The sequence below is a fragment of the Gorilla gorilla genome, chromosome 9 (assembly GCF_029281585.2).
Source record: "Gorilla gorilla gorilla isolate KB3781 chromosome 9, NHGRI_mGorGor1-v2.1_pri, whole genome shotgun sequence".
In the NCBI taxonomy this organism is placed as follows: Eukaryota; Metazoa; Chordata; class Mammalia; order Primates; family Hominidae; genus Gorilla; species Gorilla gorilla.
This window is the reverse complement of record NC_073233.2, coordinates 64114496-64186584: the sequence shown is the minus strand read 5'-3', so window position 1 is coordinate 64186584 and position 72089 is coordinate 64114496. Positions and strand designations below refer to the sequence as shown.

General features: G+C 37.3%; 5 protein-coding genes and 2 pseudogenes across 5 annotated transcripts; all 7 read left to right on the top strand.

The window, feature by feature from the left end:
- Positions 1-1589: 1589 nt before the first annotated feature.
- LOC101150390 (olfactory receptor 5M5-like) lies at positions 1590-2543 on the top strand. The gene is given in 1 exon segment (XM_019035803.3): positions 1590-2543. A coding segment is annotated over 1 exon segment (954 nt).
- Positions 2544-15987: 13444 nt separating this feature from the next.
- On the top strand, positions 15988-16929 carry LOC101150037 (olfactory receptor 5M8-like). The gene has a single exon (XM_019035802.3). It carries the CDS (start codon positions 15991-15993, stop codon positions 16927-16929), a length of 939 nt encoding a protein of 312 aa, XP_018891347.3. The 5' UTR covers positions 15988-15990.
- Positions 16930-27819: 10890 nt separating this feature from the next.
- Positions 27820-28760, top strand: LOC115936230 (olfactory receptor 5M8-like; annotated as a pseudogene).
- An 8788-nt stretch (positions 28761-37548) lies between these two features.
- Positions 37549-38485, top strand: LOC101146797 (olfactory receptor 5M8-like). Its single transcript, XM_019036054.2, is given in 2 exon segments — positions 37549-38436; positions 38438-38485. Coding segments are annotated over 2 exon segments (936 nt in total).
- Positions 38486-48682: 10197 nt separating this feature from the next.
- Positions 48683-49447, top strand: LOC101149672 (olfactory receptor 5M5-like; annotated as a pseudogene).
- A 10408-nt stretch (positions 49448-59855) lies between these two features.
- On the top strand, positions 59856-63941 carry LOC109028795 (olfactory receptor 5M3). The gene is made up of 2 exons (XM_019036053.3): positions 59856-59987; positions 62674-63941. The coding sequence occupies exon 2, from the start codon at positions 62718-62720 to the stop codon at positions 63639-63641; it is 924 nt and encodes a 307-aa protein (XP_018891598.2). The 5' UTR covers positions 59856-59987; positions 62674-62717; the 3' UTR covers positions 63642-63941.
- A 5874-nt stretch (positions 63942-69815) lies between these two features.
- Positions 69816-70748, top strand: OR5M9 (olfactory receptor family 5 subfamily M member 9). Its single transcript, XM_004051130.1, has one exon. The coding sequence runs from the start codon at positions 69816-69818 to the stop codon at positions 70746-70748; it is 933 nt and encodes a 310-aa protein (XP_004051178.1).
- The last annotated feature ends 1341 nt before the right edge of the window (positions 70749-72089 follow it).

The window sequence follows — 72089 nt, the reverse complement described above, 5'->3', positions numbered from 1 at the left end:
TGGTAGATTTCCCATAAAAACAATGAATTCTGATATTTAAAATGTAAAGCTCTTAAGACCTTACAACACAAGGTCCCTGCTAACATAAAGCAAAATTCTATTGGCCTGAGTGACTTCTGAGTCTACACTGGGAACCACTCTATATTTCACTTCAGAGGACTCTTAAACGGTTTTTGCCCAACCCACTTCACTCATTCTTATTTGCTAAAGGGCTCCCATAGACATTTAAGTTTTTATCTCTTATCTGCTTTAGTGTTTTACTTATAAAATAACACAAGGCAACATTGGGAATTTATAATAAAAAATTATTGTATAGAATCCCAGCACCATCATTTCCCATTGTCTCATTTCATTACAATTGATATTATCTGAATTAATATTATCTGAAAGTATAATCTGTTCATTATAATTTGTATTGTTTGAACTCTAAGAATAATTCTATCTCTCTTGATTACTTTTCATTTTATTATTCTGGACATTATAATATTATAAAGAAGTTTGAACTAATGCTGCTAGAAAGCTGAAACAAATTTGTGTTCCACTAGCAGAACAAATTTGTCACATTTTGTTATATGCTATAAACCCCTTAAATGCATTCAGGATTAAATTAAAACATAAATGGACCAGTAGATAAAATCTATGAAATAACATTTGGCAACTTCTCTTGCTTTACTCCTACAACCTTCGACTGAAAATTCCTTCATTAGTAATTCATATAGGCCCTTGTTATTCCAAATTTAGAAACCTTATCTTTGGTTTATTCACAAAGAAATGAATTGCTTTTGATTTTGTTGGTATAGCAGTAAGAAAAAAAAAGTGAAAAAAAAAAAAACCCAGAATTTCCTTCAAACCCCTATGATTCTGGACTGTCTAATACAGCACATAGCCAGTGAAATTCTCAAAGGTGGAGACACTAAAGCAGGGGTCCCCTAACCCCCAGGCCATGAACTGGTATGGTCCATGTCCTGTTAGCAACTGGGCCACACAGCAGGAGGCAAACCACCAGCAAGTGAGCATTCCTGCCTGAGCTCCGCCTCCTGTCAGATCAGTCTTGGCCTTAGATTCTCATGGGAGCACCCACCCTATTGTGAACTGCATGCGCATGCCAGCTATCTAGGTTGTGTGCTCCTTACGAGAATCTAATGCTTGATTATCCCCAACAACCCCACCCTCCAACCCCCATCCATGGAAAAATTGTCTTCCACAAAACTGGTCGTTGGTGCTAAAAAGGTTGGGGACTGTTGTTATAAAGGAAACCCATGATTGTATAGTCAACTGAAAGAGGCAGTTAGTGGCTTAATCAATTTTTCGACAAATTTTAGGACACTATTCCCTCATTCCAAAACACGTTGGTAACACAGAAACCATTCTTTTTAGGAATCATCTGCATATGATACACCCAGTTAATTGGGGCCTTTGCTTTTTTAAGACCACCAGGCCCTATATTCTTGAGTCCTGCCTGACTGGCTGTGTGAGGGAGAACAAGAGAGAAAGAAAAAGAGAGAGAGTGAATAAGAGGAAGAGAAAAAAGGTAACATGTAATGGACTTCTCATTCACCTTGATTTATTTTCATCCATTTAAGTGAAAAATGCTGGTACCTAAGAAAATGGTCAGAGGAAATTCTACTTTGGTGACGGAATTTATTCTTTCGGGACTAAAGGATCTTCCAGAGCTTCAGCCCATCCTCTTTGTACTGTTCCTGCTAATCTACCTGATCACTGTGGGGAGGAACCTTGGGATGTTGGTGTTGATCAGGATAGATTCACGCCTCCACACCCCCATGTATTTCTTTCTTGCTAGTTTGTCCTGCTTGGATTTGTATTACTCCACTAATGTGACTCCCAAGATGTTGGTGAACTTCTTCTCAGACAAGAAAGCCATTTCCTATGCTGCTTGTTTAGTCCAGTGCTATTTTTTCATTGCCATGGTGATTACTGAATATTATATGCTAGCTGTAATGGCCTATGATAGCTATGTGGCCATCTGTAACCCTTTGCTTTACAGCAGCAAGATGTCCAAAGGGCTCTGTATTTGCCTGATTGCTGGTCCATATGTCTATGGGTTTCTTAGTGGACTGATGGAAACCATGTGGACATACCACTTGACCTTCTGTGGCTCCAATATCATTAATCACTTCTACTGTGCTGACCCACCCCTCATCCGACTTTCCTGCTCTGACACTTTCATTAAGGAAACATCCATGTTTGTGGTAGCATGATTTAACCTCTCCAGCTCCCTCATCATAATCCTCATCTCCTACATCTTCATTCTCATTGCCATCCTGAGGATGCGTTCTGCTGAAAGTAGGTGCAAAGCGTTCTCCACCTGCGGGTCCCACCTGTTGGCAGTGACTGTGTTTTATGGAACCCTGTTCTGCATGTACGTTAGACCTCTCACGGACAAGTCAGTGGAACAGTCCAAAGTCATTGCTGTTTTCTACACTTTTGTAAGCCCTATGTTGAACCCCATCTATAGTTTGAGGAACAAGGATGTGAAACAAGCTTTTTGGAAACTGATCAGAAGAAACGTGCTTTTGAAGTAAAATCAGTGTATCTTTATTAGTCAAATAAAAAAATCTTTCTATTTATGAGAACTGTATTTAACTTTAGTAGCTTTACAGTAAAGTCAATTTTAGATCCCCAATGAAAAACTATAATCTAACAACAAAACATAGACATACATAGAGAAAATTTATAGTTTTACATGTTACATATGAGTGAAATATGTGTGTATGAAGGGTAGGGAGGTGTATTGCATGTATGAGGAATAATTATTCTTCTTTTATTCATAACATGCATACATTTACATGTATGAATTTACATGTGTAACAATTTACATGTAAATTTACATGTAAATTACATTTATAACAACATATTTTTTACATTATAAAAAATTATACATTGTTGTAATAAAACATTAGGTCTCTATGGAAAGGTAAAAAGTAAGAGATTAAAATATTTTATTTTCTTTCCCACACCCTGATTTTTTATTCTCACTTCCTAGAGTTACAACGATTTACAGTTTCTTGTTTTTTTTTTTTTAAATTTCTTCGTATCTACAAACAAATGTGTGGTTATATGTACACACATGTATACACGATTGTTAAAACACAAGTTGACTGTCATGGTTGCTTTTTAGTGGTTTACAATTCTGTAGCAATTACTAGGAAGAAACTTCAGTCTCATGGTTTAGAGGAATGTCACAACTGCTGGTGAGACTTGCTGTCCCTCTAGGCTGTTTCTCTAGGAGAGAAAGCTTACGATAACACCTCTGTGTCCATGCCTGACACCCACTTATGTCTCTCCACTTGTGAGAGTCACTTTCAATAAGACACCTTTCTCCTTCTGCCACGACAGGACATGAGGCCAGCCCAGCAGTTATTTTTCAACTATTAACTCTGGAAGCAGACAAAGAATGGCTCCTATAAGGGTATATGACTGGCTGCAAATAACTGTGACTTCTGCAGAACTTATCAATTCAATTCTACACTTCTGGGGCCTAGAGTCCTTCATGCTTTCTCTCACCTCTGCTTTTTTAATCTATTTTTCAGGATAGATCATATATTTTTATTAGTAGCATCATTCAAATTTTACTCACAGTGGTACTTTGTCACAGTTAGTTATTATATACCTAATTTTAGAATGACATATGTCGACTTGTTTGTAAATATTTTAGTGCTAAAGGAAGCAAAGGACAAGTTGATATTTTAAGGATGTGACAAATCTGGTGACTTTGCAGTTGATAACATAAGCAAAATTGATGAATGTGTGCTGAGTATCTACAATAAGTCACACTTCTCCTAACACCAAGGACTTTTCAAGGAGCTCGACAATGGCATAGTTTTACAGGGGTCATGAAACTGTAAACAGAAAGATCAGTACAATTTGTTAAATGCTGTAAGACTATGGAGGTGCTAACGAAAGAGAGGAAAGAAAAAATTATCTCTGGGCAAATTGAAGCTAGCCCTGTGATTGTCCAAGACTAGAACTTGTTTATGCTTTGTGCACCTTCCTCAGCCCTCCCATAGCTCCTAGTATGATGTAATGTCAGGTGGGGTCTGAGCAAAATAATTAAGAACCAGTTTGTGATCAAATATGTAGATGTTACTTCCAATGAAAAAGAAAAAAGCATAAAACTGTAACAAGTCACAACTCAAAAAGACATGATATTTTTTCTCAGTTGTATTTCAAAGCTTTCTTTGTACCTTCGAGTTGATCTCTGCTTAGTATCTCTACAGAAATTTTCAGACTCATTCATTTTATATTATTGCATATAATTATTTTAAACTTTGTACTACTACATGTTCCTATTTAAATACCTTGATTTTGAAAGTCAGATTGCCCACAAATTCTGTTAAAACACACATATAAATAAAAAAGCTATTTTTATTAATTTTTTACGTTTAATTAACAATTGTTGAATTCCGCTTAGACACATACCTAGATGTATTCCTGTTTAAACACACATATGTTCTTAGTTATGTGAAACCAGCTTCTTAATTATATAAAATGTTCTGATCTCAGGGCCCATGCTTCTATCTGTACAGCCTAGCTTGGCACCGAAGAAAGCTTCAATGACTGCAGCATGAAAGAATACACACCATACACAATTTTATTAAAAGTTAATGAATGTCCACTTTCAAAGTAAACAAAGTGCCTCAATTTTAGAATTTATAAGAAAAGTGTCTTTGAACAGACCAGCAGATGACTCTGAGGGAATATGTTATTAGTCATAAGCCAACTTACTTTTCAGAAATACAAGTAACCATAATGTCATTGATGTTTATGACTGACTCTAGCAATAGAAAACCAATAGTTACACCCATATACACAAAAGTTCAAGATAAAAAGGAATTACACCAAGTGCTTTCATGAATTGACTGGCTCGCTGGAATCACATCTATCAGCCTCTTAAGACTATCTAAGTCCATATCACATTGTATTAGACATAAAACAAATATGTGCTCATGAAAATTTTTGGTATTAATATGTTATTTTAGTAGGCCCTGGATTTTACTTAAAAAGTAAAGAATAACTTTCTTATTGATGACACTAAAATCCCATTATTAAAGTCTGTCATAAGATATTTCAAGAAGAGTCTCCAATTTCATGTCTCTTTTCTTTCAAAGTTAATTCTGCTGAATTCTTTATTTGTTGGACAAATTGGGTAATACAATGAAAAAATAATCAGAAAAAATAAAGAATATTTACTGTACTTTTGAAAAGAACAATAAATATGATATATTATTTTCTCCTCACCTATCCAAAAGATCATTACTCTGATATTGCTTTCAGGAAAATTTATGCATGTGTATAAAATACTGAATGTTATAGGGAGTAGTGATGTTATGAGCCTAATGTCTTTACTCATATAACAGATGTTTTTGGGAACAATGAATAAGTGAAAAATATTTGGACACTCACACTCACACATACACACAAAAATAAGACAGAGTAATACTTTTTATTATAGTTCAGGTAATATTTTAACGTAAGTTGTTTTACTTAATCTGCCCATCAACACTATGCATTCAGTACTATAATCTCCACTTTAAAGAAAAGAAAACAGATTTACAAGTTGTTAACCTAAAAGCACATAGATAGATTAGAAGGGGAGCTCAAATATGCCTGGCTTTAAAGTTTATTTGTTTGTTTGTGTTCCTATTATACTTTTGTCACTATACTTCATTGAAGGCAAAATCATACAATGAAAAGTATAATTATTTTCTATCTTCCAGAAGTATTGCTGATCATGTATTTGACAGCTGCATGCACACTGAAGGATATAATGCACTATAAAAAATTCTTTTTATAATGTATAGATAAATTTAACTTGTTCCATAAGACAAATTTTTGCAGCCAGATCCTAACTCCATCATTTATTAGCTAAATGAGTAGTTATGAGCATGAATTCTGGAATCTGATTTACTGAGCAAGTTATACAACCTCTCTCGGCCTCAGCGTCCTCTTCTATAAAGTGAAGACATAGTGATTTTTCATAAGGATGCTGTCTTCACAGAAGATATTAATTAACACATAAAACACACTTAGGACAGTACTGGATACATAGCATTTACTCAATAAAAGGTACCTGTTTTAATTATTAACTGGAAAGTTACTTTACCTATCTTAGACTTAGGTTCCTTTCGTAACCTTCTATGTTTTCTTTTAATACATTTATTACTCTTTGGATATAATTAATGTCTGTGTTCTCTATAATATTGTAAGTGACATGAGGTCAGAAACAATGATGTTTTGAGAGCAATTATTTTCTATTTTTCAGCCTGGTATGTAGTATGTGATCCCTAAAAAATGATAGATAGATGATTGATGGGTAGATGACAGATAGATGATTGATAGATAGGTAGGTAGATAGATAGATAGATAGATAGATAGATAGATAGATAGATAGATAGATAGAAAAAAAGAATTAAAAAAGTAATGGAGATTATAATATTAGTTTTGTAAGGTAATGGGATTTTCCTGCAAAACAAAACACTGATGGTAACTTAAATGTGTATATTTTATTCATGTATAATCAGTCTGCTTTTGTCTCCTTCAACAGAATTCATCTGGAAATGTGCAGAATAAATCAAACCAGAGAGAAGAAATTTATCTTCCTGAGGTTGGCCAGTTGCCCGGCGTTGCATCTTGTCTTCTTTCTCTTGGTTCTATTAATTTGTATTTTTCTTTTTCTGGAAAACTTGGCCCTAAATCTGCACATCACATCCTCACACTGTCTCCTTGCCAATCTCTCAATCCCACAAATTCTGGTTAACTTTTTATTTGGCAAGTTCAATTCCATAGCCAATTTATATGAACAGCATAACATGGTCACATTCCCGTTAACCCAGTGTTTTGTCCCTGCAGCCATCTGTGGCAATCACATCCACATGGTCATCTGCCTTCCATGTAGTCACAATATTGGGTCCAAAGTGCTCCACGTTTATATGGCTGCCCTTCTCTATGTTTGCATTTCATGTAAACTTATTTAACATGGTGTTATCCCCAGAGCTAACGACATGGAATAGCATCATATCCTGCCACCTTGTGGCTACTCCGACCAAATAAAACCAAATTTCACCACACGCCACGTTGGGCCTCCATAATGTGATGGAAGTGTATGAGAGTTCTAACTTTATATTTTCCAAACAAATTTGGAATCTTTCTACTCTTTGTAAGCCAGAAAAACTTCTCTGTTTTTGAATTTCACCTTATGAACATGTCTAGGTAATGTTACCTCCTTGAAGGAATCAATAACACAAAACAGTAGCTGCCCTATATGTTTGTGACTCTTTTTGAACCACCAAATAAATAGACATAGAAAGAACGTAACGTTTGAAAATAGTAGCATGATGGTTAATTTTATGTATCAACTTGACTGGGCGACAGGGTGCACAAATACTTGGTAAAATGTTATTTCTGGGTGTGTCTGTGAATGTGTGTCTGGAAGAGATTTTACCATTTGAATTGGAAGACTGAGTAAAGGAGAGTGTTCTCACCAATGTGGGCTGGCATCATACAATCTGTTGAGGGCCTGAATAGAATAGAAAGGCAAAAGAAGAGCAGATTTGTTTTCTCTGGGTGAGTTGGGACATCAATCTTCTCCTGCTCTTGGACAATGTTGGTGCTCCTGGACCTCGGACCTGCAGACTCTGACCAGGACTTAAACTATTTGTTCCCCTACCAGGTCTTCAAACTTAGACTGAATTAAACCACCAGCTTTCCTGGTTTTCCAGCCTGCAGGCGGCAAATCACAGGACTTTTTGGCCTTTATAGTTGCATGAGCCAGTTTCCATTGTGTGTGTGTGTGTGTGTGTATGTGTGTAATCATGTAATGTTTTATATATTTATATATATATATATGTATATGTAAAATCTCCATTCTATATATAGAATGCTTCTCTTTCTCTGGAGAATCCTGATGAATACAGATTTTGGTATTGAGAGTGGTTCTAGAGCAACATAATTTTAAGGATATATTTTCTGATCTGTTTCTGAGGTTTCTGGAATTGGCTCTTTAGTTTCATTAGATTTAAAGATGCTAATGACTATTTACAGTAGTCAAAAAAGCATTGATCGTCCATGACATAAACTGTTTATACATATATGCAAAGTATCCACATTGGATTATCCTCATCGGACATTTATACAAGGAACTATGTGACTCTCTATATACTTTTGTACTTTCTTAGAAAACTAAGGATTATAACGATATTGATTGGTTACTCTTAATGTCACTGGACAAAGTGTTGAAAGATAAGGATGAGCTTGGGGATTTTAATTTCCAGTCCAACCCTGAGAGCTTGTATGTATGTCTGGAAGGAGATCCTTGTCTCCTGTAGCTTCAATTAGAGAATTGCAGAAAAGGATCCTATATGTTGGGTTGGGGGTTTGTGGGAAGATCCTGATGAAGCTGGAAAGACTGAGCCCCTAAATTCTGATAAGTGCTATCTGACAGTGAAAGAGGTTTCCCTACTCCTATACTCCTAGTGGAATTGGCCTCCCCATTCCCAGTGGTATCAGCTTTTCCACCTATGTCTTGGGTAATTAACTCCATATTGCCAGAATAAATGGTAAAGACTTCCCCTGAGGCAGTTTCCATACAAGACAATACAGATTCTTTTTGGGGCCCACCTTTACCACCCTTCTTTGCTTCTAAACTTATAACTAAACCCAAGTACCAGCAGCCCCTGAAAGAAGAGGTACCAAGCAAGACCATGAGGTGGTGCACTAAAAAAGTAGATGAGTTTTCTAATTTATACAAACAGAAATCCAGGGAACATGTGTAGGAATGGATATTAAGCATATGGTAAAAGAGTAGAATGAAGATATAGTTGGATCAGGTCTAATTTGTCAATATGAACTCATTAAACAGAGATTCTCCATTTAATGTTGCAACTTGGGGAGTTAGAAAAAGCTCTAAGTTTGGTTGTTTGGCTGAAACGTGAATCAAAAGATGATCCATTGTGAGTAAACTGGAAATGTTTAACTTCCCTTGGTTTAATGTAGAGGAAGGAATTCAAAGGTCTAGAGAAATTCAAATTCAAGAGTGGACTTGCCATTGAAGACCTGCTCACCCATACTGGAAGGGTTCAGAAGACAAGCTTTTCACCAATACATTGATAAATAAACTTGTGAGGGGAAACTGCAACCACACAATTGGAAAATCAAAATGCAGTAATAGTAACTAGATCATGGGGTGGCAGAGGCCAGGTGGTGGCTTTCAATGGCCCAAGGCAAGGTGGGCATAGTTACCATAATGAACAGCAGGTTAAAGCATCAAATAGAATAGTCTGACCCACATGTATCTATGACATTGGCTAGCACAGGCTAGTTAATTATGGTGTTCCCAGTGGTATAAGTAAATAGAAAGCCCACTAAATTCTTACTTGATCTGAATATGCAAAAACATTTTAGGTCAAGTGAACAAAAGTCTAATCTGAATTATAATAACTGATAGTTACAGTCCCTCAATCAATTTGTAGATTTGAGGCAGTTTACAGATCCAGAACTCCTTAAATGAAGGGGAGACAAGGTCTTCTCAAGGAAGATTTCCATATACTGCTAGGTCCCACAGAGAGGGACCTTTTATCTGGGTAACTGCATTGGAGAAAAGGAGATAATCAGACTTTTGAGTACTACTTGACACTGGCTCTGAACTGACAGTTTCAGGCTCACAACATCATTATAGCCCCTTCAGTCAGTAGGGGCTTATGATGATTAGATTATCAGTGAATTCCATCTCAAAGTGGGCCCAGTGGGTCCCTGAACTCAGCCTGTGGTTATTTCTCTGGTTCTACAATGCATAAATAGAATAGACATACTTGGCAGAATCCCCATGTTCGTCCTCCTACTTGTGGAGCTTGGGTAAAAGAAATAGTTGAAATAATTTATTTAAAGTGTTTTGTGAGCACAAAGAAAGAAAAAAATTATCTTGACAAAAAGCTTTTTGGGTAATTCTCCCAGAGAAGGTAACCACTGAGATGGGTTTTGAAAGTTGAGTAGGAATTTCAAAGGGTAGAGGATGAATTGCAAAGACTTTTCCTAAAGAGTGAACCAACTGATCAAGAAGAATAGCTTGGTTGTGCTTATGACACAAATAATAGATAGGAAAGTAGTAAATGATGAGGTTGAATAGTAAACTAGATCAGATAAGGCAAGAATGAAATGCTTTTTTAACAAATTTAGACTTAATTGGATCTACATGATGTGGTGATTTGAATGTATCCTCAAAAAAGAATGTGTTGGAAAGTTAATCCCCACCGTAACAGTGTTAAAAAGTAGGGCCTAATGGGATGTGATTAGGTCACAAAGGTTACAACCTTGTGGGATTGATAAAAAGGCTAAATAAAGGATTACTTTTTTAAAAAAAGCAATTATAAATGGGCTTGAGGCTGCAAGTTCTCTAACTTGCTGTCCCCTTCTCTTGCCCTCTGCCTTCCTCCATGGGCTGACACAGCATGAAGGCCTTTAGATAGATGCCAGCACCATGGATTTTGACTTCTCGGTTACCAGAACTATAAAACAGGTACATTTCTATTTACTATAAATTACTTAGTCTGTGTTATTCTGTTGTAACAGCATAAAACAGACTAAGAGAAATTTGGTACTCAGAAGTGTGGCTGTTCTATATCAGCTGAACATGTGAAAGTGGCCTTAGAACTGAGTAATGAGTAGAGGCCAAAAGAATTTGCAGGAACAGTCTAGAAAAAGCCTAGAATGCCATGAGTGGAGGTTTAAGGGTGATTATGGTGAGGGCCAGGAAATGTAGGGAAAGTCTGGAACTTCTTAAAGACTACATGTGCGGCTATCATCAGAGTGCTAGTAGAAATAGGGGTAGCAAAGGCTATTCTGAAAAGATCTCAGGTGAAACTGAGAAACAATGTACTGGAAACTAGAGTAAAGGCCATCTTTTTTATACAGTGGCAAATAAATTGGCAGAATTGTGTCCACGTAGCAGGGTTCTGTGGAGTACAGAACTTAAGAGTGGTGAGCTAGACTATCTGGAAGAAGAAATATCTGAGAAGCAAAAAATTAAAGGTGGTGCACAGCTTATTTTGGGTGCTTACAGTAAAATGAGAGAAGAAAGAAAAAAAAGATAGAATTTGTAATGAAAAGGAAGCAGCATGAAACGATTTAGAAAACTCTTAGCCTGGCCATGTAAATAATAAAAAAGCATGTTTGGGACAGAATACTAAGGAAGTGTTCATGTAGGATACAGTAAATTCCTCTTCAAAGTTTAGCCTGTTAACTTCAAGAAGGAGAAAAATTGTTAAGTACAAAGAGTTCTGAGTTCCACTTCAAAGAACCAATATGTCAGTATGTTTTGCTTCCTTGTTCTTTGTTCTCCATTTTAAAGTTTAACCTCCTCGTTCTTTACATCTCCTTGCCCCTAGTTTCAGTAAACAACCCCCTCCTAGCCTCTATCACCTGTTCTGTCCTTAGTCATCCTCAGTCACCTGCTCTGTCCTTAGTTATCTAGTCATCTGCACTGTAACCGTCCTTCCTGCCGAAACTACTCACCCTGCCATTCTGGCTCATACCCCTGCTCTCTTTAAAATAGCCAATCAGAATTAGCTTAGACTGTGTGGTCCAACCCCAGCCAATAGGGGAAAGACAGCAGTAGGGACTAGCTGCGTTAGGATAAGCATCCCTTCCCCTCCCTTGTACGGTGTGCTCTCGCCATCGCTCCATCCTTGAGATGCACCCTTCTATAGAAGTAAATTGCCTTGGTGAGAAAACTTTTGCTTGAGTGCTAGTTTCACTTTGTAGCACCGAACATTTACTTCCAACAATCATTTGCTACAGAGATTAACATAAATAGAAGGAATCCAGGTTGGATTTATCAAGACAATGGGAGGATGACCCTGAAAGCATTTCAAAGATCTTGCGGACGAGCTGGGATTTTTAGGGCAAAGAATCCAGAGAGATACATAAATATATGTTTAGTTTTTAACTGGAAGTGAGCTGGGATGTACTGTATGTAGTACAATCATATAATTTAACGATGTGGAAACTGAAATAGGGTGACTAGCCTAAAACTAATGGACTAGCTTGTGAAAACAGGATTTCTCATCTCAAAAAAAAAAAAAAAAACAAAACAGGATTTCTCAGTAGAACTAAACTGCCTTTCCTTGGTTTTATTTCTAGTTAAATGTTGTAATAAATTTACCAGATATTGCTTCCGTGTACCTGGAAAGCATAGACATTTTGATTCATTGTAATTAATGTTTAATCATGAAATTAGATGAAATAACAGCAAGTGAAGCATGTTAGTGCATGTTAGTGGCTAGAGATAGGAGATTCATAGTCAAAGCTGCTTTCTTCTCTCAGTGAGCTCACTCAACAGCTTTTTGAATTTGAGAAAATTGAATTTTCTTTCTAAGGCTCAGTTCCTTCAATATATAATGGGTCTAATAATATTTATTTCATATTTTTAATATTTACATAAAATTATACATAAAAAGTTCTGTACATTGAATTTATAAAAACTTTTTATTTTAAGTATACTTAATTACCCCAAATTTTAACATCTGTATGTGGTACATCATGGCCTAGGAAAATAAAGAATAATAAAAATTATCCTAATCATTTGCACTCTAGATTTCTTCAATTATATTCATTTACTCTTGGACTTTTCTACAAACAAAGCAACACAAAATAAACAAAGAAAAAGAAGGGGACCAAAAATACCCTATGACTTTTTTTTTTTTTCAAATGAATGTATGCTCACCGTAATGATACCGTGTGGTAGAATATGTTTTTGCTGCATTAGTGGCCAAGTGAAAAGAGTGAGTAAGGTGTTCCTTTTTGAGTGCAGTTCTTTCTGCCGAGTAATGGAGGGAGTGAGGTAGAACGATGCCCAGTGATACACGATAAGCAATAAGTAAAGTCATTACCAAGAGATGTGAAAAAGAGGACACAGAAGAGATGTTAAGCCATTTTAAAATCCCATGTTCAACATCACTGAGCTGTCTTCAGGGAACATTTAATTAGCAGAAATGACTGCTTCATTGTGATTTCTTTTTAATGCAACAAGGAAAAGGAGTCAACTTTATAAACACAAGCAAACCTTTCCTTATTTATTATCTCTGAAGGCCCATTGGTTTTCCTGCTTCTTTATAGGTAGGGCTGTCTATTTTTTGTGTGTGTTAGGAACTAGACAAAGTGTTGCTACTTATATTTAGAAGCCAAATACTTATTCAGTAGAAATGATGCATGATTAGAAATAGTTAAATAACTTCATAGGAGTATGGGTGGTTATATAGGTATCAATGCACACAATCTGAGAATTTGTATTTGTTCTAACTACTGAACAAATGAGACTAAGAAAGTAAAATTTCTTGCAATGGCTTTATGTGCCTCACATGTTGTCAGATCTTTACATAGATTATAACTTTTAATCCTCAAAAAATATTCCTTCAACAACATTTTGAAGTGAGAAAACTAAAGCTCAAAAAAGTTATGTAAGCTGTCTACAATTGTAGAGCTAACATGCAGCATAGTTGTAATTTTTTAAGTCAAATAAGGCAAGTTCCAAAACTTTTGAGTTGATTTTGGGAGATGAATACCAGTACTAAGGATGTTGGAAACATTTTAGCACAAAATAATTTTAATGTTTTGGAAAGTACAAATGTACATGGCAGACTATTTCTAAGGAAGGTGGGATGTAAGGTTAGGACATGAATATATAGAAGAGTGCAAGATGATGTTCCAGTGTTCTACAGAAAAAAAGATGAAGAAAAGATGGCAGAGAATCTAACTACCCAATCCTCATGAAAACATATGCATGCACACTGAAATAATTAAAAACTACATGTGTATGCATGCATGCATGTACACATGTGTGTATTACATATGTCTATGTGTATACATACAATATACATAGTCAGGGAGACTTTATATACATAGTCAGGGGAAGAGAGAGAGAGGTTAAATCACCATCCTTCTAAAGATAATAGTTCCTATTACATGAAGAGCCTTTTAGTTTGTCAAAGCACCTTAATGTGTTCACTAGGCAAAGCTGGAGCTAGAGTAGAATTTGAGATTAGGAGACCCCAAAAGTTGAAGAACTTAGAATAAAAATATAGAGAAAAATACAGTTTTTCAGGTCATTTTAGAAGAGAAGGAAGGAGAGGTGAGAAATAGGAGGGAAGTAGAATTAAGAGAAACCAGGGAGGTATCATGAATTGGGTTAAGTGCTGTAAAATAACCGGTGACAAATCCTCTATGATTAGGCAACAGGTAGAAAATTTGAGAAATATAATAGATTTAATGTTTTAATTTTAATTTTTATCCTCTTGTGCAACAAATATCTATCTTCTATTTGCCTTCCACAGAGTTGCAATATTATCTGTGTCTGTGTGTTTGCATACTTGTAAACGTTACGGATTTCTAAATGGCGTGGAATAGATAGGAGTTTTAAGATGATTTTGAAAGGTCTCAAGTTGCTGACATCAGGATTATCTAAGCATCATCATTACATTTATAAGTCATTCAAGGACCATAGTCCTTGAATATAATCTCTCACAGATTAATTTAATTCTAACTAATAACAATCACTTCATATGTTTTCATCTTATATAGCAGTCAAGTTTACAATAATCTTATTAAGCACCGACCTTAAGAGTATTTATATTAGTTAGATAATGAATTAAATTCCTATGAGAACAAAACAAAATAACAGTTAAACAAATTAGAAGTTTATTTCTCATTTATGTAAAATTCTGAGCTAGTATGTCATATCAGCTCTGCCAAGGTTTTAGGAGCTCCAACTAATTTACTCTTCTTCCTCTGCTTTCTGTAAAGAGTTACTCTCATCTATATGATTCAGGATGGCTCAGCACTATATCCACATTACAGCCAGTGAGAGGCAGAAAAGAAGAAGGGAAGGGCAAACCTATTTTATCAATGGATGGATAAAAGTAGCTTAATTTTCTTTTATTACATTCTCTTGGCCAGAAGCTACCCTTTTGCCATAGCAAATCTAGTTTGAGAATTTTAAAAAGAGGAAATTCTGGTCATTTTTGTTTTGTTTTCTTTGGCTTTGTTTTTTAAAATTTATTTAACTTATTTATTTTTAAGAGCTGTCCCATAATTACCAGTTCTGGCTCTGAGGAGCAAATACTTAACCTGGTTAAGGGAAAGGTACTAGCTTCTAGTGCAGGCTCAGGCTCTGTCAAATCTGTCTGTTGTCTGGATGTCTGGATGATCACTTAGCCATCTAATCACTTCGCTATTCATGCTCAGTATGCACAAATATAGATAGACATGTTGGACAAAGTCATTTCCATGCTCTAATTCAGGTCTGTCGCTCCAAAAAATTACCTACTCTGAAGTTTATGAAATTAACTAGAAGCATGTTAGTAGACATTTTGAAAATTTTTCTGTAAAATTTTCAATTGGTATCCTCCTCAAATATTTATCTTTTATTTCCCCCCAAAAGTAGCAGCTAGTCTAAATAAGCATATTCTGTTTATGTCACATAAAGAATGAGCTAAAATGTATTTTTAATTTTTTACTACCTATCCTTATAACAGGAAACTAAGGGATTTTATCTGACATGGCATGGAAGAATTAACTGTAATCAGAAAAAGAATGTCAGGTACCAGGTTCTCAACTTACAGTTAAGTTAGGTAACTTATAGCTAAGTTATCTAAACAATTAATTTACAAAAGTGCTGAGTATTCATTTGTTTATTAGCACTAGTGACAAAATCTGAGCAATAAAGATGTGACATAAAAAAGCAAAATGTAAAAAAAATAGATACAGTAGAAATGAATATGAGTAAGAAATTAAGTGACATAAACCGAAAAGATTAGACCCTGTTTCAATTAAATCACTATCTCTAGTGTCTCCTGACACAAAACAAATTCAGAAAAACTGCAGAGGAGCAATGCAAAACAATGTTTCAAGAAAATATAAAAATGTTTGCCCTTTAAAAAATATCTACTAATCCAACATTCTCATTTCCCACTGAAGGAAATTATGAGAAGAAACTGTACATTGGTGACTGAGTTCATTCTCCTGGGACTGGCCAATCACCGGGAATTACAGATTTTCCTCTTCACGCTGTTTCTCACCATTTACATGGTCACGGTGGCAGGGAATCTTGGCATGATTGCCCTCATCCAGGCCAACGCCCGGCTCCACATGCCCATGTACTTTTTCCTGAGCCACTTATCCTTCCTGGATCTGTGCTTCTCTTCCAATGTGACTCCAAAGATGCTGGAGATTTTCCTTTCAGAGAAGAAAAGCATTTCCTATCCTGCCTGTCTTGTGCAGTGTTACCTTTTTATCGCCTTGGTCCACGTTGAGATCTACATCCTGGCTGTGATGGCCTTTGACCGGTACATGGCCATCTGCAACACTCTGCTTTATGGCAGCAAAATGTCCAAGAGTGTGTGCTCCTTCCTCATCACGGTGCCTTATGTGTATGGAGCACTCACTGGCCTGGTGGAGACTATGTGGACCTACAACCTATCCTTCTGTGGCCCCAATGAAATTAATCACTTCTACTGTGCGGACCCACCACTGATTAAGCTGGCTTGTTCTGACACCTACAACAAGGAGGTGTCAATGTTTGTTGTGGCTGGTTTCAACTTCACTTATCCTCTCCTTATCATCCTCATTTCCTATCTCTACATATTTCCTGCCACCCTAAGGATCTGCTCTACAGAAGGCAGGCGCAAAGCTTTTTCTACCTGTGGCTCCCATCTGACAGCCATTACTATTTTCTATTCAGCTCTTTTGTTCATGTATCTCAGACCTCCATCAGAAGAGTCCGTGGAGCAGGGGAAAATGGTAGCTGTATTTTATACCACTGTAATCCCCATGTTGAATCCCATGATCTACAGTCTGAGGAACAAAGATGTGAAAGAGGCATTATGCAAAGAACTGTTCAAAAGAAAATTGTTTTCTAAATAAACATTACTACTGATTTTTGTCGTGTTGTCATTTTATTTACCCTATGATTTTTCATAGAGCATAGTCTGATACAAATATATCCAAAATTATATATTTTCCTAGAAGTGTTGGGGAATTTTTATGAAGTGTGAATACAAGAAAAATGAGTGTTTACATCAATTAACAGAAATTTTGAATTCAATATAGTTTTGCCTGCCCATACCCCAAAGTAAGAAGCTCTATAGTGAAGAATCAATGTAAATTTTAAAAAATCTAATTTATACTTTAGAGAAAACAAATCCTTAAAACCAGACCTGGGTTTTCTTTTTGCAAGGAGTTAGGCATATAGTTTTAGACTGCTTCTTAAACATATATTAAGCTTTTTTAAAAACAACAACAACAACAACAGCAACAACAAAAAGAAAACAGCATCTCACTCCATCACCCAGGATGGACTCGAGTGCAGTGGTGTGATCACAGCTTACTGCAATCTTGATCTCTGGTGCTCAAATCGTCCTCCCACCTCAGCCCCTCACCTCTGCCATAGTAGTTGGGTCTACAGGTGTACACCACCATACCTGATTAATTTTTGTGTTTTTTTTTATAGAGACAGGGTTTCACCATGCTGCCCAGACTGGTCTTGAATTGCTGAGCTCCAGTAATCTACCTGCCTGGGCTTCCCAAAGTTTAGGAATTACAGGTGTAAGCCACTCTGCCCAGCCTATAATAAGCTTTAAGAAAAATAGCAGTTCTGCTAAACTCTACTAAATACTTTTGTCTCTTACAAAGAAAGTCAACATTCCACTTTACCATATTCAACCTAAAATATGAGCCTCATCCCTTGTACACTCAGCTGTCATCTCAGCTGTTGCCTCTGCCTGTACCAACCTCATCTCCAGCCAAAAACACACCAACACTTTGGTCCACAGTGAGGCACACTTATGTTTCCACAGTCCATACCTGGTTTATTTCTTGGCTTTTTAGAGGAAAAATAAATGGCTAGTAGACTTCTAAATTGAATGTTACCTAAAAGTCTGTCTAAGGAGATCCAAGGCTAATAGACAATCTGTTCAATGCATGTCTAAAACCACATCAACCCAAAAGGTGTAACATGTGGTTGTAATGATACTATCATCACACATTTGCATGGGATCACTGTCTTCCAGTCTTGAAGATGTGTGTTTTTGGGTGTGGAGGCCTATAGTTCCCCTAGAGGTAACCTAGAACTTAAGATATAATCACACACAAGGAAGCGAGAGACTAATGATGAGGTGTGTGCAAGGTGAGAAATTAGAACAGAGATGCCCTCATGAAATTTGGATTATTGAAGGGCTACAACCTTTAGAGTAGGACAGAGTCAACAACAGCAACAACAAGGATGAAACTAGTCCATTTAGACTTGGTTTTATAGAGGAGTTAAAAAGTCTTATTTAAGAATTTATGACAATAATTAATGCTCATGTTAAGTCAGCATTTATATTTATACTGCTTTGATGGGCTATCAAATCTCAAGCTAAATAATGAAGAACATAAAGAGGCCCAGGTTAGAAGCAGCTTCATGACACTGGAATAAGCAAACATAAACATAAGTCAGAGAACGGGTTATCAACCACTGAGACTTCAGAGATAGCCCACTGAAAAAGTTCTAATTCACAGAAATTTTCCAGGCAAATAAGAAATAAAAAGCACAAATGAGTATCTTTAATTTATTTCAGATATTAGGATTACTTGATGCAAATTATAAAATAAAGGTATTTAATCATTGAAAATAAATGTGAAAATTTAAACTCTAAGACCATGTATATATGTGTGTACATATGTATGTGTACATATATATATGCAAAGACTGATTATATAAAGCAATAATTATATATAATATGTAGAGTTCCAAGCATATCTGCAGGCCGAAGGAGAGTCTCTGTGTTTTATAGGCATTGAAGCATTTTTAGAGTGGATAGGCAGGTATATAAATTTTCACATTGAAAGGAAGAGGAAGAAACAGCTAAGTCCCTCTCATGAGGCTTTAAGTGGTCTTGGAGAGGCAGCCTTTCTCTTCTTCCTCCTTAGTAAATTTCATGCAGACCTTGGCAGCCTAATCACTACAATCCTGCAGCAGTGAGTCCTCTGAACTGGCACCATAGTTCACTAGGAAAGGCACTCATCCACCAAGTTCAGAGAGGTGGCCATCCGCATTGCTAAACAGAATAAAACAAAAATTCACTTTGTCATCTGCCTGACATTGGCTTTGCTATAAGATAGCCTCATAAACTGCCTGAAAGGCCTTATTATTTTCAAAGGATTTTGTGCTGTCTTCAGGTGATATTTTTCTCCATGTCAGAAATAAAATATTTCAGGATTGACCTGCCTCGAATTTTAGTTTGTCTTGGTTATTGGCCATTGCATGTATAAGTCTAATTGTGTGACAGAAGTTTCCGATACTCTGCTTCATGAAGTACCCTTTAGGACTATCTCCTTGTCTCTTCAGTTCTTCAATCAATTTTTCCTGAGGTTCTTGTGTGAGGCTCTGATACAAAGAGTAGGCAGGTGCTGGCATCCAGCCCAGAGCCACCCTTTCCAGCCCTAGCACATCCTTAAAGCACCCCTGACCAGCACCCTCAACCTGGCCAACAGGTTTTTCAGCATCTACAGGTTAACCTCCATGGGCTTGAGCTGCACCTTCACAAATCACAAGAGAAACCACAATACAGAGTACAGGGAAAACAGCCTTTCAAAATTGGTAAGGTTAGTAGTGGTGTTAAGATATCACCCTGTCTTCCTATTTGAATACCCTATTTTTCTCTTGCCTGATTGCCCTGGCCAGATCTTCCAATACTGTGTTGAATAAGAGTGGTGAGAGAGGGCATCCTTGTCTTATGTCACTTTTCAAAGGGAATGTTTCCAGCTTTTGCCCATTCAGTATGATATTGGCTGTGAGTTTGTCATAAATAGCTCTTATTATTTTGAGATACATTCCATCAATACCTAGTTTATTGAGAGTTTTCAGCATGAAGCGGTGTTGAATTTCATAGAACGCCTTTTTTTCTTCATCTGTTGAGATAATCATGTGGTTTTTATCATTTGTTCTGTTTATGTGATGGATTATGTTTATTGACTTGGGTATGTTAAGTTAGCCTTGCATCCCAGCGATAAAGCCAACTTGATCGTGGTGGATAAGCTTTTTGATGTGCTGCTGGATTTGGTTTGCCAGTATTTTATTGAGGATATTTGCATCGATGTTCATCAGGGATATTGGCCCGAAATTTTCTTTTTTTGTTGTGTCTCTGCCAGATTTTGATATCAGGATGACGCTGGCCTCATAAAATGAGTTAGGGAGGAGTCCCTCTTTTTCTATTGTTTGGAATAGTTTCAGAAGGAATGGTACCAGCTCCTGTTTGTACCTCTGGTAGAATTCGGCTGTGATTCCATCTGGTCCTGGGCTTTTTTTGATTGGTAGGCTATTAATTATTGCCACAGTTTCAGAACTTGTTATTGATCTATCCAGGGATTTGACTTCTTCCTTGTTTTGGAGATGACATGATTGTATATTTAGAAAACCCCATTGTCTCAGCCCCAAATCTCCTTAAGCTGATGAACATCTTCGGTAAAGTCTTAGGATACAAAATCAATGTGCAAAAATCACAAGCATTCCTATACACCAATAACAGACAAACAGAGAGACAAATCATGAGTGAATTCCCATTCACAATTGCTACAAAGAGAATAAAATACCTAGGAATCCAACTTACAAGGGATGTGAAGGACCTCTTCAAGGAGAACTACAAACCACCACTCAAGGAAATAAGAGAGGACACAAACAGATGGAAAAACATTCCATGCTCATGGATAGGAAGAATCAATATCATGAAAATGGTCAAACTGCCCAAAGTAATTTATTGATTCAATGCTATCCCTGTCAAGCTACCATTGACTTTCTTCACAGAATTAGAAAAATCTCTTGTAAATTTCATATGAAACTGAAAAAGAACCCATATAGCCAAGACAATCCTAAGCAAAAAGAACTAAGCTGGAAGCATCATACTACCTGACTTCAAACTATACTACAAGGCTACAGTAACAAAAACAGCATGATACTGGTACCAAAACACATATATAGACCAATGGAACAGAACAGAGGCCTCAGAAATGACGCCACACATCTACAACCATCTGATCTTTGACAAACCCGGCAAAAGCAAGCAATGGGATAAAGGATTCCCTGTTTAATAAATGGTGTTGGGAAAACTGGCTAGCCATGTGCAGAAAACTGAAGCTGGACCCCTTCCTTATACCTTAAACAAAAATTAACTCAAGAGGGATAAAAGACTTAAACATAAGACCTAAAACCACAAAAACCCTAGAAGAAAACCTAGGCAATACCATTCAGGACATAGGAACAGGCAAAGACTTCATGACTAAAACATCAAAAGCAATGGCAACAGAAGCCAAAACTGGCAAATGGGATCTCACTAAACTAAAGAGCTTCTGCACAGCAAAGGAAACTATCATCAGAGTGAACAGGCAACCTACAAAATGGGAGAAAATTTTTGCAATCTATCCATCCAGAATCTATAAGGAACTTGAACAAATTTACAGGAAATAAACAAATGACCCCATCAAAAAGTGGGCAAAGGATATGAACAGACACTTCTCAGAAGAAGACATTTATGTGGGCAATAAACATGTGAAAAAAACCTCATCATCACTGGTCATTAGAGAAATGCACATCAAAAAACCACAATGAGATACCATCTCACGCCAGTTAGAATGGCGATCATGAAAAAGTCAGGAAACAACAGATGCTGGAGAGGATGTGGAGAAATAGGAATGCTTTTACATTGTTGGTGGGAGTATAAATTAGTTCAACCATTGTGGAAGACAGTGTGGTGATTCCTCGAGGATCTAGAACCAGAAATACCATTTGACCCAGCAATCCCATTACTGGGTTACATACCCAAAATATTATAAATATTCTACTATAAAGACACATGCACATGTATGTTTATTGCAGCACTATTCGCAATAGCAAAGACTTGAAACCAACACAAATGCCCATCAACCATAGACTGGATAAAGAAAATGTGGCACATATACACCATGGCACACTATGCAGACATAAAAGAGCATGAGTTCATGTCCTATGCAGGGAAATGGATGAACCTGGAAACCATCATTCTCAGCAAACTAACACAGGAACAGAAAACCAAACACTGCATGTTCTCACTTATAAGTGGGAGCTGAACAATGAGAACACATGGACACAGGAAGGGGAATATCACACACCAGGGCTTGTCAGGGGTTCGGGGGCTAGGAAAGGGATAGCACTAGGAGAAATACTTAATGTAGATTACAGGCTGATGGGTGCAGCAAACCACCATAGCACATATATACCTATGTAACAAACCTGCAGGTTCTGCACATGTATCCCAGAACTTAAAGTGTAATAAAACAAATGTATGTCACCTTGTTAAAAAACAGATAGTAGAAAAACCAGCAAAATGAGAACTGGTGCTATATAAAAATGTATTCAAAGAACCAAGTAACATATGACTTTGTGCTCAACTTTAATAATCATTAGGGAAGTACACATTACAATTACAAGATATTTGTGCTTTTATATATCTGTACCTATATGTTGCTAAATGACAAAAACAAAACAATTATATTGCTAAGTACTGGTGGGACTATGGAACAACTGAATCTCTCACATAATGTTAGTGAGAATACAAATGGATATAACCAGTATGGAAAACTATTAGGCGGCATAAATTTAAGCTGGACATATTTATACTCCATAAGCCAGCACTTCTACTCATAGTTATAGCAGGCAGAAATGCATGAATATGTTCATGAAGAGATATGCACAAGACTGAATTTTGTAATAGCCACATCTGGAAATAACCTATATATAAAGTTTGGTGTACTTATTATACAGCAGTGGAGATGAAGGAATTATTTACATATTCATCACACTCATCATCATGAATAAAAATCACCAACATAATATTTAGCACCAATGTAGTGTTCATTGGAGACTAGACCTAACAAAATATGCACTGTATAATTTCTATTACAGAAAATTCAAAATCAGACACAATTAATCTACAGTGTTAAAAGCAAAGATACAGTTAATTTGAGGTTAGTGACTAGGAAAGGGCATGAGGACAGATGGTGGAGTACTGGTAATGTTCTATTTGAGAATTTAGAGGCAAGTAATACAAGTATGTTCACTTTGTAAAAATTCATGAAGCAGGCTGGGCACGGTAGCTCGTGCCTATAATCCCAGGACTTTGTTAGGCCTAGGCAGGTGAATCACGAGGTCAGGAGGTTGAGACCATCCTGGCCAGCACAGTGAAACCCTGTCTCTACTAAAAATACAAAAAATTAGCCAGGCATGGTGGCGGGTGCCCGTAGTCCCAGCTACTCGGGAGGCTGAGGCAAGAGAATGGCGTGAACCCGGAGGCGGAGCTTGCAGTGAGCCGAGATCCCACCACTGCACTCCAGCCTGGGCAACAGAGCAACACTCAGACTCAAAAAAAAAAAAAAAAAATCGTAATTCATGAAGCTGTACACTTACGTTTTGTGCTCATTTTCTGTGTGTAAATCAGACTTCAATATAAAGGTTACTAAAAACAAATAAAAGTAGTACTAGACTTCAAGCAAGCAAAGCTTCATTCCAATATCAAAGCATTCTATTTACCTATCAGTACACAGAGGGTATTAGTTTGCTAGAGCTGCCACAAATAAGTACCATGAACTTGGTGACTTAAACATGGAGATTTATTTCCTCACAGTTCTAGAGGCTAGAAGTCCAAGATCAAGGTGTGGGCAAAATTGGTTTCATTCTGAGTTCTCTTTCTGGCTTGTGGATGATCATCTTATCCCGACGTCTTTACACTTTCTTTTTTTGCATGTATCTGTATTCTAATCTCCTCTTATAAGAATGCAAGTTATATTGGATTAGGGCACAGCTCACCCATTAGACTTTATTTTACTAAATGTTCTCTTTAGATATTGTGTCTCCAACAGTCATGCTCTGTGGTGCCTGGAGTTAGAACTTCAGCATATGAATTTTGGAGAGTGAAGGGAGGGGCATAATCCAGTCCATAACACAGATTAAGAAACGTGAAAGGCTAATAGAAGTTTGACACAAAGTTTGTGACACTAGTACGAGAGAAACTGTATGAGAAAAGTTGAATTAAGTTGAAAGTAACATGGTAAACCTAAGGCAATGTGAGAATCCATGGCAGACATGAATGTTATCTTATGGATTTTCCAATGTAAGAAGGAAAATACTGAGACTGAAACATAAGGCAGAGAAGGACCAGACAGTTGTGAGTTCCCATTTTAAATTTGTGTTGTGCCAAATGTCATATCTCTAGAGAAATTATTCAGTGAGAAAAAAAAATCTAACAGAGTAATTGCTTCATCTTTGCATATTTGTGAAATCCCTTAGGGAAATAAAGTCATCATACAAATATTATAAATTATTCCTGTATTTGTCACCAGAAAAGCCACTGATATTATTTGTAAGGATAGCTCTTCCCATATTCATAAATAAGTTTCTGCATGTGTTTGTAATCCTGGAACTCTACTTGTTGTACTATCATATGTATTATCAGAGTTAGATATATGATAGTGATGATTAAATGACTAGGTGGACAGAAGAATGCCAATTACCAGAAAAATGTAGACACTTAGCATTTAAGGTACTTTTATTTGTTAAAGTTTTGATTAATGAGGATGGAAGTTAATGGCATAAAAAATATAAGAGGCATGCTCTAGGATCTTTCACTCAATATAAATGAAAGCTAATATTTATTAAGGGTTTACCACACATTGGGCACAGTGCTATGCATATCACATACCCCATTTTGTGAAATCCGAAAAACAGCGCTTTTGTATTTGCTAATTTCATCTGTAATAGAAAAAAACTATAGCCCAGAATTATTGAGAAACATGACCCAGACTACTCAGATCAGAAGTTCTGACATAAGAATGTGAACTCAACCAGTCGACTCCCAAACGTATGTTTCTACCAGTACAGTATGCTTTATGGTTCATAGTGGAATTTCCTTCTGTACTAACCATGAGGGAAATATGTTATTATCCATATCTATTATAGGCAAAATGTCATAGAATTGGTTTGAGGGTTGAATGTGTTAAAACTTATAAAATAGATTAGTGTTTGGCATATAAGAAACACCATGTCAGTGCTGGTTAAATTAGTGGTAAAACTAAAACACAGAATAAGGAACATGTCAAAAGAATAGAGCAGCATTTCAGAAATATCTAACTCCAGATCCTGTGAATTGATTTTATGCTAAGGCTATTGTATTTTTATCAAGGCATTCATCTTTTTGTTTGGTCTAGTCCTAAAACTTAAGAATGTCAACCGGATGTGTGCATTTGTCAAACACACAAAGTTGGGCACTTTAAATATATGAATTTCACTGTATATAAATTATTGCATAAACAACATTAAACATTAAACAAAGAAACAAAGGTGAAATCTGACAGGAGCTTGATATATAAAAATGAATGAAGGTATGTAGGGAAAAGAAAGAGAGATCAGACTGTTACTGTGTCTGTGTAGAAAGGAAAGACATAAGAGACTCCATTTTGAAAAAGACCTGTACTTTAAACAATTGCTTTGCTGAGATGTTGTTAATTTGTAGCTTTGCCCCAGCCACTTTGACCCAACCTGGAGCTCATAAAAACATGTATGAAATCAAGGTTTAAGGGATCTAGGGCTGTGCAGGACATGCCTTGTTAACAAAATGTTTACAAGCAGTATACATTGGTAAAAGTCATCGCCATTCTCTAGTCTCGATAAACCAGGAGCACAATGCACTGTGGAAAGCCGCAGGGACCTCTGCCCTTGAAAGCGGAGTATTGTCCAAGGTTTCTCCCCATGTGATAGTCTGAAATATGGTCTGAAACCAGGGGCATTGTCCAAGGTTTCTCCCCATGTGATAGTCTGAAATATGGCCTTGTGGCATGAGAAAGACCTGACCATCCCCCAGCCTGACACCCGTAAAGGGCCTGTGCTGAGGAGGTTTAGTAAAAGAGGAAAGCCTCTTGCAGTTGAGATAGAGGAAGGCCACTGTCTCCTGCCTGCCCCTGGGGACTGAATGTCTCGGTATAAAACCCAATAGTACATTTGTTCAATTCTGAGATCAGAGAAAAACTGCCCTATGGTGGGAGGCGAGACACGTTTGCAGCAATGCTGCCTTGTTATTCTTTACTCCACTGAGATGTTTGGGTGGAGAGAAACATAAATCTGGCTTATGTGCATGTCCAGTCATAGTACCTTCCCTTGAACTTAATTATGACATAGATTCTATTGCTCACATATTTGTTGCTGACCTTCTCCTTATTATCACCCTGCCCTCCTACTACATTCCTTTTTGCTGAAATAATGAAGATAATAATCAATGAAAACTGAGGGAACTCAGAGGCTGGTGCAGGTCCTTGATATGCTGAGTGCTGGTCCCCTGGGCCCACTGTTGTTTCTCTGTACTTTGTCTCTGTGTCTTATTTCTTTTCTCAGTCTCTCATCCCACCCAACTAGAAATACCCACAGGTGTGGAGGGGCAGGCCACCCCTTCAAAGGTACATCACTACTATGATTGAATAGATGTAGACACAGCTTTTACTCAATGTTGTATAAATCACAAATAAAATCTTTGTTGCAGATATTCAAAAATAACCTTCTATAAGATGTTCTTGTGAATATAGATGATTTTTAGATAGAAAAATAGAATGTACATTTCATTAATATCAGTGTTAACAGTTTTTATTGTTGTTGTAACAGAACACAGCTCTGGTTATGCTAAGCAAAACCGGAACATTCTGAAAGGATGTTAGGGCTCCTAAATCAATGTGCAGTTAAAAGACCAGGCTTAGAGAACAGATAGCAGCCTAGGCAGGTGTGGAGGCTGAGCAGATCAAACCACACAGAATCAGTGTTTCTTTGCAACATCAGCCTGATCTTCAAACCTCACTGTAATGAATTAGATGAAAAAAATATTTTGTCAAACTTGAGTCATGAACTCACTCCCTTAAGACAAGGAGAGGCTAGCATCTGACCCCTGCTTAAGCCTTTCTAAACAGAGAATCTCATCTCTCAGTGGAAACTAGAAGTGGAAGATCAAGAGGACAGAATTTCCATGACTCTCAACTTGACACATTGGAAAATTTCCTCCAAAAAATTCAAGTGGAGTGTTAATGGCTGGAATTTAATAGCTGTGCAACCCTCAAAATGCAAATATGTAGATATTTTTCAAAATAAGGGGAACAAATCACACCCTGCCCGGAAAATCTCTATTGCATTGAGTCTGGAGGAAGAAGAAAGCAACAAGTGAGCCCCACTTGTTTGCTCAGGCTTCTCCAGGAGGGGATTGAACTGGTGAAATCTATTCACAAAGAACAAGATCATTCAGTCAATTATTGCTCTTTGATATCTTGTTCTTTCCTCTCTCTAAACTCATTCTCTGCCAGAATTATAATCAGGAATAAAGAAATTGGTTAGTTCTAAATGTTATGTTTTGGGGCAAGTCCACTTATAAAGTACATTTCTCAAATATAAAGAGGAGCAGAATAAGAGAAGGAGAAAGAAGAGAAGAAGAATAGAGACAGAAGCTGAATTAGAAGGGAATGAAAAGAAAGACAAAAAGGGACATAAGAAAAATAAAGGGCAGTATCAAAAAAGGCAGAGAGCTGCTTTGAATATCCCTACTTTAGTTTACCTGAAACAAAGTTCATTAGAAATAAAATGAGGAAAACTGCTGAAAAGAGGGGAAAACTTTTGGTAAGAAGATTATTACCCTACTGGTAATAATAGTAATAATCATGTTGCTGTTGTATTGCAATCTAATATATATGTAAAGTTCCTTTCTCCCACTGAAGGAAATTATGAGAAGGAACTTCACGTTGGTGACTGAGTTCATTCTCCTGGGACTGACGAATCACCGGGAATTACAGATTTTCCTTTTCACGCTGTTTCTCACCATTTACATGGTCACGGTGGCAGAGAATCTTAGCATGATTGCCCTCATCCAGGCCAACGCCCGGCTCCACATGCCCATGTACTTTTTCCTGAGCCACTTATCCTTCCTGGATCTGTGCTTCTCTTCCAATGTGACTCCAAAGATGCTGGAGATTTTCCTTTCAGAGAAGAAAAGCATTTCCTATCCTGCCTGTCTTGTGCAGTGTTACCTTTATATCACCTTGGTCCACGCTGAGATCTACATCCTGGCTGTGATGGCCTTTGACTAGTACATGGCCATCTGAAACCCTCTGCTTTATGGCAGCAAAATGTCCAAGAGTGTGTGTTCCTTCCTCATCACGGTGCCTTATGTGTATGGAGCGCTCACTGGCCTGATGGAGACCAAGTGGACCTACAACCTAGCCTTCTGTGGCCCCAATGAAATTAATCACTTCTACTGTGCGGACCCACCACTGATTAAGCTGGCTTGTTCTGACACCTACAACAAGGAGTTGTCAATGTTTGTTGTGGCTGGCTGGAATCTTTCTTTTTCTCTCTTCATCATATTTATTTCCTACCTTTATATTTTTCCTGCTATCTTAAAGATTCACTCTACAGAGGGCAGGCAAAAAGCTTTTTCTACTTGTGGCTCCCATCTGACAGCTGTTACTATTTTCTATGCAACCCTGTTCTTCATGTATCTCAGACCTCCATCAGAAGAGTCCATGGAGCAAGGACAAATGGTAGCTGTACTTTATACCACTGTGATCCCCATGTTAATCCCATGATCTACAGTCTGAGGAACAAGGATGTGAAAAAGGCTTTATCCAAAGAACTGTTCAAAAGAAAATTGTTTCCTAAATAAACATCAGTATTGATGTTTGTCATGCTGTCATTTTATTTAGCCTATAATTTTTTCATAGAGCTTAGTGCAATACAAATTTATCCAAAATTATATATTTTCCTTGAAGGGTTAGGGAATTTTTATGAAGTGTGAATAAAAGAAATACGAGTATTCACATCAATTAACAGATAGTTTGATTTCAATATGGTTTTGCCTGCCCATACCCCAAAGTAAAAATTTCTATAGTGAGGAATCAATGTAAATAAAAAAAAAATCTAATTTGTATATTAGAAAATAAAACCCTTAAAACCAGACCTGGGTTTTCTTTTTGGAAGGAGTTAGGCATATAGTTTTAAACTTCTTCTTAAACATATATTAAGCTATTTTTTTTTTTTTTGAAACAGCATCTCACTCCATCACCCAGGATGGACTGGAGTGCAGTGGCATGATCACAGCTTACAGCAACCTTGATCTCAGGGTTTCAAACCATCCTCCCACTTACGCCCCTCACCCCTGCCACAGTAGCTGGGACTACAGGTGTGCACCACCATACCACACTAATTTTTGTATTTTTTGTAGAGACGGGGTTTCATCATGTTGCCCAGACTGGTCTTGAACTGCTGAGTGCAAGTGATCTATCTGCCTGGGCCTCCAAAAGAGTTTGCATTACATGGGTGAGCCACTGTGCCCAGCCTGTAATAAGGTTTAAAAAAGAGCACTTCTGCTAAACTCTACTAGATACTTTTGCCTATCTTACAGAGGAAGTCAGCATTCCACTTTACCATGTCCAACCTAAAACGTAAGCCTCATCCCTTGCACACTCAGTTGTCATCTCAGCTGTTTCCTCTGCCTGTATAACCTCATCTCCAGCCTAAAACACACCAGTGCTTTGGTCCACAGTGAGGCACACTTATGTTTCCACAGTCCATATCTGGTTTATTTCTTGGCTTTTTAGAGGAAAAATAAATGACCAGTAGGCTTCTAAATTGAATGTTACCTAAAAGTCTGTCTAAGGAGATCCAAGGCTAATAGACAATCTGTTCAATGGATGTCTAAAACCACATCAACCCAAAAGGTGTAACATGTGGTTGTAATGATCTTGGAGATGTGTGTTTTTGGGTGTGGAGGCCTATAGTTCCCCTAGAGGTAACCTAGAACTTAAGATATAATCACATACAAGGAAGATGAGAGACTAATGATGAGGTGTGTGCAAGGTGAGAAATTAGAACAGAGATGCCCTCAGGAAATTCGGATTATTGAAGGGCTGCAACCTCTACAGTAGGACAGAGTCAACAACAGCAACAACAAGGATGAAACTAGTCCGTTTAGGCTTTGTTTCATGGAGGAGTTAAAAAGTCTTATTTAAGAATTTATGACAATAGATTAATGGTCATATTAATTCAGCATTTATATTTACACTGCTTTGATGGGCCATCAAATCTGAAGCTAAAAAAACATGAAATAGGCCTGGCGTGGTGGCTCACACCTGTAATCCCAGCAGTTTGGGAGGCCGAGGCAGTTGGATCACGAGGTCAGGAGATCGAGACCATCCGCCTAACATGGTGAAACCCCGTCTCTACTAAGAGTACAAAAAATTAGCCGGGCGTGGTGGCGGGCGCCGGTAGTCCTAGCTACTCAGGAGATTGAGGCAGAAGAATGGCCTGAACTCGGGAGGCGGAGCTTGCAGTGAGTGGAGATTGCACCACTGCACTCCAACCTGGGCGACAGAAGGAGACTCTGTCTCAAAACAAACAAAAACAAAAACAAGCAAACAAAAAACAAAACATAAAGAAGCCCAGGTTAGAAGAAACCTCATGACACTGGAATAAGCAAATATAAACATAAGTCAGAGAATGAATTATCAACTACTCAGACTTCAAAGATATCCCGCAGATAAGGTTCTAATTGACAGACATTTTCCAGGAAAATAAGAAATAAAAAGCACAAATGAATACCTTCAACTTATTTCAGATATTAGGATTGCTTAATGCAAATTATAAAATAAAGATATTTAATCATTGAAATAAGTGTGAAAATTAAAATTCTAAGACCATATATATGTGTGTATATATATGTATGTGTACATATATATGTAAAGACTGATTATATAAAGCAATAATTATATATAATATGTAGAGTTCCGAGCATATCTGCAGGCTGAAGGAGAGACTCCGTGTTTTAGAGGCATTGAAGCATTTTACATTTTTTTTTAATGTTCTCAGCACCTTTATTTATTTATTTATTTATTTATTTATTTATTTATTTATTTATTTTTTCAGTATTTATTGATCATTCTTGGGTGTTTCTCACAGAGGGGGATTTGGCAGGGTCATAGGACAATAGTGGAGGGAAGGTCAGCAGATAAACATGTGAACAAGGGTCTCTGGTTTTCCTAGGCAGAGGACCCTGCGGCCTTCCGCAGTGTTTGTGTCCCTGGGTACTTGAGATTAGGGAGTGGTGATGACTCTTAACGAGCATGCTGCCTTCAAGCATCTGTTTAACAAAGCACATCTTGCACCGCCCTTAATCCATTTAACCGTGAGTGGACACAGCACATGTTTCAGAGAGCAGGGGGTTGGGGGTAAGGTTATAGATTAACAGCATCCCAAGGCAGAAGAATTTTTCTTAGTACAGAACAAAATGGAGTCTCCTATGTCTACTTCTTTCTACACAGACACAGTAACAATCTGATTTCTCTTTCTTTTCCCCACATTTCCCCCTTTTCTATTCGACAAAACCGCCATCGTCATCATGGCCGGTTCTCAATGACCTGTTGGGTACACCTCCCAGACGGGGTGGCGGCCCGGCAGAGGGGCTCCTCACTTCCCAGACGGAGCGGCCGGGTGGGGGCTGCCCCCCACCTCCCTCCCGGACGGGGTGGCTGGTCGGGCGGGGGCTGCCCCCCACCTCCCAGACGGGGCGGCTGCCGGGCGGAGATGCTCCTCACTTCCCAGATGGGGCGGCTGCCGGGCGGAGGGGCTCCTCACTTCCCAGACGTGGCGCTGCCAGGCGGAGGGGCTCCTCACTTTTCAGATGGGGCGGCCGGGCAGAGATGCTCCTCACCTCCCAGACGGGTTGGCGGTCGGGCAGAGACACTCCTCAGTTCCCAGATGGGGTCGTGGCCAGGCAGTGGCGCTCCTCACTTCCTAGACGATGGGCGGCCAGGCAGAGATGCTCCTCACTTCCCAGATGGGGTGGCGGCTGGGCAGAGGCTGCAATCTCGGCACTTTGGGAGGCCAAGGCAGGCGGCTGGGAGGTGGAGGTTGTAGAGAGCGGAGATCACGCCACTGCACTCCAGCCTGGGCAACATTGAGCACTGAGTGAGCGAGACTCCATCTGCAATCCCGGCACCTTGGGAGGCCCAGGCGGGCAGATCACTTGCGGTCAGGAGCTGGAGACCAGCCCGGCCAACACGGCGAAACCCACCAAAAAATACAAAAACCAGTCAGGAATGGCGGGGCGCGCCTGCAATCCCAGGCACTGGGCAGGCTGAGGCAGGAGAATCAGGCAGGGAGGTTGCAGTGAGCCGAGATGGCGGCAGTACAGTCCAGCCTCGGCTCGGCATCAGAGGGAGACCCTGGAGAGAGAGGGAGAGGGAGAGGGAGACCGTGGAGGGAGAGGCAGAGGGAGACCGTGGAGGAAGAGGGAGAGGGAGACCGTGGAGGGAGAGGGAGAGGGAGAGCATTGAAGCATTTTAGAGTGGATAGGTAGGTGTATAAATTTTCACATTGAAAGGAAGAAGAAGAAACAGCTAAGTCCCTCTCATGAGACTGTCTTGGAGAGGGTTACAGCAGAGAGGCTGCCTTTCTCTCCTTCCTCCTCAGTAAATTTTCTACAGACCTTGGCAGCCTAATCTCTGCAGTCCTGCAGCAGTGAGTCCTCTGAACTGGCACCATAGTTCACTGGGAAAGGCATTCATCCATCAAGTTCAGAGAGGTGGCCATCCATGTTGCTAAACAGAATAAAACAAAAATTCACTTTGTCATCTGCCTGACATTGGCCTTGCTATACAATAGCATCATAAACTGCCTGAAAGGTCTTATTATTTTCAAAGGATTTTGTGCTGTCTACAAGTGGTATTTTTCTCCACGTCAGAAATAAAATATTTTAGGATTGACCCACCTCAAATTTCGGTTTGTCTTGGTTATCGGCCACTGCTTATATAAGTCTAATTGTGTGACAGAAGTTCCCAATGCTCTGCTTCATGAAGTACCCTTTAGGACTACCTCTTGTCTCTTCAGTTCTTCAATCAACTTTTTCCTGAAGTTCTCGTGTGGGGATCTGATATAAACAGTAGGCAGCTGCTGGCATCCAGCCCAGAGCCACCTCTTCCAGGCCCAGGACATCCTTAAAGCACCTCTGACCAGCAACCTCAATCTGGCCAACACTTTTTTCAGCATTTACAGGTAAATCTCCATGGGCTTGATCAGCACCTTCACAAATCACAAGAGAAACCACAACCCAGAGTAAAGAAAAAACAGCCTTTCAAAGTTAGTAAGGCTATTGGTGGTGTTAAAATATCACCCGGTTAAAAAACAAACAAACAGATAGTAGAAAAAAATGGCAAAATATGAACTGGTGCTATATAAAAACATATTTAAAGAACCAAGTAACTTATGACTTTGTGCTCAACTTTAATAATAATTAGGGAAGTTTACATTACAAGATATCTGTATCTTTATATATCTGTGCCTATATATCTGTGTCTATATGTTGCAGAATGACAGAAAAAATGATACTGTTAAGCATTGGAGAGACTGTGGAACAACTGACCCTCTCATATAATGCTAGTGGGAATGCAAATGGATATAAACAGTTTGGAAAACTACTAGGCAGCATAAATTTAAGCAGCACATATTTATACTCCATAAACCAACACTACTGCCCAAAGTACTAACAGGCAGAAATACATGAATGTGTTCGTGAAGAGATATGCACAAGATTGAATTTTGTAACAGCCACACCTGGAAGTACCCTATATGTGTATCAATACTAGGAAGGATTTATTAATTTTGGTGTACTTACTATACAGCCGTGGAGATGAAGGAATTATTTACATATTCATGACACCATCATTTTGAATAAAAATCACCAACATAATATTTAGCACCAATGTAGTGTTCATTGGAAGGCTAGACCTAACAGAATATGCACTGTATAATTTCTATTATGGAAAACTCAAAAGCAGACACAATTAATGTACAGTGTTAAAAGTGAAGATGTAGTTAATTTGAGGTTAATGACTAGGAAAGGGCAAGCAGAGAGATAGTGCAGTACTGTTAATGTTCTATTTGAGGATTTAGAGGCAAGTAATACAAGTATGTTCACTTTGTAAAAATTCATGAAGCTGTACGCCTACATTTTGTGCACACTTTCTGTGTGTAAATTAGACTTCAATATAAAGGTTACTAAAAACGAATAAAAATAGTACTAGACTTCAAGCAAGCAAAGCTTCATTCCAATATCAAAGCATTCTATTTACCCATCAGTACACAGAGGGTATTAGTTTGCTAGGGCTGCCACAAATAAGTACCATGAACTTGGTGACTTAAACATGGAGATTTATTTCCTCACAGTTCTAGAGGCTAGAAGTCCAAGATCAAGGTGTGGGCAAAATTGGTTTCATTCTGAGTTCTCTTTTTAGCTGGCGGATGATCATCTTATCCCGACGTCTTTACACTTTCTTTTTCTGTGTGTGTCTGTATTCTAATCTCTTCTTATAAGTATGCAAGTCATACTGGATTAGGGCACAGCTCACCCACTAGACCTTATCTTACTTAAATGTTCTCTTTCGATATCGTGTCTCCAACAGTCACGCTCTGTGGGGCTTGGAGCTGGAACTTCAGCATATGAATTTTGGAGAGTGAGGGAAGAGGCACAATCCAGTCCATAACACAGATTAAGAAATGTAAAATGCTAATAGAATTTTGACACAAAGTTTGTGACACTGGTAGGAGAGAAACTGTATCAGAAAAGTTGAATTAAGTTGAAAGTAACATGATAAACCTAAGGCAATGTGAGAATCCATGGCAGTCATGAATGTTATCGTATGGATTTTCTAATGTAAGAAGGAAAATGCTGAGACTGAAACATAAGGCAGAGAAGGACCAGACAGTTGTGAGTTCCCATTTTAAATTTGTGTTGTGCCAAATGTCATATCTCTAGAGAAATTATTCAGTGAGAAAAAAAATCTAACAGAGTAATTGCTTCATTTTTGCATATTTGTGAAATCCCTTAGGGAAATAAAGTCATCATACAAATATTATAAATTATTCCTGTATTTGTCACCAGAAAAGCCATTGATATTCTTTGTAAGGACAGCTCTTCCCTTATTCATAGGTAAGTTTCTGCATGTGTTTTTAATCCTGGAACTCTACTTGCTATACAATTGTATGTATTTTCAGAGTTAGATATATGATTGTGATGATTAAATGACTAGGTAGAAAGAAAAATGCCAATTACCAGAAAAATGTAGACAGTTAGTATTTAAGGTACTTTTATTTGTTAAAGTTTTTATTAATGAGGATGGAAGTTAATGGCATAAAAATATAAGAGGCATGCTCTAGGATCTTTCACTCAATATAAATGAAAGCTAACATTTATTAAGGGTTTACCACACATTGGGCACAGTGCTATGCGTATTACATACTCCATTTTGTGAAATCCTAAAAATAGCACTTTTGTGTTTGTTAATTTCATCTGTAATAGAAAAAAACTATAGCCCAGAATTATTAAGAAATATGACCCAGGCTACTCAGATCAGAAGTTCTGACATCACAGTGTGATCTCAACCAGTCGACTCCAAAGCACATGTTTCTACCAGTACAGTATGCTTTATGGTTCGTAGTGGAATTTCCTTCTGTACTAACCATGAGGGAAATATGCTATTATCCATATCTATTACAGGCAGAGTGTCATAGAATCGGTTTGAGGGTTGAATGTGTTAAAACTTATAAAATAGATTAGCGTTTGGCTTATAAGAAACACCATGTAAGTGCCGGTTAAATTAGTGGTAAAACTAAAACACAGAATAAGGAACAGGTCAAAAGAATAGAGCAGTATTTCAGAAATATCTAACTCCAGATCCTGTGAATTGATTTTATGCTAAGGCTATTGTATTTTTATCAAGGCATTCATCTTTTTGTTTGGTCTAGTCCTAAAACTTAAGAATGTCAACCAGATGTGTGCATTTGTCAAACACACAAAGTTGGGCACTTTAAATATGTGAATTTCACTGTATATAAATTATTGCAAAAACAACATTAAACAAAGAAACAAAGGTGAAATCTGACAGGAGCTTGATATATAAAAATGAATGAGGGTACATCACTACTATGATTGAATAGATGTAGACACAGCTTTTACTCAATGTTGTATAAATCACAAATAAAATCTTTGTTGCAGATATTCAAAAATAACCTTCTATAAGATGTTCTTGTGAATATAGATGATTTTTAGATAGAAAAATAGAATGTACATTTCATTAATATCAGTGTAACAGTTTTTGTTGTTGTTGTAAGTAACAGAACACAACTCTGGTTATGCTAAGCAAAACCGGAACATTCTGAAAGGATGTTAGGGCTCCTAAATCAATGTGCAGTTAAAAGACCAGGCTTAGAGAACAGATAGCAGCCTAGGCAGGTGTGGAGGCTGAGCAGATCAAACCACACAGAATCAGTGTTTCTTTGCAACATCAGCCTGATCTTCAAACTTCACTGTAATCAATTAGATGAAAAAATATTTTGTCAACCTTGAGTCATGAACTCACTTAAGACAAGCAGGGACTAACATCTGACCCCTGCCAACTCCTTTATGGTTTTTTTTTGTTTTTTTTTTTTTGTTTTTGAGACAGCGTCTGGCTCTGTCGTCCAGGCTGGAGTGCAGTGGCACCATCTTGGCTCACTGCAAGCTCCGCCTCCCGGGTTCACGCCATTCTCCTGCCTCAGCTTCCTGAGTAGCTGGGACTACAGGCGCCTGCCACCACGCCTGCCCTGACTACTCCTTTCTAAACAGAGAATCTGGTCCCTCAGTGGAAACTAGAAGTGGAAGATCAAGAGGAGAGAATTTCCATGAGTCTTAACTCCACATAATGGAAAATTTCCTCCAAAAAATTCAAAGAGAGTGTTAATGGCTAGAGAATTTAATAGCTGTGCAACCCTCAAAAGGCAAATATGCAGGCACTTTTCAAAATAAGGGGAAAAAAATCATGCCCTGCCTGGAGAATCCCTATCGCACTGAGCCTGGAGGAATAAGAAAGCAACAAATGAGCCCTACCTGTTTGCTCAGGCTTCTCCAGGAGGGGATCGGATTGGTGAAAACTATTCACAAAGAACAAGATCCTCGGGCAAATACTGCTTTTTGATACTTGTCCTTTTCTCTCTTTACGCACATTCTCTGCCCAGTATTATAATCGGGAAAAAAGAAATTGCTTAGTTCTAAATGTTATGTTTTGGGGCAAGTCCACCTATAAAGTACATTTCCCAAATAAAAGGAGAGGCAGAATAAGGGGAGGAGAAATGAGAGAAGAAGAATAGAAAAACAGAAGCTGAATTTGAAGGGAGTGAAAAGAAAGAAAATGGAAAGAAAACAAGAAAAATAAAGGGCAGTATCACAAAAGGTAGAGAGCTGCTTTGAATATCCCTAGTTTAGTTTACCTGAAACAAAGTTCAGTAGAAATAGAATGAGGAAAACTGCCGAAAAGAGGGGAAGTTTTTGGTAAAAGATCATTACTGTAATAGTAATAATCATGTTGCTATTGTATTGTAATCTAATATATATGTAAAGTTCCTTTCTTCCACTGAAGGAAATGATGAGAAGAAACTGCACGTTGGTGACTGAGTTCATTCTCCTGGGACTGACCAGTCGCCGGGAATTACAGATTTTCCTCTTCACGCTGTTTCTCACCATTTACATGGTCACGGTGGCAGGGAATCTTGGCATGATTGTCCTCATCCAGGCCAACGCCCGGCTCCACATGCCCATGTACTTTTTCCTGAGCCACTTATCCTTCGTGGATCTGTGCTTCTCTTCCAATGTGACCCCAAAGATGCTGGAGATTTTCCTTTCAGAGAAGAAAAGCATTTCCTATCCTGCCTGTCTTGTGCAGTGTTACCTTTTTATCGCCTTGGTCCACGTTGAGATCTACATCCTGGCTGTGATGGCCTTTGACCGGTACATGGCCATCTGCAACCCTCTGCTTTATGGCAGCAAAATGTCCAAGAGTGTGTGCTCCTTCCTCATCACGGTGCCTTATGTGTATGGAGCGCTCACTGGCCTGATGGAGACCACGTGGACCTACAACCTAGCCTTCTGTGGCCCCAATGAAATTAATCACTTCTACTGTGCGGACCCACCACTGATTAAGCTGGCTTGTTCTGACACCTACAACAAGGAGTTGTCAATGCTTATTGTGGCTGGCTGGAACCTTTATTTTTCTCTCTTCATCATATTTATTTCCTACCTTTACATTTTCCCTGCTATTTTAAAGATTCGCTCTACGGAGGGCACGCAAAAAGCTTTTTCTACCTGTGGCTCCCATCTGACAGCTGTCACTATATTCTATGCAACCCTGTTCTTCATGTATCTCAGACCCCCCTCAAAGGAATCTGTTGAACAGGGTAAAATGGTAGCTGTATTTTATACCACAGTAATCCCTATGCTGAACCCTATAATTTATAGCCTTAGAAATAAACATGTAAAAAGAAGCATTAATCAAAGAGCTGTCAAGGAAGAAATACTTTTCTTAAAAATCAGTATTCTTTTGGTTTCTAAAGCCCTTGCCAGACTTTTTTCTTTAGCTGAGAAATATAGTGCATCAATGGAGAACATTGCAGTTTTCAAAACTTTATTTATTTTTATTTTATTATTATATTTTGAGATGGAGTTTCTCTCTGTCTTAGGCTGGAGTGCAGTGGTGCGATCTCGGCTCACTGCAACCTTTGCCTCCCGGGTTCAAGCAATTCTCCTGCCTCAGCCTCCCGAGTAGCTGGGAACACAAGCACACACCACCATGCCCGACTCATTCTTTGTATTTTGGTAGAGACAGGGTTTCACCATGTTGGCCAGGATGGTGTCTATCTCCTGACCTGGTGATCTGCCCACCTTGGCCTCCCAAAGTGCTGGGATTACACGCATGAAACACCGGCGCCCAGTCTAAAAACTTTATTTTCTAAAACTCAAATACATACAATTTTGTTCACAAAAGCTTTTATGTTTTAAGTTGTCATTCATCTTGTTCAGCAGTTATTTTAAGTTCTTTGTCTTCTGTGTACAGAATGGCTTTGTACCTCCATGCCCTTAGGTTTAAGTAAGATCATGTGGCTATTTCTGGAAGATAAGATTAAAATTCACATATGCCACTTCTCAGCTGAATACTTCATTGATTGTTAGAGCATTTTTGAGTGGATCTGTAGTTTTTATTTTTTCCGTGGTGACCAGCAAGACTTAATATAGTGGCTGCCCAGTCAGGAGACATGGAACACTGTTCTCATCCGACTCACAATGGCAATACAAAATGGCTGATAAATAACGTTTTCATAAGCTACTATGATATGTGGAGTTTGCTTGTTTCCCTAGCACAAAATAGCCTAGTCTGATTGATGCCATATTAATTATACAAATTCACACAGGCTGAATTATATAACGTAGAAAGAGAACATCACAAACCTCGAAGAAATCACATTTGAGATTTTGTTTTGTGTTCTTGTAGTCATTTTTAATGCTTTTACATACACGTGTGTTCAGTTAAAATTATTTATTATAATTACCATTTGAACCTACTCATGATTAATGTATGTAGTTTTAAATGTCAAATAATATTACAAGCCATATATAAACTCCTGTCTCACTTCTACCTTACCACTAACTCCCCATAGATAATACTTTCTTGTTATTTCCTTTGGAAATTAACCCATTTTAAATTATATGCTTGTATTCCTCTGTACTGATTTTTTAAATATGCACATAATTTATTGACATCTGTTTATTAAAGATAAGGTGCCATCATTCTTTCACCAATCACTTCATTCTTACCCTACAATGATCACTTCTTTCTCTTCATTGTCACAGTAGGATCACATTTCAATTTTTGGCTTAATCAGTATTTACTGTTAAAATTACTATGAATGTATCATTAATAATATCTGAAGTATACTATAATACTTTCAGCATCACTAACACTAGTATTAATTATTAATAATATGAGTACTACTATGATTGTAATTCTCTTCTTGCACAGTTACTGGATTTTCATAAAGTTGACAATGGCCTCCAGTTTTGCTCTTCTTTTTGTATAGTAGCTACTTTTCCCCAAACTGTCACTAAACTGTAAAGCACCTTTATAGGGTCAAACACAATAGATGATCTATAATTTCCACTTTTTTTCTCAGACGTTCTCTGTCCTCCCATTGGATTCTGCTCTGTTTGCAGAGCTGTTATTTGAAGATAATGATTCCAATCATTGGTTTAAGGCATTTCATTCATTCAACTTGATTACATGACAATATGCAACAAACTGGAGATTCAACAAAAATAAGACAGAAAAAAGTCTTAAAGAGAGTTTTATGGAACAGTTAATGAACTTTCCTGCTGTTATCATGAGTGGCACAAGGTCAGAGATAACTAGGTCGATGCATGTTTGTATTTTTCTGCAATGTCAGAATTTTCTTGATGCTATTTCAATCATAAAATCCATGAGCTACATGGGGTTCCCAAGGAGGCAATTCTCCTTAAAACTTCCTGTTCACTCAGTAGTCAGAGCCATGGGCAAACAGGCTCAAGTCATTCAACAAGTCAGTCAATATTGCAGTCCATGAATTACAGTATATTTATTCAGTCTATAAATGTAATAGATTACACATTGTACAACAAACAAAGTAACATTTATCATCAAGAATAAAGGGACTGGAAATGGGTTAAGGAACCAGTCCAGTGAGAGTGACATGAACAAAAAGAATAGCCTACTCAGGCCCTGGTGGTCCATCAATAACCTTGTAAAGAAGAGTTTTCGTTGTGGGCAAAGCCTTCAGTGGCAAATGCAAGGTGCTTATGTCAAGTGATAACAAGATGGTGTCTTTTAAGGTGGCTGTTTCGAGCTGCTGAAACCCTGCTCTTTTATGGCCACAGAGTCCTCTAGTAAGAACTGATAGTGGAAGAGTGACTTTGTTATGTCCTTATCTGGTTGGATGCAGTCTTTCTTGATTAGGCAAAACATCTGGCCCTTGTTGGCATGATGCCTTTAAAAATGTAAGATGAAATCATTTTCTAAGATGGAGTAACTTATATCCAGGGGGCTCTATACTACGATTCAGCCCCCGGTTCCCTTCTACACTTTCCTTTACTCTTACCATTTCAGCCTTAGCTGAAGGGCTGGGTGCAGTGGCTCATGTCTGTAATCCCAGCACTTTGGGAGGCTGAGGTGGGTGGATCACCAGAGGACAGGAGTTCGCCACTAGCCTGGCCAACGTGGTAAAACCCTGTTTCTACTAAAAATACAAAAATTAGCTGAGCATGCTGGTGGACACCTGTAATCCCAGCTATTTGGGAGGCTGAGGCAGGAGAATTGCTTGGACCCAGGAGGCAGAGTTTGCAGTGAGCCGAGACCGCACTGTTGCACTCCAGCCTGGGCAACAAGAGCGAAATTCTATCTCAAAAAAATAGACTTAGCTGAAGAATTATCTCTTCCTGCAAGGTTTCTTTAACACATTCAGAATGTGTAGTGTCAACTGAGGAATGATGAGATTCATAAATTTAGAAAGGTGGACTTTCTCATAAAGGGTTGTAGCCTGTAGGGTGACCGTTCTGACAGGCTGTGAAGCATATCCTCCAGCTAGAAGTTGGAAAGAGACACTTTGACAGTATGAAGAGTAAGACAGGGATTTATGCTGAATGGGATGACCAAATATATTACACATATATGATAATACATATTCAACAGGCTATAGAAAAAACTATGAATATTCACAAAGAAGAGGCACAGGCATGAATAGTAGGCTAATGTAAGCAATGTGCATCCCATGTTCCCTTTGGAGTGGGGACTTAACATTTAAATGTGTCATGATTAGACTCTATCCACCAAAAGGTGAATCAGAGGACACCAAGGCCCTCTGTGCACAGCCTCTGTTGACTGGCAAGAGCCACTAGGTTATTGGTGGTCTCTTATCAAGAAGGAATGCGGTCAATTGCTGTGTTGAAACCGCAAAAAGAGAAGTCCAGTGTCAGGTGGTTTGCAGAGATCAGTGGTGGTGCGAGTCTCACAAGGGCAGGTTTCTGTTTAACCCTTATTGTAGAAAGCCTAATGGTGTTTAGCAAGGGAGGGGAGATAACGAGCCATGTCTGATCTCCCATCTGTCATGGCAGGAACTCAGATTTTAAGGTTTTTCTGAGGTTTCCTTGACCAAGAGGCAGTCTGTTCAATTGATTCGGGGGTTAGGATTTTATTTGTATTTCTCATTAGGTACCTCATTATGATTCACCCACAGATTCACAATTATATTATTGCATTCATAACATGGTTCTATAATTATATGCATGTAAATCTGTTCCTTCCACTATTTTAGCAAGTTCTCAAAGGAAAGGACCACATCTTTTTGTTTTTATATTTTTACCACCTTGAGATAGTGTTCTATAAAGGGAGGATGCCCATGTTTTTTTTGAAACTGTGAGAACAATCCCTTCCACTTTCTACCTTTGTCTGTAATCATGGCCAATTACAGATTTCTCTCCATGATACTCGCTTCTCCCATCCTAACAGATATTCAAGGCAGAACAATAGATCATTTAGTTTAAGAAAACCATGTTCAAGTTCTTTATCATAAATGGCCCACTGAAAGCCCATCAACGTGAATCATAACTGAGCAAGAATTGGAGAAAGTAATTTCATTGGCACCAGACAGGAAAGATCACATACTACATCCTATTCTTCATAGCAGAGAGACAGATAACAATAAATGCTGAACTACAGTAAAAGGTGTTAAGGGAAATATTTGTGAGGAATAAATCTTTGTAGCAATGCATTTTCCTTGATATGCAATCATAATTATCCATAGCATTTGGGAAACAACTGACAATTTTTATCACCTTTATAAATGTTAGTTTTGATCTTTATAGCAAGGTTATAATGGAAAAATCAGCCACTGTGCAATAAAATTATTTTAAAATGAACAGAATTGCACTAGGCTGTCTGGGACAGAGGCAAGGGAAGGGCTGAGTCATGATTTAAGGTCCAGGAAACAAAAGGGACCTCATTGTTGCTCAGACAGAAAAGAGGTTTGGTGGGAATCAGACAACAGGTATATATTGAGACAACGAAATATCCAATCCTTGAAAAAGTAAATTCTTGTGCATCACTTTTGCATAGCCAACCGTCCTAAGATTTATGCCATGTGATAAGCTGATGATAAAACATTCTCTTCAAGTTGAAACAGAATACTGTTGTGGAAAAATATTTGGCTTTGTAATTATTCAGAACTGAGCCTGAATCCTAGTTTTATTACTATTTTGTTAGCTGGGTAAACTTAGAGAAGTTCCCTCTCCATATCAGTTTATTCAAATGCAAAACCCCATTTCATGGAGTTATTGTGAATATCAAATATTATTTTTAATATACATTTTCCTCAATTGCATTTTGAGGCAAGTATGCTGAGTTCCAGTGTGGACTCAACTTCATGAAAGTTTTTTAACATGGGAAACATGATAGAAACAATAAGTTAAATATGTTAGTTATTCATTTATTTAACATATGATTATTGTCCCTGTCAGTCACTTTCATCATAGGCAGTCACCAGCCTCTTCTACCTGTTTCATTGTTTCTTCATCAGTCTCTTCCTGTTGTATTGTTTCATCTATCTGTTTCTAAAACATTTCATGTTTTTTTCCAGAAATTATTTGTACCTAGTATTACTTGTTTACATATCTTAGGCATCCCATCAAAATGCAAATCCCTTTGTTGAAGAAATCCTTTTAAAATATTTTTATTATTCAGATTAAAAAGTATTGAAGTTTGTACTTAGTACATATTCTTGTGTGAACTTGATAAAGGACAGACAATGGAGGAAATATGGTAGTGCTCTTGAGATGGGAAGGACAATTACCTGAATTCAGGTTTCATGAGAAGTTAAGTGTCCTCAGACTATTTTAAATTTGTTTTTCAGTATTGTATAAAGTGCTATCCTCGTTGGATAACAGGTGATTGCTTTGAGATCTACTGAAGTATAAAATATAGATTTTTTTCTAACATCTTGATTCAAGATAAAATAGTACAACCAATTAGTATTTCCCTTGAGAATGTTCTCCACTGTGATTTCACTTCTAATTACCTCTTCTTACACATTTGGGGATTCTCCTGAGATATATGCTGATGCCAGTCATGTGGGTATATATCTTTCAGCACTGGCCAGAATTTGATCTTTGGTGTCATGAAAAAGACACCCTTATTTTCACAGGTAAGAAAGGAAATGTTTTTGCATATTATTTTTCAGTATCTAATAATGTCTGTATTCACTTTCTTAAACTGTGTACATTTTAGATAGCAATGTGTTTAAATAGGTAGTTTTGAGGCAAATTTGCACAGACAATGCATTTTCCATGAAAGAAAATCTGTAGGGAGCTTACTTAGCTTCATCTTTCACTTTTTTGATATTACCAGTGTTATTGAAACATCCTGGTAGAATTTCATAGTATGGCTATTTCAGCAGATGTTTTCACTGTTATTAGTTTCAAGTAATATTATTTTTGTGTTTTCCATTTGCCTAATGTCTTGATGCCTACTGTCACCAATCGCCACAAGAAAAAGGCAAGTTGAAAATAATTTAAGTCAACATAGCTTAATTAATCATATAAAATTTTTCTGATGTCTAAGTAAAATAAATGCTCAAACAGGCTTTCTATTGTGACCATTAAACATATGTGAAAGTGGTCCATTAGCTTCAGTATGTGGAGCTAACGAACTTGGGTGAGAAGATCTTAAGTTCTCTTGGGTTCTCTTATTTTATAAGATTCTGGGTTCTTTTCCAATGCCCTATTTTTGTCTAGAGACCTAGTTTTTTACAAGCAATACTTGTGCCTCAGTGAGACTTTAGTTTTCAGAATATTATTTTATTTTTTTCAACAAAATACTTGAAACATAAATCAGCCTGATTATAATCAAATCAGTCTGATTATAATCAAATCAGTCTGATTATAATCAAATAACTAACTTGTGTCAAGGACCTTAAACAGTAAGTTGGTGAATGAAATTCTCATACCTATTTTTCTAGGCTGCACAAGTAGTCACAGAATCATTCTCGGGTCATTATCAAATTCATCATCATCAAAGTTATTGACTGCATTTGAATGTTTGTTTTGAGTGCTTCTTGCCTCTCAGCAGCAGTGGACAGATTTCTCATGGGCTCTATATCTGTATATTAGCTGTCTCTGATTGCCATTGTCCCACAATGCTAGAATTAAAATATGGTTAATGATAATGGTCTCCACTAAAAGTGCATGTCCAGATGACCGTGAGACCTGAGCAAATTTGCAAAGCTCCTTAGAGACTAAGTCAGGACTAAAACCAAGAACCTGGATTGAAGAAGTTGCTCACCACCAGAGAGTTAAAAGAAGCCCTTGTGCCTTCCTTCTTGCCAATTAAGTTACAATTCATAGGCATTATTCTAGATTCTTGGCCCAGATTTTTCATGTTCTTTACAGTTTTGGCACTGATACCTTGGCTGGCTGGCTTTCTTCTTCCTCATCCATCTCTTATCTTTGTTAGAGTGCTTGTCACTATCATCTGTAACTCAAAGACAACTCTAACTCAAGATCCTCATTTATTCATATTTGTTTCCTGGGACAGGATAAGGAGGCAATAATATTAGATAAATTGAATTTTAACATTTTGGAAACAATTTCTGTCATTACCCAACCAGTCAATGGAACTGAAGGAAGAGATAGACCTTTCTGGGAAAGTAAAATATTATAGAAGGAGAGCACCGTTCTGAGAATTATAATATATGATTCGTCTTCTGATTCTTCTACTTATGAGTTGTAAGCTGGGACCAGAATGTCAAATTTTCTGAGCCTGGTTACTCACCTAACTAAATTTATTTCTACTATATTGTCCACTGCTCTATTTCTAGCATCCAGCACCATGGCTGGAACTCGAAAAATGCTCAATAATTATCTGCTATAAGCACGCATGCATACACAAATGCACGGCTGACAACATATTGCAAAGTAAATTAGTGTTTTTTAACTATAAAATTTCACTTTAATAAGAGTTTAACGGTTGTTGTAAGATCTCATACAATTTAATAGAAAATATGTGTCTGATATTCTTAGATTAGGTGAAAAATAAAGTGCTACTCGTATTGATTTCCTGAGACTGCTCAGAAGAGATAAGTTTAATCAGCTTCTGACAAGTTCTCCACTAATGACATTTGCTCATGTCTGAATTGCCCCATGGAAAAAAATTAGATGTAAATTTCATTTTACGCAATTGTTAGTATACTGAAATTTTTTGTTAACCAAAATTTGGAGACAGATTAACACATATGATATTTTAACTTAATTTGATATTTTATATATTTAAAATAATTTGTGATAAATTCAGTAAATGCATGTCTATATAAATTATAAGCTACAAAATATAATGAATACACATTAAACCACTCCCTAGAATTGTAAGTAATTTCTGTGCATTGTTTAAAGTAAATGCACAATTTAATAATTTTCCCATTTAAATAATCTATAATCCATTAAGCCAATAGTAAATACTAAAATAGTCCCTCTTTCCAACCCTGATCTGAAATGTCATCTTTGTTATATGCCAGATCACCTATATACATATAGTTGTTCCTGGACTTTCTATTCTGGAACATTAGTTAAAGTGTATATTTTTTTCCAATTTCATGTCAATAACACACTGTCCTGAATACTGGTTTTACAGCAAATCTTGATATCTAATAAGTAACTCTGCTTATTGCCCTGAGAGATACTGACTCTTCCGGTTATTTTATACTTCCATATAAATATTAGAATCAGCTATTCCACAAGAATTGTGTTTGAATTTTGATTGGAATTTATTTGACTCTATGGATCATTTAGGAAAGATTGACCTTTTTATGCTATTGAATCCTTCCGTTAGGGAACAAAGATTCTCTCTCCATTTTTAGTTCTTTCTTTCTCTCTGTTTTCTTTCCTTTCCTTTCCTTTCCTTTCCTTTTCTTTCTTTCTTTCTTTCTTCTTTTCCTTCCTTCCTTCCTTCCTTCCTTCCTTCCTTCCTTCCTGCCTGCCTGCCTTTCTTTCTTTCTTGACGAACTCTCGCCTCTCTCTGCCACCCAGGCTGGAGTGCAGTGGCATGATCTCAGTGCACTACAACCTCTGCCTCCTGTGTTCAAGTGATTCTCCTGCCTCAGCCTCCTGAGTAGCTGGGGTTACAGGTGCACACCTCCATACCTGGCTGATTTGTTTTATTTTTAGTAGAGACAGGGTTTCACCATGTTGGCCAGGCTGGTCTCGAACTCATGACCAGAAGTGATCAACCCCTCTTGGCCTCCCAAAATGCTGGGATTATAGGCATAAGCCACCATATCCAGCCCATTTTTAAGGCTTTTTAATGTTGTGTGGCAATGGCATCAAAGTGATCACATAATTTATTCTGGGTATATTAGCAGGGAGTAAGTATAGATTGAGAACCTGAAAACATTTTTTTAATCATCTTAGGGTGATTGAGTTAATTCCTTTTATCCTAATGGCTAAACTACACATCAGGGTTAACATAATGGAGGAATAGGAAATTCTTTGATATAGGACTTCTTTATACAGCTATATAAAAGAGCATGTGAGCCAAGCAGGGGACTATAATGTTGGTTCTATGCAGCATGAATGTTGTAAAATAGCAAGAAATTAAAATATAGGAACAAATTAAAACATAGATTGATACCTCAAAGATAATACATATGAAATTTCATATAGAATTGAGATATTGATGAAGGAGCATAAATACACTTGTTTAACCCAACAGACAGGCTAAATTGGGATGTGCAAACTGGAAAAAATGCTTATAAACACATGATATCAATGTTTAAGACTCAAACGAAAGGCTTTATTTACATAAGTTCCCAAAAACTAACTTATAAAACAAAGAACCAATATACACATCACAATGAAAAGCACTACTACCAAAAACAACAAAATATATAAATACACCTTTTTAGGTTCAAGACAGTAAGTTGAACTAGGTGAGATATATAGTATATTAGCAGATCACCGAATGGGGATGTATGAGATAAGCTTCTCAGTGGGATTAGTCACTTCATCTCTCTAGGATTCAGTCTCTCAGTCTTCAGAATGAAGACCTTTGCCTGCATTATCCTCAAAGTCCTTTCTACCTCTCCATGTAGCTTTGTATGTATATGTAAGCAGGTCAGTAGAAGTTCTAAGCATTTCAAAATCTCTGTTACAATTTAATCTTTAACATATAAGTTATCTAGATTTTTAAAAGAAATTTCCCAAAGCATAAGGATACTTTCGTTTATAATTTTGCATTAAGCCTCCAACTTAATTGCACACTGTGATTACAAATTCAGCCTCAATGGAAACCACTTGTTGCAAATGTTTAGACTTGCTTCATAGTACAACTGTTCATCTTCAGTTACAGAACTGCTACTGAGATAACATAACTAAAGCCTTTTGGCTCTTTTTATACAAAGCATGATATTTAACTAGGGTTTTAGTGATTTTTAAAAAGTTTCTCTTTCTCCTTAGATAATCAGACCAATGCCTCTCATATGAGATGAAGAAATGTCCGAAGAAACTATACTGAACTGACAGAATTTGTTCTCTTGGGTCTAACAAGCCGTCCAGAGCTGCGAGTTGCTTTCTTTGCACTGTTCCTTTTTGTCTACATAGTCACTGTGGTAGGAAACTTGGGGATGATTATTTTAATCAAAGTTGATTCTCGACTTCACACTCCCATGTACTTTTTTCTCTCCAGTTTGTCCATTCTAGATCTGTGTTTCTCCACAAATGTCACTCCCAAAATGCTAGAAAATTTCTTATCGGAGAAGAAGACCATTTCCTATGCAGGTTGTTTGATGCAGTGCTATGTTGTCATTGCTGTGGTCCTCACAGAGCACTGCATGTTGGCAGTCATGGCATATGACCGCTATATGGCCATCTGTAATCCATTGCTCTACAGTAGCAAAATGTCCCAAGGTGTTTGTGTCCACCTGGTCATTGTCCCTTATGTCTATGGCTTTCTTCTCAGTGTGATGGAAACCTTAAGGACCTCTCCTTCTGTGGAACAAATGAAATCAACCGTTTCTACTGTGCTGATCCTCCTCTTATCAAACTGGCATGCTCTGACACGTACAGCAAGGAGCTGTCCATGTACATAGTAGCCGGCTACAGCAACTTCCAGTTCCTTCTGATCATTGTCACATCCTACATGTTCATCCTTGTCACTATCCTCAGAAGCCGTTCTGCAGAGGGAAGGAAAAAAAGCTTTTTCCACATGTGGCTCCCACCTGACAGTTGTCACAATCTTCTATGGAACCCTCTTCTGCATGCATTTGGGACGTCCCACAGAGGAGTCCGTGGAGCAGGGGAAAATGGTGGCTGTGTTTTATATCACAGTGATACCCATGCTGAACCCCATGATCTATGGCCTCAGGAACAAGGATGTGAAAGAAGCATTTAAAAAAGCAATAGGAAAACAAACATTGGGAAAATAAAAATGCTAAGCTATCATTAAAAATTTGTGAAGTAATGAGATATAGTATCATTGGGTTAGATGTCACATTTTAGGCTACATTTGCACAATTCATTTCTAATTTTCTGTTAGGTAGCTGACTGAGTTAAGCTTCCTGAAACTAGCGGGTTGAAACGGGAAGAGTAGAAGATTCCATTTAGGCTTGCACGGTGGCTCACGCCTGCAATTCCCAGCACTTTGGGAAACTGAGGTGGGTGGACCACGAGGTCAAGAGATCGAGACCATCCTAGTCAACATAATAAAAATACAAAAATTAGCCAGGTATGGTCATGGTTGCCTGTAATCCCAGCTACTTGGGAGGCTGAGGCAGGAGAATCACTTGAACCCAGGAGGCGGAGTTTGCAGTGAGTTGAGATAGTGCCACTGCACTCCAGCCTAGCAACAGAGCAAGACGCTGTCCCCCCACCCAAAAATAGATGCCATTTAGGCAATTTTCTCATTCCTGCTTGTAATAGCAAGTGTCACTTCTTGCAAAATATAGTGGTTTAAACCAAACTGAATTTTTGCCTTATTTTGTTTTGATATTTTGTTTTGTATTTAGTCATTCCACTAAAGTTATTTTGTAAATCATGATGTTTAGGTTTAGTTGTATTTAAATATCAACATGAGCAGGGAGACTCACCCCAGTGCAAGTAAATTACTATATTCTTACTTTCCTTCCATTTCACTTATCATCATACTGTGAAGGATTCTAATATGACCTCAGCCAAATTACAATATTCCTTAATCTTTAGAGGTTGTTAGAGAAGGGTCAACACTGCTGACGTTAAATCAACAATCAGCAAGTGTGTGCTAAAATTTTCTTATTTAGTTTCTCCATTGATCAACATTATATCTTACAATGTCTTTTTTTTTTTTGAGATGGGTGGAGTCTCCCTCTGTCACCCAGGCTGGAGTGCAGTGACACGATCTCAGCTCACTGCAGCCTCCACCTGCCGGGCTCAAGCAATCCTTCCCCCTCAGCCTCCCAAGTAGCTGAGACCACAGGAGCATGCCACCACACCTGGCAAATTTTTATGTATTTTTGGTAGAGACAGGATTTCAACACATTGCCCAGGCTGCTCTTGAACTTCAGAGCTCAAGCAATCTGACTGCTTCTGCCTCAAAAAGTGGTTGGGATTACAGGCATGAGCCACCATACCTGGCCATCTTAAAATGTCTTAGCAGCAAAGGCAAATACACCATTATAATCTGTGTCAGAAAAGGGGACTTGTGGTCTTCATGGACCATTGTCATAAGGGAATTTCTCATAAGTGTGAAGCCATGGTGTCAAAAAATTCCAATCCAGTCAGGCACAGTGGCTCATGCCTGTAATCCCAGCACTTTAGGAGGCTAAGGTGGAAGGATCATTTGAGCTCAGGAATTCGAGGTTGGAGTGAGGTGTGACTATGCCACTCAGCCACTTACTTCAGCCTGAGCAACAGAGCAAGACCCTGTCTCTGAAAAAATAAAATAAAATAAAATAAAATCCAAGTATCAGGAAAGAGTTGGAATCAGATTACTTGGCTGTTTACCCAGCCATCTAAAGATTCTTCTCACCCTCATGGATGATTTGAGGACCTAGAACTCTCCTTCTGTGGTGCTAATGGAAGCACATTATCCAACCATCTAAAAATTGGAAACAGACACAAAACTGTTAGGGGTCACAAGCTGAATTACTGCATAGCAAGAGAAGCAATACCTAGCAAAGATGTGCCAAAGATCCTAAGTACTGACCAAGCCTGATGGTGTTTCTTCTCACATCTAACCCTGCTTTAAAAGTTAAAGGAATGGATAAGGCAGTAATATAAATACAATGGCTATCATCATTTTGTTATATTGATATTATCCAATAATATCTAACCATTAGTTCAATAAAGACATCTTTGGATTTAAAATAATTTTGCCAGTAGAGGTACAATTTATCGTGTTAATTTTTATGCTTAGGAGAAAAGGGAATATGATCTTCAGAGACCTGTGAGCATTTATTAAAATCTTATTGACTGATAGATGGCCCACACAGTCTTGTGTTCTAGACCATAATTCTACTGAGTCAATGTTAATGTTCCATGATCACAAATAACTGAAAGAAAATTAAACTTTTACCTTCAACACACTCACACACAGTTTTATGTGTGTGTGTGTGTGTTTTCCACAAAGCAATTCTCCAATTCTCTGTGGACATCAACTTTTCCTACAATTCAATTCAGTTCTGACACTATCTACCTGGCATTTGCCTCAGATCACACAGGCTCAGCCCCACAACACTCCTTTACCTCCCATCCCTCAGCCACTTCAGACACTGATGGCAAATCTGTGATCCAGTTTTGCAAGATAGCTCCAAAGTGCTCTATGTTATTTGAAGAAAAAATAGAGTATAAAATTGGAAAAAAAAATTGCCAGGCAGGGTGGCTCATGCCTATAATCCCAGCACTTTGGGAGGGAGAGGCAGGAGGATCACTGAATCCAGGAGTTTGAGATCAGCCTGTGCAATATAGTGAGATATTGTCTGCACAAAAACAAACAAACAAATGCAACAAAACTAGTCACGAGTGGTGGCACATGTCTTAGTTGCAGCTACTTGGGAGGCTGGGGTGGGAGAATTCCTTGAGACTGAGAGATTGAGGCCACAGTGAACCTGTATTGTGCCTCTGCACTTCAGCCTGGGAAACAAAGAGAGATCCCATCCCCAAAATAAAACAATAAAAAATTAATAAAATTAGGGAAAAATTAAGAGGACATGATCATCACGTCCTTTGAAAAGATGTCAATTTCATATGCAAATTCGAAAGTCAGGATTATTTGAGGTAGAAGGCCATACTTCTTCATACTTCAAAGATTATTTGAAAATTTGAGGATTTCAATAACTTACAATAGAGTGGGGGTAGTAAGGAGTAGCCTAGAACCAAGTGATAAGTGTGGTGCTGTCAGAGTCCAGGAACAAAACTTTATGTTGGGTTGATTATAAAGCAACATAATCCCAAATCTACTTAACTCTTCACCTATAATATAATAAATGTATTTTTTTCACTTATCCATTCACATGTTTAATGGCTGTCATGTGGTTGATATTGTGTGATATTCTTGGAGAACAAACAAAAATATATTCCCTGACTGATACTGCTACCTGATGGTATGAGAAGTAGGCAGAGACCAATCAAAATTTACAAAAATGTTTAATTTTAAAATGAGCTACTGAGGCTTAGAAAGGTTGGATCAGTTTGAAGATGTCCCAGAGGAGAAGGAAAAACAGCCCACCTTCCTGGGCTTTTTAGACAAGGAGACTAATAAAGGCTCATGTAAATGACAGTTCCAAATTGAAGAGTAAAGTATTAGTTTTCTTCAGCTGCCATAACAAAGTAAACACTGAATGGCTTAAGATAACAACAATGTGTTCTTGCACAGATCTGGAGCTAGAAACCCCAAATCGAGGTTTCTGCAAGACCATCCTCCTTTCTGAACTGTAGAGGAGAATCTTGTTTCTTCTTTTTGCTTCTGGTAACCCCAGGCATTTCTTGGCTTGTGGCAACATAATAACAATCTCTGCCTCCATCTTCACGTGGCTGTGTGCTATGGTTTCAATGTTGACTCCAAATCTCACGTTGAAATTTAATTTTCATTGTGATGGTGTTAAGAGGTATGACCATTAAGAAGCGATTCAATCAGGAAGGCAAAAAGAGTCAAACACCATAAAATATTTGAAACAATTTATTCTGAGCCAATTATGAATGACTGTGGCCTGTGACACAGCCCTCAGGAGGACCTGAGAACATGTGTTCAAGGTGGTCAGGGTGCAGCTTGGTTTTATACAATTTAGGAAAACATGAGACCTCAATTAATGTATTAATATCATTGTTTAATTTTAGTGATATACAATATAATCTCAAATTTCTAAAATATTTTGCAGATAAAATCCTACAAATGTCAAACCACAAAACCTTATAAATGTATATACCATTAAAATTAATAAATTAAAAACGTCTGAGTTGCCCTGGATCCTGAGACAGATGCTGCATCTTGGAGTACGTGCTAGAGGCATGGGATGAGTTTGGTGGGTCAGTGTGGTCTCTATATATCTCTGGGTGTGTGAGGGGTGAGTCCCAAGGTAAGCAAGTAGGATGGGAAATATTATGCACCTTACTGGACTTTCTACAGTATCTAGCAAAATACTTAATATTATGTAATCATCAAAAATGCAATAATGTTTAAGACACTGTGTCTGGTTTCAACCTATTCATAGTCTAGCATTATGAAACATGCACTTAAAATGAACTGTAATAAAATGTGGTAGCTACAATATGAGCAATATGAGCTAAGGGCTGTCAAAATGCAGGAGTAGAGATTATTAATTTTACATGGGAGCCTCCAGGAAGTGTTTAAGAGAAGACAACATTTGCATGATTCAAGTAAGCAACCCTTGAGTTAAGTTACCTCTTTCTTTTTTTTTTTTTTTTTTTTTTTTAATTTTTTTTTTTATTATACTTTAAGTTTTAGGGTACATGTGCACATTGTGCAGGTTAGTTACATATGTATACATGTGCCATTCTGGTGTGCTGCACCCACTAACTCATCATCTAGCATTAGGTATATCTCCCAATGCTATCCCTCCCCCCTCCCCCCACCCCACAACAGTCCCCAGAGTGTGATATTCCCCTTCCTGTGTCCATGTGATCTCATTGTTCAATTCCCACCTATGAGTGAGAATATGCGGTGTTTGGTTTTTTGTTCTTGTGATAGTTTACTGAGAATGATGGTTTCCAGTTTCATCCATGTCCCTACAAAGGACATGAACTCATCATTTTTTATGGCTGCATAGTATTCCATGGTGTATATGTGCCACATTTTCTTAATCCAGTCTATCATTGTTGGACATTTGGGTTGGTTCCAAGTCTTTGCTATTGTGAATAATGCCGCAATAAACATACGTGTGCATGTGTCTTTATAGCAGCATGATTTATAGTCCTTTGGGTATATACCCAGTAATGGGATGGCTGGGTCAAATGGTATTTCTAGTTCTAGATCCCTGAGGAATCGCCACACCGACTTCCACAATGGTTGAACTAGTTTACAGTCCCACCAACAGTGTAAAAGTGTTCCTATTTCTCCACATCCTCTCCAGCACCTGTTGTTTCCTGACTTTTTAATGATTGCCATTCTAACTGGTGTGAGATGATATCTCATAGTGGTTTTGATTTGCATTTCTCTGATGGCCAGTGATGATGAGCATTTTTTCATGTGTTTTTTGGCTGCATAAATGTCTTCTTTTGTGAAGTGTCTGTTCATGTCCTTCGCCCACTTTTTGATGGGGTTGTTTGTTTTTTTCTTGTAAATTTGTTTGAGTTCATTGTAGATTCTGGATATTAGCCCTTTGTCAGATGAGTAGGTTGCGAAAATTTTCTCCCATGTTGTAGGTTGCCTGTTCACTCTGATGGTAGTTTCTTTTGCTGTGCAGAAGCTCTTTAGTTTAATTAGATCCCATTTGTCAATTTTGTCTTTTGTTGCCATTGCTTTTGGTGTTTTGGACATGAAGTCCTTGCCCACGCCTATGTCCTGAATGGTAATGCCTAGGTTTTCTTCTAGGGTTTTTATGGTTTTAGGTCTAACGTTTAAATCTTTAATCCATCTTGAATTGATTTTTGTATAAGGTGTAAGGAAGGGATCCAGTTTCAGCTTTCTACATATGGCTAGCCAGTTTTCCCAGCACCATTTATTAAATAGGGAATCCTTTCCCCATTGCATGTTTTTCTCAGGTTTGTCAAAGATCAGATAGTTGTAGGTATGCGGCGTTATTTCTGAGGACTCTGTTCTGTTCCATTGATCTATATCTCTGTTTTGGTACCAGTACCATGCTGTTTTGGTTACTGTAGCCTTGTAGTATAGTTTGAAGTCAGGTAGTGTGATGCCTCCAGCTTTGTTCTTTTGGCTTAGGATTGACTTGGCGATGCGGGCTCTTTTTTGGTTCCATATGAACTTTAAAGTAGTTTTTTCCAATTCTGTGAAGAAAGTCATTGGTAGCTTGATGGGGATGGCATTGAATCTGTAAATGACCTTGGGCAGTATGGCCATTTTCACGATATTGATTCTTCCTACCCATGAGCATGGAATGTTCTTCCAATTGTTTGTATCCTCTTTTATTTCCTTGAGCAGTGGTTTGTAGTTCTCCTTGAAGAGGTCCTTCACATCCCTTGTAAGTTGGATTCCTAGGTATTTTATTCTCTTTGAAGCAATTGTGAATGGGAGTTCACTCATGATTTGGCTCTCTGTTTGTCTGTTGTTGGTGTATAAGAATGCTTGTGATTTTTGTACATTGATTTTGTATCCTGAGACTTTGCTGAAGTTGCTTATCAGCTTAAGGAGATTTTGGGCTGAGACAATGGGGTTTTCTAGATAAACAATCATGTCGTCTGCAAACAGGGACAATTTGACTTCCTCTTTTCCTAATTGAATACCCTTTATTTCCTTCTCCTGCCTGATTGCCCTGGCCAGAACTTCCAACACTATGTTGAATAGGAGTGGTGAGAGAGGGCATCCCTGTCTTGTGCCAGTTTTCAAAGGGAATGCTTCCAGTTTTTGCCCATTCAGTATGATATTGGCTGTGGGTTTGTCATAGATAGCTCTTATTATTTTGAAATACGTCCCATCAATACCTAATTTATTGAGAGTTTTTAGCATGAAGGGTTGTTGAATTTTGTCAAAGGCTTTTTCTGCATCTATTGAGATAATCATGTGGTTTTTGTCTTTGGCTCTGTTTATATGCTGGATTACATTTATTGATTTGCGTATATTGAACCAGCCTTGCATCCCAGGGATGAAGCCCACTTGATCGTGGTGGATAAGCTTTTTGATGTGCTGCTGGATTCGTTTTGCCAGTATTTTATTGAGGATTTTTGCATCAATGTTCATCAAGGATATTGGTCTAAAATTCTCTTTTTTGGTTGTGTCTCTGCCCGGCTTTGGTATCAGAATGATGCTGGCCTCATAAAATGAGTTAGGGAGGATTCCCTCTTTTTCTATTGATTGGAATAGTTTCAGAAGGAATGGTACCAGTTCCTCCTTATACCTCTGGTAGAATTCGGCTGTGAATCCATCTGGTCCTGGACTCTTTTTGGTTGGTAAACTATTGATTATTGCCACAATTTCAGCTCCTGTTATTGGTCTATTCAGAGATTCAACTTCTTCCTGGTTTAGTCTTGGGAGAGACAAGCAAATGCTGAGAGATTTTGTCACCACCAGGCCTGCCCTAAAAGAGCTCCTGAAGGAAGCGCTAAACATGGAAAGGAACAACCGGTACCAGCCGCTGCAAAATCATGCCAAAATGTAAAGACCATTGAGACTAGGAAGAAACTGCATCAACTAATGAGCAAAATCACCAGCTAACATCATAATGACAGGATCAAATTCACACATAACAATATTAACTTTAAATGTAAATGGACTAAATTCTCCAATTAAAAGACACAGACTGGCAAGTTGGATAAAGAGTCAAGACCCATCAGTGTGCTGTATTCAGGAAACCCATCTCACGTGCAGAGACACACATAGGCTCAAAATAAAAGGATGGAGGAAGATCTACCAAGCAAATGGAAAACAAAAAAAGGCAGGGGTTGCAATCCTAGTCTCTGATAAAACAGACTTTAAACCAACAAAGATCAAAAGAGACAAAGAAGGCCATTACATAATGGTAAAGGGATCAATTCAACAAGAGGAGCTAACTATCCTAAATATATATGCACCCAATACAGGAGCACCCAGATTCATAAAGCAAGTCCTGAGTGACCTACAAAGAGACTTAGACTCCCACACATTAATAATGGGAGACTTTAACACCCCACTGTCAACATTAGACAGATCAACGAGACAGAAAGTCAACAAGGATACCCAGGAATTGAACTCAGCTCTGCACCAAGCGGACCTAATAGACATCTACAGAACTCTCCACCCCAAATCAACAGAATATACATTTTTTTCAGCACCACACCACACCTATTCCAAAATTGACCACATAGTTGGAAGTAAAGCTCTCCTCAGCAAATGTAAAAGAACAGAAATTATAACAAACTATCTCTCAGACCACAGTGCAATCAAACTAGAACTCAGGATTAAAAATCTCACTCAAAGCCACTCAACTACATGGAAACTGAACAACCTGCTCCTGAATGACTACTGGGTACATAACGAAATGAAGGCAGAAATAAAGATGTTCTTTGAAGCCAACGAGAACAAAGACACAACATACCAGAATCTCTGGGATGCATTCAAAGCAGTGTGTAGAGGGAAATTTATAGCACTAAATGCCCACAAGAGAAAGCAGGAAAGATCCAAAATTGACACCCTAACATCACAATTAAAAGAACTAGAAAAGCAAGAGCAAACACATTCAAAAGCTAGCAGAAGGCAAGAAATAACTAAAATCAGAACAGAACTGAAGGAAATAGAGACACAAAAAACCCTTCAAAAAATCAATGAATCCAGGAGCTGGTTTTTTGAAAGGATCAACAAAATTGATAGACCGCTAGCAAGACTAATAAAGAAAAAAAGAGAGAAGAATCAAATAGACACAATAAAAAATGATAAAGGGGATATCACCACCGATCCCACAGAAATACAAACTACCATCAGAGAATACTACAAACACCTCTACGCAAATAAACTAGAAAATCTAGAAGAAATGGATACATTCCTAAGTTACCTCTTTCTATCTTGGAGAGGACTTTAATTAGGACTAGAATAAGACAAGCTTACTTTCTTTCTATATGGAATGAGTCTTATCTATATTTCTGTGTGCATGTAATGTGTATGTAAAAAATGTTGACTTTCCCCAGCTTATCAGTCACTGATAAGCGTATTTACATCATAAAACCCAGAAAAACCACATGAGGCTATTTAGTGTCTTGTAGAAACTGACCTTAAAAATTAAACCTAACACAATATTACTACAGATCAAAATTATTTAATTTGCAACTGAAAAGCAGTCTGTGTTCAGAGGACTGCAGGTTACCCTTTATAATGTGAGGCCCGTGACCTCTGTGGATAGTAAACTCTTGGCAATAGGTAGCACAATTATTCTCTTATGCCAACAATTATTCTCTCTAGATGCACTCAAACCTCTAACTTTCACAGTCTTAACCAAGGTTCTTCAACCAAGGTTCTACAACTTCATTTTGTGTCTGAAACATCTCAACATTATTCTGAGAATTACTTAGGAATACTTAGATGTGTACCTCTCCTATCTGTTTAGTTATCTGTTGAAAACTCAATCACTTTAACCATTTTCATCAGTTAACAAATATTTTGTGAACACCTACCATGTGCCAAATACTGTTAAAAATACTGGGGCAGGGCTGGGGCAATTCAGTCAATGGCCCTTTTATCAAAATTGTATTACCATGGAGAAGGAAAAATGTATGTGTAGAGAAACCAGCAATTTTCTCCAATACTTCATAAATGAGAATCAACATTTTTTTTGTGGGAATGTAAACATGGCTGGTGTTAATGCAGTGCAGTGGGGAGGCCAGAAGAGGGAATAAGCTTGAGCTCTGGGAGAAAATTTTCAGGCACCCAAGTAAAGTGGCAAGTGCACATGACACTGAAGCAATCCACAATTTTTTGCTATACAAAAAACAGATTTGTGTTCCCTTAAGTCCACAAAGACCATGATAGAATGCATCATGTACACCAGTCATGTAATGAACATGAGAGTCTTTTAGGATTAGGAAATAAGAAATTTGGTCTCTTTTCCTGTAATGGTTACTTGTTGGACAAAAGGATGAGATGGTTAATGGTACAAATTCTGGAATCAGGAGTCTGGTTCATTGAAAGTGTGACATTGATCAAGTCACTGAACCTCTGAAAGACTCAGTTTCTTGTCTATAAAATGAGAATAATAGTAATTGCCTCAGGGTTGAGTTACAATAAATTAGCACAGTATCTGGTGTGTGTTACTTCAAAAATGCATTATTGTTGCTATTATTATTACTACTACTTGGAGTAATATTTTTGTTATTTATAAAATAAGGGAATTGAAGAAAATATTTTTTTCTGCTTTGATATGCTATATTTTTAATTAGAGGGAATAATACTTGACTTATCTTCCCTGCAAAACCTAGCGGCAGAGAATGTGAAATATAGAGCATGAACTTGATATATACAGTTTGGGTAACCCCATAAACAGGTTTAGTGTGATACAAATCCCCCCACACACACACATTTTACTTGATTCTAGCACCCATTCTAAATAACTGGAGTTTGGGGAAAAATAAAATTGTAGAAAACTCTAATGAAAAAACCCACACACTCAACAGCTGGCTTTCTCTCTAGAGATTCATTTCCCATGGGGCCATTTCTACGGGAAAAAAAAAATCTTAATTGCTCCTTGCTTTCTAAGGCAAGCAGTTAAGGGAGGCTTCCACTGTGGACTTTTCCCAGTTTCTCTTTCATCAGGTTGAAAGTGTCTACCATTCCCATATATAGCGTGCGCTTTTCAACTCTGCAAGCACATTGGGAATATTTCTCGTCATTCTCAAGTTGGTGAAAAATATATCTATCTGGAATTGTCAGATGGAGCTTGCATTGGAGATTTTATTTTCTTTTATGATTTATAGAAATGCATTCATGATTTTATCTGTTATGTATGTGTTGAGATACATAAAAGAGAGACACATTTTCAATAGGATTATATTATTTGATAATTACAAGTGAATAATGGAGTGTATCTGATAATTGTTTTCATATTTATTATGTGTTAATACTTAATGTATCTTTTCATATTCACAAACACACAAAGAAATGGATATTATTATTAAGTCCTACTGAGGAACATAAAAAGTAAAAGCAAAAGAAAACAAGAATAAAACATGTCCAGTTTTATAAAATAAGTCATAGAGCCTGGATCCAACCAAGCTCTGATGATGGAAACAGAACTCTTTAACTAGGATACTTAATATTGCTTCATACCTGATCTGGAAAAGAATCCATATTTATTGGCATTTTAATTTGAAATAAAGTAATTCAATAAGGGAAGGTCATGCGTGTATTTTTAAATTTAGGTGATGAGGAAATTCTCCAAATACTCTTGAGGTCCCCTAATCTCTATTTCTTTGTACACTTTGCACCCCCTAGGATGAAATCTAACCCTTAGTTTCCTGTAATTTTACTATTGCTATTTATCACCTGGATAACCATCACTCACGGCTCTTGGTATTTAGCTTGAAGGGAGTACTAACAATGCCATCTTCTACATCCTTGTTTGTGCTGAATCACCCCTGTCACTACAAAATGAGATATGACTTTCCAAATAAGAATCCCTCTATTGCCAGCAAGAACATTTCAGGCAGCCGCAGACGTAAACTGTTGAATCAGAAATCTGGAGTTATCTGTTGACATGTCTGTAATCTCTGTTTGGATATGAATCTAAGGATCTTAAAGAGTTTAACAACTCTGTAACAGATTTTGCAGTCTATATATAAATATATTCTAAGGCAGTATACACAGTTTTTAGAACTTTAGCTATTATTCATTTTTAAAAATGTACCCACTAATAAATCCTTCAAATTTTTATTAATTAGACCAAACCTCTGGGGCCATGTAGAATGTAATCTGTTTCAATTAGTAATTTTCTCCTCTAGTCATAGAAAAATGTTCTTTCCAAGTTTGTGGTTGAAAAGTTTGGATTATTACTATGGATAAATATTCACTTATTTTCACTATCCATTGAGATTTACCTTCCTGACTGCTAATTTTCTGGGTAACTGCTAACCAGTAATAATATGGATAAATTTCATCAAATTGTGATTGAATACAGTTTAACATTGCAGATTACAAGAAGGGTCTTGGGAATAATTGTTTGCTCTAGAGATAATATATAGCCATTAGAAGGTTTGACACAATCCCATCTCCAACAAATGTATTTCCTGCTGAAAGGCTATCTCAAGATTCTTATTAGATAGATTTGCACTCTGTTCTGCAGAATGTGAACGCTCATTGACAAACTATCCAATTAATGGAATTTCTCATACGTATATGAGAGAAATATACATAAGCTTTATGTATGTTTATATACATATATGTGTGTATATATACACATATGTATATACATAAATAGAGGTGTGTAAGTGTGTGTGCGTGAGTGTAAATTTCTATGTTAAATGAATGATGTGTACAGTAAATAACTTTACTAGGTAGATTGTGAATCACTAAGAGATTTGATAGGACACAAAGATGTCCCATTTGATGGAGAAAAATTTGTGGATTATTCTCCATTATATCTAGTAAGATCATGCCAAGCACTAATGTTTTCTTAGAAATATAATTTGAGAAACATTTTCTAGAAGAAGTTTTCTATATGATACATCTTATATTTGAAAATAAATTTGCAAAATATACAAGAAAACTTCCTAGAATTCCACTGAACCCTCAAAGAAGAATAAATCACTTCCTAAATTTCTGTCCCTATTATACCTCTATGAGAATACATTCAAGTTTTAAAAAGTATTTATTTACATTAGTACCTTCATAAATACTGACATTAATCTGTATGTTTTACCTATTTTTGAATCTCTAGAACACAGCAGTATATGATATCTAGTGGATTATAATTTCATATTAGAGTTGGGAGTCCATATCCAGGAAATGTTTATATAGTGTGAACATGGACAAATAATTCACCCTTTAACTTGACTTTGATGGCTACTATCATCTTTTTTTTGTTCTTCAGTTGAAAATAATGCAAATATGAGATTAGATTAAAAACATTTTTATAACATTTTAGGCTGATGAATTATTTCGTCATATGATTTTCTTCTCTAATCATTAAGAATATGCTTACAATGAAAAAGAGATTAGGTAAAAATGTACACTTTTTAAGTTCTATTACGAAAAGAACTATAATCCACTGTAATTATCTTTAAAATATAAAACTCCAAACATGCCATCATTGGAAATGAGGGATATTTAAAAAGTAATGAAATAATCTTGGAAATATGACTACTCACAATACTTACTACCAGTGTATTTCAGTCACTAAACTTTGTATAATTGTTATATAATAGGGACTGTCTACATTTATTCATCACAGAGCCTATTACATAACAGGCACTGAGAAAAGATATGTGAAAATAATGCAAAGTGTGCTAATAGATATTGTATAAAGGGAGCATCTGAAGGTATAAATTAATAAATAAACATTCTAATATTTCCTTTATTTTATTTTAGTTATCAAAAAGTTTTGTAACTGATATTGACTTAGAATTCAGAAAATGCTCAATTTCACCGATGTGACAGAGTTCATTCTTTTGGGGCTAACGAGCCGTCGAGAATGGCACGTTCTGTTCTTCATCATCTTTCTTGTGGTCTACATTATCACCATGGTGGGCAATATCGGCATGATGGTGTTAATCAAGGTCAGTCCTCAGCTTAACAGCCCCATGTATTTTTTCCTCAGTCACTTGTCATTTGTTGATGTGTGGTTTTCTTCCAACGTCACCCCTAAAATGTTGGAAAACCTGTTATCAGATAAAAAAACAATTTCTTATGCTGGCTGTTTAGTACAGTGTTTCTTCTTCATTGCTCTTGTCCACGTGGAAATTTTTATTCTTGCTGCGATGGCCTTTGATAGATACATGGCGATTGGGAATCCTCTGCTTTATGGCAGTAAAATGTCAAGGGTTGTCTGTATTCGACTGATTACTTTCCCTTACATTTATGGTTTTCTGATGAGTCTGGCAGCAACATTATGGACTTATGGCCTGTACTTCTGTGGAAAAATTGAGATCAACCATTTCTACTGTGCAGATCCACCTCTCATCAAAATGGCCTGTGCCGGGACCTTTGTAAAAGAATATACAATGATCATACTTGCTGGCATTAACTTCACATATTCCCTGACTGTAATTATCATCTCTTACTTATTCATCCTCATTGCCATTCTGCGAATGCACTCAGCAGAAGGAAGGCAGAAGGCCTTTTCCACATGTGGGTCCCATCTGACAGCTGTCATTACATTCTATGGTACTCTGATCTTCACTTATCTCAGACGTCCCACAGAAGAGTCTATGGAGCAGGGGAAGATGGTGGCTGTGTTCTATACCACAGTGATCCCCATGTTGAATCCCATGATCTACAGTCTGAGGAACAAGGATGTGAAAAAGGCCATGATGAAAGTGATCAGCAGATCATGTTAAACAAAATAAAATCAAATTTGATTTAATTTTATCTTCTATTATTTGTTTGGAAAAAGTTTATTACCCAGTACCTAGGAACATTAAGATAAAGATATCCTGTGGGTTGAAAAGAAAAATAAAAGTAGTACAAATTGAGAAAATATGAGGAGGAATGATTCATTTCTGTTGATGTGAGTATGGAGATTAATTACATACAAATAAATTAATTGAAACTGTGATGTGTGCCAAAGTTCTTAGGTGTACTAAGGGCAATTGCTCAAATAGCTGCAACCAAAAGACTTTTTCTTATTGAAAAGTGCAGTTGCATGAATTTAAGAAATATTTATTTGCCCACTTAAAAACAAATGTGGGGCACAAAAAAAAAACCATGATATTTAATTTGGTTTTCCAACATGAAGACATAAAATATTGGTCTCTCTAATTGTTATGAGATTGTTTATTGTTTAATGCGTCTTTCATTATGTTGGGTAGGGTCTGTTCAGAGACTGCTACTTTGAAAACAGCAATACTATTGTATTTCATGCTTTTTAAATTTTTGGTGTTTCTTAAGAAACACAACACGGTAAGTGTCTCTGTTTCACAGACCCCAGGAACTGCTGTGTTTCTACTCTATGATTGCCAGTCACCAGACTGTGGTTTGCCCCTGCTGGTGTCTTCACTCTGACTGAAGAGTTGAAGAATTAGTGGAAGAAGTTGTCGTTGTAAAACCATTGCTCTCCAAATTCCACAGAATAAATTATGTTCTACTCATGTGGGATATTTGGTACACCTGTGACCAAGACATGGCACTTACATATTCTAGTTAACTTTTGCATTTAAAATAAATTCAGTATTTAGGGTGCACTATTTGTTGTTATCAATAACATTTTCTGACATAATAATGGGAACATAATTTCACATCTCTTGCACCATATTTCATGAAGCATAAGGATGAAGCTACAACTTATTTCATCAAGTCTACATCCTCAGGCCAAATAAATAAATAATCACCTTCTGTTTTGATGCAAACAATATATAGCTAAAGAAATGTAATTTATACATTTTATATTATACATTTAAATAATTAAAATTATCTGCAAAGATGTGAATATAAAGCAAGATTGGTGTCATCTGAGAGAAAAGCATTCTTTTTTTATTTAACTTTTATTTTAAGTTCAAGGGTAGGTGTGCAGGTTTGTTCTATAGGTAAACTTGTGTCATAGAGGTTTGTGGTACAGAATATTTCACCACCCAGGTACTAAGCCTAGTACCCATTAATTATTATCCTGATCCTCCCCCTCCTCCCAACCTCTACCCTTTCATAGGCCTCAATGTGTGTTGCTCCCCTCTATATGTCCTTGTACTCTCAACATTTAGCTCACACTTCTAAGTGAGAACATGAGGTATTTGGTTTTCTGTTCTGCATTAGTTTGCTAAAGATAATGGTCTCTATCTCCATCTATCTTCTTGCAAAGGACAAGATCTCATTTTTTTCCTTATGGTTGCCTAGTATTCCATGATGTATATGTACATTTTCTTTATCCAGTTTATCACCGATGGGCTTTTAGGTTGATTACCTGTGTTTGCTATTGTGAATAGTGCTGCAGTGAATATACATGTACATTTGTCTTTATAGTAGAACAATTTATATTCACTTGGGCATATACCCAGGCATGGAATTGCTGGATATTTCTGTTCTGAGGTCTTTGAGTAATCACCACACTGTCTTCCACAATGGTTGAACCAAGATACATGAGGCCAAGAATCATAAGAAAAAGCTCAACATCACTAATGATTAACAAAATGGAAATCAAAACTACAATGAGATACATTCTTACACCAGTCAGAATGGCTATTATCAAAAAGCCAAAAAAATTAGATGCTGGCAAGGTTGTGAAGAAAACGAAATGTTTATCTGCTATTGATGAAAGTGTAAAAAAGCATTCTTCTTTGTCCAATATTGAATTTTATTTACCTCAAGAGAACCTATAAGTGAAATGAACTCATTTAGACATACATACACAGAAATCATGGGCAGCATGGTTGAAAGATGTCAAACCTCTAGAGACTTTTAATATCTAAGGTACACAACTTCTTTTGGGATTACTCCAAAGTCGAAAGTAATTTATTTTGGCAATAAAAACATTTATTTGCCATTTTTGGGGAACCCTTGAAATGCCAAATTATTTTCTTGTTGTTAATAAATTTCAAAATGTGTTTTGAAAGCATTTTATCACTTGCAGCATATTGGCAGGTAAATTTGAACCATCTTTGTTACCTCTTTTTTTAAAAGGCGAAATGCATTTCTGTTTATTCTTTTGAGAGTTAGTTTAGTGTTACATAAAGAATGATGACTCCAGGTCAGTGGTCAAACCATGTTTCTGGTTTGAGTTTCCAAATTTCAAGTGAATTTGTGGATGACCTTGGACGAGTCACTTTTTGTCACCCATCCAGTTACTTTTAAGGTTGTAAACTCTGATCCCTATGTATTTTCTGCCTAATAATTTTCATGAGTCTCGATTTCTTGGCAGAGCTTAAAGCAATTTTCCCATCTGAACTTCAAGATATTTCTGTAAAGTACTTTTAAAAATAGATAGTATTGTCACACTTATTTCTACATCTGTGAGCTTAATCATATTTAAGCATTTCCAACGTCTAAGCATGAAGCCAAGTTATCTCTTTCTCTATTTCTCTTCTGTATTTTTTTCTTCCTGTCTGTCTCTCTCTCTCTCACACACACACACACACACACACACACACACACACTTTCTTCTTTTCCAATCTACATTTTCTTGAGATATTGCATATGAAGTCAAAAATCCCTAGTGTGAAACTCATCTAATAGACTTTCTCAATAATAGGTGAGAAGAAATTAATAAATTCTGGGTACTTTGACACTGGAAAAAACTTTGCCCAAACACAATTCTGTTGATGATTTTTCAGACTAAATTGAGGAAGTATATGCTTTAGAGTTTAAATAATCCAGGTTTGCATCCATGTATCCATGTTCTTTGGCTTGATAGTATGTAAACTTGCCAATACTGCATGTTCTCACTTATAAGTGGGAGCTAAACAACAAGAATGCATGGACACATAGCAGGGAACAACAACAACATAACCACGGCCTACTTGAGAATGGGGGTGAGGGGAGGGAGAGGAGCAAAAAAATACCTAAAATACCTATTAGGTGCTATGTTTATTACCTGGTGATGGAATAATCTGTACATCAAGCTACTTTGTCTATGTAACAAACCTGCATATGTACCCCAACCCTAAAATTAAAAAAGGAAAGACTTAAAATCATACTTCTCTCTTTTTTTTTTTTTTTTTCCTTGAGATGGAGTCTTACTCTCTTGCCCAGGCTGGAGTGCAGTGGCACTGTCTCGACTCACTACTACCTCTGCCTCCCAGGTTCAAGCGATTCTCTTGCCTCAGCCTCCCGAGTGGCTGGGATTACAGGCACCTGACATCATGCCCAGGTAATTTTTGTATTATTGTAGAGACGGGGTACCACCACGTTGGCCGGGCTGGTCTTGAACTCCTGACCTCAGGTGTTCTACCCGCGTTGGCCTCCCAAAGTGCTGGGATTACAGGTGTGAGCCACCAAGCCTGGTACATCATACTCATTTCACATAGGAATACTTTTATTCTTCAAGGTAAGGATAATATTAGAATACTAAAGAAGTAGTAAGATAATACTAGTAAACTGTTTAGAGGTAAAACTGCACAAATAATGACAACTTTTTGTGTGCTTCACATGCAACAGCCATTGGGAAGAGAGCTATCCCTATATTATTCTAAGATCATCTCTACCAAAATGTAAGATAGTCTTTTCCCTATTCTGCAGATGAGTACACTGAGGCTCTGAAGTACATTGCTTGTCCAAGGTAGCATAGTGAAAGTGGTATACCAAAGGTATAATCCCAGACCTGACTGACTTCAGTAATAACTTCTACTTGTACTCATTTTACCAATGATTTATTCTTTGAGGCATCTGACATTGGAACACAACCATGAGATGCATAGGACGTGCATTCCTATGATCATCTATCCTGACAGATGGCACTTTTTAGAACAATTGTCCAACCAGAAAGAAAGGGACTCACTGAAATTTTATATGATGCAAGCCAATATTTTGCTGAAATGCATAATTGTCAATGTGTAAATAAAAGAAGACAGAACCCATGTGAAAGTGAGAGATAAGATTATATTATTGATCAAGAATTTTGATCTATTTTATTTAAAAAATCTTCTTCTCATCCACACTCCTTAACTGCTCCTACACCTGAGCTGTGTCTAGAATTTTACTTATTATTTTTTTCATAATTACCTGAATCGTCCTTTAGGGAGATGATCCCAGTGTTCCTAATGTTTAAGACATTATTATAAATAGTGAGAAGTTATCATTTGCTGCTCTCTATGCTGAAGGTAGGTCTGCAAGTTTTTCACTCATTACAATAGAGATTGATGCAGTCAAATCTTTTAATTTCACTCTCTGTCTTGAAGAGGCAACTAATACCTTATTCACAGACTTATTTTGTTATCAGAGTGTCTTCTTGTATGAAATTATATTATTGGGAACTTTTTGTATTTCTATCCCTGGTTTGTTCAAAACTTTGTAAGAATGAGCTTATTATCATGAAGATTTGCAAAACTCTTCATTTCTCATTTTTTGTCTTCTCATTCTCCTTTACAGACAAAAACTATTAACTTTCATAATATTGTTTAAATATATGTATGAATGGAGTTGGGGATATAGGGTCAGTTGGCATGATTGGTCCAGTAATTTATGCCTTCACCGGTTTTCTTCATGAAAAATTCCTGAAGTATTAATAGAAATGAATTTTGGGTTTTATTTGTCGATTACAAATTCAATCTTCCTGATTATTTTGATAGATGATACACATTTAGGTATTAAATTAATTTTCTCCCGGAAATCCTTATCATCTGATCCTGGGATGATAAACTTGGACAAGTGGAGAGTTGCAGTGATTTACTATCTCAGTGGTTTAGGCTGCTCTGGGGTAACCAAAGCTCTTAAAAGTCCATTAAAGATGAACTATGAAAGATATAACTTCCACCTATTGTGGAGGATGAGCAAACTGAATTTCAAATGAAAAGAAATATAACGGTAGAAGAGGCTGTCAAAGATGCAGCAATAGAAGATTGTTAAAGACACAACACTAAAGTGATTTTGTTTGCATCCCAATTCTGCTAATTAGTAGACCTCTGACCCAGGGAGACTTTCTTAATCTCTCAGTGTTTAGCTTCCTCATTTGTAAAATGGTCATGCAAATAAAACCTGTTTTACAGGACATTTGCATAGAAGAGTTTTCCTGAACATTCAATAACAGCTATTCTTATAAGTATTACAAGGCTGGGACTGTTGCCTCTAGAAAAATATTTCTTAGAGAGTTTTAATTATACTGGATTATTGTATTATGTTTAGTGGATCTAGAGATCAGGGCATGTAGAAATCATATGTATAACTAGTTCTGAATTTCTATTAAATGTAACTAATGTCTTGCTTAGGCAAGACAGTTTAAGGAGTTTCAAGGTAAACAAAACAAACTAATATTAGGTTGGTACAAAAGTAATTGCATTTTTGCCATTGAAAGTAATGGCAAAACCCACAATAACTTCTGCAGCAACCTAAACGCTAAAGCGCTAATGATTTTGTGTAAAATAAGAAAAGTACATCACACTGTGACTGAAACAAAATGTAGTGTTAGTTTATGTTTCTTAGATGCCTTGATGCTTTATTTCATATATTTTATACTTAATACAGTAGTAACACTAACCCAAGTCAAATTCTATTAGTAACAGGAAACCAGTAGAGATCAGAAATTTTTACACAGGAAAATCTCTGACTGCAGCATCTGCAGCTCTTTACCTAGTTTGACATTTGTAATGAGCCAAAAAAGTGAAACTACAATCATGGACATCTATAGCAAAGGAAAGTTGGATCAGAACCAAAACTGCAATGTCTATCATGTTATATATTCAGTTCATTTTACGTATAGTATATTTAAACCCTGTATTGTACATTTTTGCAAAGTGTACATTGTTTTTAAATTATTTGAATTAAAATAAGGACAAACGCAACTCAAAGTTTCAAGAATAAAACAAATTCATTTACTTTCCTTTTAAAACAATTTCTCCATAGGCAACACAGACTTGGCCTATACTAAGGCAATGCCTAATTTCACGGATGTGACAGAATTTACTCTCCTGGGGCTGACCTGTCATCAGGAGCTACAGGTTCTCTTTTTTGTGGTGTTCCTAGCGGTTTACATGATCACTCTGTTGGGAAATATTGGTATGATCATTTTGATTAGCATCAGTCCTCAGCTTCAGAGTCCCATGTACTTTTTCCTGAGTCATCTGTCTTTTGTGGACGTGTGCTTCTCCTCCAACGTTACCCCCAAAATGCTGGAAAACTTATTATTAGAGACAAAAACCATTTCCTATGTGGGATGCTTGGTGCAGTGCTACTTTTTCATTGCCATTGTCCACGTGGAGGTCTATATCCTGGCTGTGATGGCCTTTGACAGGTACATGGCCGTCTGCAACCCTCTGCTTTATGGCAGTAAAATGTCCAGGACTGTGTGTGTTCGGCTCATCTCTGTGCCTTATGTCTATGGATTCTCTGTCAGCCTAATATGCACACTATGGACTTATGGCTTATACTTCTGTGGAAACTTTGAAATCAATCACTTCTATTGTGCAGATCCCCCTCTCATCAAGATTGCCTGTGGGGGAGTGCACATCAAAGAAATCACAATGATTGTTATTGCTGGAATTAACTTCACATATTCCCTCTCGGTGGTCCTCATCTCCTACACTCTCATTGTAGTAGCTGTGCTACGCATGCGCTCTGCCGATGGCAGGAGGAAGGCGTTCTCCACCTGTGGGTCCCACTTGACGGCTGTTTCTATGTTTTATGGGACCCTCATCTTCATGTATCTCAGGAGACCCACTGAGGAATCCGTAGAGCAGGGCAAAATGGTGGCTGTGTTTTACACCACAGTAATTCCTATGTTGAATCCCATGATCTACAGTCTGAGAAATAAGGATGTAAAAGAAGCAGTCAACAAAGCAATCACCAAGACATATGTGAGGCAGTAAAACCGTAGTGGATATTGTTGTCCCTATTATAAATAGGGTCCTATTATAAATGGTCACATGTAAAAGTCCTAGCTCAGAAAACAGTATCTAAAGTTAACTCTTTCACACACTAATAAGTCTGATGTAACAGGGTGATGCTTTACCCCTTGTATGGACTCTAATTACTAAGCATATTTTCTCCTATATGTGCGCCAATATTATGAAAGATGACACAATGTTCATTCACAATGTGCTTAAAATTGGGCTAAGTTTAGTCACTGGAGGAACTCACAAATGAGTGTACATACATATATGTTAAGTTGGAAGTATTCTTGTTAGTGTTGGATGTTATTTTGCAGAGTACTTTACACATATACATATTCCTCAAACTAGATTTCATGTGAAATATACAAATTCTCAGAAAAAAGTTAATACTTCATTTCTTTTTCATGGCCATAGAATGCTGATGAACAGTTTACCTAAAAAGTGTTTAAAATTTTGAAAATGCAATTATATTTAGAATTTTAAACTAGTGTCTTAATATAATCCTGTTTGTCATCATTTCACATAATTTGATAGTTAATAATGTTTTGTTTCAATGGTCTGTTTTCTTACCCTAACTCTACTCCTTGATGGGTACTCATTTACACATTCTCTTATGTTAGTAGGGTGAACTCTCTCTGACAAAAGATTTTCCTGCCCTAATCATAATGAAAAGATGAGCCAGTATACATTTTCTGACACAAAGTCTGAGCTTTGGCAATACCATATTGTCTTATTAAACCATTGATTGATAATATGATTTGAAAGTTTTCTTTGCTTCCAGCTCCTTTTCACTAACATTAAATTCTTTGACTTTGTATATAGCAACTTAAATCAAGCTTTTAATGTCTATAGTTGATAAACCAGATAAGAAGCACTGTTCAACTAAATTGTATGGGACCCTCACTCAAAGGTGACCAACAGAGTTCTAAATTGCATCCCATTTGGGCCTGGTTAAAAATCTTTAAAAGCTCACTGTTTGTCTAGATTGGTGCTTCCATAGCTTACTTGTTCTACATTATACTCTTGTTAAAGACAACAATGGAAATTTGTTTGCCCCAGGTGACTCTTGCTAAGTTAACTGCATAAAGGCAAGTGGGAGATAAAGGTGATTGCTGATGAGTGAGTTTATTTGGGATGTGATAATCCAACTACAAGGGTGCACAATTCAATTAATATGTACAAGTTGACTCTGAGAAGTAAAATATAGTTGTGGTAATGCTTGTAGGAAGATGGACTAATTCAAACACAGAAAGCATTGTTATTCATGGAAATTTACCATGGTTCACTTTCCTAGTAACTTAGAATGGATCTGAGTAA

What these genes read in the sequence shown, in the direction of transcription:
- LOC101150037 (XM_019035802.3), top strand. Translation starts at nt 15,991, where the DNA reads ATGAGAAGAAACTGTACATTGGTGACTGAGTTCATTCTCCTGGGACTG.
- LOC109028795 (XM_019036053.3), top strand. Translation starts at nt 62,718, where the DNA reads ATGCTCAATTTCACCGATGTGACAGAGTTCATTCTTTTGGGGCTAACG.
- OR5M9 (XM_004051130.1), top strand. Translation starts at nt 69,816, where the DNA reads ATGCCTAATTTCACGGATGTGACAGAATTTACTCTCCTGGGGCTGACC.